The 72,089-nt window shown below is 32.7% G+C and overlaps 1 protein-coding gene across 1 annotated transcript; it reads right to left on the bottom strand.

Moving 5' to 3' along the window:
• Nucleotides 1-14,919: 14,919 nt before the first annotated feature.
• Nucleotides 14,920-45,112, bottom strand: LOC126883424 (homeobox protein E60-like). Its single transcript, XM_050648973.1, has 2 exons — nucleotides 45,007-45,112; nucleotides 14,920-15,281 (listed from the first exon to the last, which is right to left on the bottom strand). The coding sequence occupies exons 1-2, from the start codon at nucleotides 45,110-45,112 to the stop codon at nucleotides 14,920-14,922; spliced, it is 468 nt and encodes a 155-aa protein (XP_050504930.1).
• Between the last annotated feature and the right edge of the window lie 26,977 nt (nucleotides 45,113-72,089).

The following is a 72,089-nucleotide window of genomic DNA, read 5'->3' on the forward strand; positions in this document are numbered from 1 at the left end:
AATGTGACACTTTAGTACCTGTCACAAGGGAGTGAAGTTGTCACTTTAGGCCCGGAAGTACGAAAAATGCATAATATACCTCTGAATTGCCAATATAAATGAGTCAGATTAAATAAATTATTAGAAGAATTTTTTTACTTAGCAACAACATTTTTTTATTTTAGTATTATTTTGTATTTTGACAACGAAACCCGATTTGGACTTCGAAACGTTAATAAAATTATTTTTTCAATTTAATTGTGGCTTATTTCCCATCTAAATAGTTAATCATAAAAATGCCACAAGGAAATAGCTTCAGAACAACTTACTATGGTGATTAATAATATATGTATTGAGAGTTAACGGATAATAGTTAATAAATTATTTGAATAAACTTGAATAACCGGTATGGAGTAATAAGTTGTTAACACATGTTACCTTGACATGTAACTCATGTTACAAATACATGAGGAAAGGTTTTATGTAGAAACAAAAACCATTTAACAAGAAGACGAAAAAGGTACACTTTTTACAAACTACATAGTGAAAGCTAAAGATGGCAGTGCTACCAGCAAAATTAATAATATAGCTTCTTAAAGACATATTATAAGCAATTAACAATTTATTTTTTTTTGTTGTGCTCATTACAGGTAATTAAATAATTAATAAATAAAAACCAGAATTGATTATAGACTCTTTAATGAATAATTAATATTTTTTACATCTTTATAATAATTATGCTACAACCATGGCGGTACAATATTATAATTATTTTGTAAGATACAGTTCAGGTTTCTATGGGTATTTTTTACATGAATGGTACACTATTGTTCAAGATTTAAAAATAATACTTTCACACATAATTTTCGTGTTTATTTTGTGTAATCTAAATTCCCAAGATTAGCTCAAAAAATCAATGTAGGTACTTTGTAAAAAATCTGTCTTTACATAGTAAACTTTCATAAAATTTTAAGTTCGAAAAAAATGTTATAAAAAATCACAACAGAACATAGTTTAAAATAGGTATACATATATCAAAGAAAATGAAGTTTTTGTGTTTCGTTTGGCCCCTAAAGACGATTCGAAATTCAAATTATAGCAGCCAAAATCCATGAAAAGAACAAGAAAAGCAATAATAAATAAACTAGTCAGCAGAGTGCAGTTACAAGGCGATTTTCCAAAAAAAATTCATATACAGGGTGGACCAATGAAAACAGTCCATCTCGACATTTGGCAGTATTTATTAGATTTTAGGGAAATGACGAAACAGGTCGATTTTTGTTCTGACACATACATCTGTCATTTGTCAACCCCCTCCCTTCCACTTTTCCATTCCCTTATTTTTAAATAGGGAATATACCATGTGCAGCACATCATTGGAGAGACATTTTGATGGAGTCTTCAGATATAACGATTGTCTACGATTTCTTTTCGTAATTTGCACCGTCTTTGCAAAAAAATTCTTAATTTATTTTAAGTACAGCACCTCTTAAAAATGAAACGTAACACCTATGATTTGCTAATATGTCATTTCTGTCATGACATAGGTATGTCATTCAACAGAAAAAATGACATAATAGCAAAGCATAGGCGTTACGTTTCATTTTTAAGAGGTATGGTACCTACTTTAAATGAAGTAAGATTTTTTTGCAGACACGGTGAAATATGGACAAAAAAATCGTAAACAATCGTTATGTCTGAATACTAATACTCCACCTAAATGCCTTTCTTATTATGTGTCGCACATGATATATTCCCTATTTAGAAATAAGGGGTTGAGGAAGTGGAAAGGCGGGGGTTGACAAATGACGGATATATTATGTATCTTAAAAATGTGTCCCCCTCAGAAGAGAAATCGACATGTTTCCTTGTTTCTTTAAAATCTAATAAATACTGCCAAATATCGAGGTAGACTGTTTTCATTGGCCCAGCCTATATGTGAGGTTAAGGAGCTCTGGCATGCCTTCACAAAAAACAAGAGGTAGGTTCTGCACACCAGAACTAAAACTAAAAACTTCAGCATGGAGAACTTGAATTTTCAGGTCAATTTCGTAACCAAATATCTGACCATCAATATCTCTAATCACTAATATCTCCATACCTTCCGTTCTTTTTTTTTTTTTGTAGAAATGTATTTTGATGATATACGTTATATAAACATCAGTAAAATAAATACTTAAAACCATTTTTAGTAATATATTTCGTATTTTAAAACAGTAGTGTACCATATTTTTAAACATACTCTACAAAATACAACTATTCAAATTCACGTACTAAGAAAGAAGATAAAAATATATACAATTTAGAATTAAATAGACATATTTACATTATATACATTATACATTTTCCATTAAATACTAAATAGCTAAAAAATCTATTGCTCTTGAATTATTACCAATACAGTAACAAACTAGTACATACTCTCACTTACAGGTTAGTGTGAACAAAAAAATTATGTTATATTAAGCTTTAAATAACCAAATTTTAAACTTTTTATTAATTCATGAGATAAAGATAAAGCACAAATACATAATAATTATTAGAACTGTGTACGGAAGGGCTACATTTTTATCTCAACATTTAAAAAATGGTGACTTTAAAGTTAAAAAAATAATTAATGATTTCGATATTATTCGTTTAATTTTTAAATTCTCACAACATTATTATTATACATCATTCTATCGTATAATTAACCATATTATTTTTCACATAGTACCTACCTACATAAATATGTAAGTGCAAAAAAATAAAAAAAAAATTAAAAACCGAGCAATTATTTTAATGAAAAATAAAAGAGGCGTGACAATATTAACTTCTACATGAAGGTATTGATCAGTTTATGTCGTATTTAGGATAAAATATTTTCATTCGACATCCCATCATCATCAGAAGTATGAAAATATGATTCAGTAGTAGCATTTGTTTCTTAATGTTGATGGAGATTTATTTTGAATTCGACAAGAAATAGCTCACAGCTTTTAAATTAGAAATATTTTGTTACTTCCTCTTCTGAGGAAAGTAGAAATTCATTTTTAGTTGTTATTATGGTAGCAATTTCGAGCAATATTTACTTGATGATGAGAAACGCGTCTAAAATATATGTAATTCATATTTTATTCATTTTGATAAAAAATTTCGATTTCAAAGTGAAAATTTTTGTCGAAAATTTTCTTTATTTTTTCACCCCCGTAACTTATTAAAATAAACATTATAGAAATTTTCAGGGACTTTCGGCCCTAATAATATGATTCGAAAAAAATGAATGCATTTAAAAAGCCTACTATTTTGTACCTACGCTCTTAATCCATAAACTTATGTTTGAGTTGATATTATCGCCAATTTTCAATTATAATTTTTTTTAGTAGGGGAGGAAAATATGCTAAATGTGCAGTTACTCGAGCGTTATGGGGACATATTGGGTTGTGAAGAGTAGGTCCTAAAACCAAAAAAAGTTGAGTTAAGTTTTCCATAAAGTGGGGACTTTCCATTTTTAATTTATTTTCCATTTCCAACAATCGTTTTTTCCGATTATAGCGCCATCTATCCATAATTCGAAAAGATGTATCGAATAAAAGTTGCTTATTTTTACGTAAAGAATCCAACTCTGTAATAAAAATTGGGGCTCCTATTTAAGATTTTAAAGTAACCCCCCACCCCACCTCCGTGTGGGTCGTGTTTGGTGCCATTCAATAGATTTTTTTAAAATATTGAATACGTGTATTGTGCAGTTTTTCAATCTGATGTTCATTTCGCGAAATATCGCGGGGTTCGTATTTAAAATTTTAAATTTACCCCCACCCCTCTCTGGTGGAGGGTCGTGTTTGGTACAATTCGATGGATTTTTGAAAAATATTGAACACGTATTTTTTAGTTTTTCGATCTAACGTTTATTTCGAAAAATATTCGCTTTTTTTGTGAAACTTTGTGACTCGCCGATTCCTTATGCCCCCTCAAATCGTCAGATTTTTGAAATATACACTATTTTGCATGTACCTACTTAACTTATCTCAATCTGACGATTTCAAGTTTTTCTAAGGATAGATTTTTTTTTCGGACCCCCCTTAACGAACTCCCCTGTATTAAGAGCCAATATGGTAGAGGTACATTTACAGGGTACAAGGTATCTCCCCATGTGATAATCTGACGCGCTCGAGTAACTGCAAAAATCCCCGCTTGTTCTCCCCTACCATTAAATTTATTGTTATGTTTGAATAAAATTATTCTCTCAAATATTTGTCATCCTCGTATTGTATCAAATTCGTCTTCTAAAATTGAATGTAAACAATTTCTCATTCAACACAGCGAAATAAACTTCGACTTAAGCGATTTATTTATTACCCCGAAGACATACACACCGAAAATAAATAAACATTGGTAAGTCGAAAAGGAAAAGCAAAAGTGAAGAATAATATGGTTGTGTATAAAGTTGTGAAACAATAATGACACCATAAAAAGTGTTATTTAGTACCACACAGCTCGCAATTGTGTTCAAATGAATGGTACATTAATACATTTTTTGCCGAACAAACCTCTGAGAACTGTGGAGTTTAAATTAAAAAACAATGCCAATTCTAAATAGGCCAGTATCAAGGAATGTTACTTTTTTGGAAATTCTGACCCAGAATCTTTATTTTAAATTGTAATAATTATGAAAATCTCAATTTAGCCTTATAGTCAAGCATGTAGTAAAGCAAAGCAATGTATTACGATAAAAAAGGTACCTAATATTTAAATAATTCTCTTACAAACTGTCTATTATAGTTCCAAAATTCATAAGAGGAACTATAGGGCCATATGCTTATCATCAGTGGCATATAAAGTATACACCGGGATAATAGAAAGGAAGCTCAGGAAAGAACTGGAAGGAAAACTAGAAGAAGAACAAGCGGCTTTTAGAAAGGAAAGCGGAACAACAGATAATATACATACTGAGAAATATAATTGAAAAGAAAAACGAAATAGGAGAGGACTTATATATTACGTTTATAGATATTAAAGCTGCTTTTGATTCTATAAATAGAGAAATAATATGGTCAGTAATGGAAGACCTGCAAATCATGCAAAAGATAATAAGCGTGGCAAAAAGTACATATAGAAACGTACTGGCTAAAGTACAAATAAAAGGAAACAGATCGCCAATAATACACATAAGGAGAGGAAAAAAACAAGGGGACAGTCTCAGCTCAGTTTTATTCATATTAGTAATGGATAGAGTAATGAAGAGCGCTAAAAGAAGGTCAAGGCAATTACAGTCAACAATAGGGTATAGGAATTTAGTACCAATGAGAATGGAGGGATTACTATATGCAGATGACCTAGTAATAATAGGAGACGATAAAGAGAAAATGCAAAAATTAATCGATATCTGGGTGGAAGAAATAGAAAATTTGAAAATGAAGAAAACGAAGACCATGATAGTAACCCAGAAGAAAAGGGAAGAAATAAGCCAAACGATATTTAGGTGCAAAAACGAAATAATAGAAACAGTCTCGACGTTTGAACACCTGGGAGTCATAATACCATAGGATGGAAAGCTAGACCAAGAAATTTCATACAGGACGAAAAAAGCAAATAAGATCTACTATAAGCACTAAATAAAACAATATTTGGAAAGGAACAAATAGATAACGAAATAAAACTGAAGGTATACAATGCAATATCTGCACCAACTTTAATATATGCAAGTGAGGCATGGTTAAACAATGCAAAAATAGACAGTACAATAAACGCAGCGGAGATGAAGCAGTTGAGAAAAATAGCAGGAAAAATCGAAATTGGACAGAATAAGAAATGAGGATATTAGACAAAGACTGAAACAGGAATCGATAATAACAAAGATCCAAAAAAGAAAATTAAAATGGTATGGAAACATTAACAGAATGGACCAGGGAAGATTACCAAAGCAGGTGAATCAAAAAGATATGGTAAAAGAAGGAAAGGGAGGCCAAGAAAAAGATTGGTCGACCAGATTATAGAACTTGGACAGGAAAAAGGAAAAACACATCAACAAATGAAAGAGTTAGCAAAGGACCACAAGATATGGATAGATGATGAATAAAACCTCCAACGCCCCTGAGGAGCATAAGGAGTTTCGAGAAAGAAGAAGAAGAAGAGGAAGCAAATGATCTGTTAAATACATTCGATGATTTTTTCCTCCATCTTAATTAACAATCATTCTCAAATTAACCGAAAAGATTTTAATTTTTCGAATTACTGTGACGACTGGCCTATATTGTAGAATTAAAGAAACAATGCCAACATACTAAACGACGTTGACAAAAAGTGGACCAACTCTTTAAGAGAAGCTTTGACTGTTTAGTAGTATATACCTCCGGGAGATGGTTCACAAAAAACGACCAATATTGTCAACAAAGTTCAGAAATCTGTATAGAATTTTAGTTATTTCGAACGACTGAATCTGAAACGATTTCGGCTTCTGAGGGAATTCGAGGCATACGCCCGAAGAATTATAAACTTAGTGGAGAAGCAGGACTCCAGTTTTATTTTACTTCAGATTTTTAGCAAGTCAGTCACTTTTCGAGGTTTAAATGTAATATCTACTTTTAGAAAAGGATATAATTGTATACATTTGACCAAATCTAATAGATGCAATTTCTTCTTCTTTACGTGCCATCTCCACGACGGAGGTTGGCAATTATCATGGCTATTCTGATCTTAGATGCTGCTGTCTGAATAGTTCGATTGATATGCATCCGTACCATTCCCTCAAGTTACGCAACCATGAGATTCTTCTCCTTCCTATCCTTCTCTTGCCCTGGATTTTTCCTTGGATAATTAATTTAAGTATTTTGTATCTCTCATTAAACATAACATGACCCAAGCATTGCAGCTTTCGTGTCTTGATGGTTTCCAATATTTCCATTCTTTTGTTGACTCTTCTCATGACTTTGTTGTTTGTTAAATGTCGGTCCATGATATCTTCAGGATTCTTCTATACACCCACAGTTCAAATGCTTCCAACTTTTTAGCAGTCGACGCTTTAAGTGTCCATGCTTCTATCCCGTAAAGCAGAGTCGAGAAAATATAACACCTTGCCAGCCTAACTCTCAAGTCTAATTTCAGTTCTCTTGTACAAAGTACCTTATTTCTTATTTTATTGAAGCTTTCTTTAGTTCATGCTTTCTCTATTCGAACTCTGATTTCTCTGGAGTAATTGTTTGTGTGATTAATTATTGTGCCAAGATAGTTGTAGTTTTCAACTTGTTCTAAAGTTTTACCGTTAATTGTCAGACTTTCATCATTATTTTAGGTGTTTGATATCCTCATAAATTTAGTTTTTTGATGTTTATTGATAAAATCAAAATCCATATTCTTCTCCATACTAAACTATCTTATTCATTAGCTTTTGCCAATTTAGACGCAATTTGGAGAAGTTTAAAAACTAAAAATTTTGTTGTTGTTCCGTCTTTCTATTAAAAAGTTGCCTGTTTTTTCGTATAACTTTCTGTTCTGAAATGAGAGTGTAACTCAATATTTTCCAAAAATGCCCAATGTTTCTAGTTGTATCTCGTGGGACCCTACTTTTTTTTTCTGAAATAGTGGTCATATTTTTTTTTTCTGTTCAATTCTCAATATAAATTTTGCCCAATTTCTAATTGTCCTATAATGTTTTCGTGTCTTCCATTTCAATGATGTCTGAATAGAAAGAATAGTCATTCATGTCAAGAGAAGGTCTCTCTAATAGATATTTAAATATTAATCGAACATATCAAATTAAAAGTAAATATAAACTGGGAAAAATAGAATATGTGGAGTACCTACCTACACTATATCTCTGAGCATAATTGGATTACTCGTATAGTAAGTAGATCATAAAGATTGTGCTGATATAAGTGGACCTAAAAATTTTATTAAAAAAAGCCAAATAAGACTATCGCTAATAAGCAAACCTTTTAACTTTGGCATAGGTAAGTTTCTTTCAAATTCTATATTTGATTTGTACCTAATATTGTGTTGGCATTGTTTTCGGCAAAAAATATTTAACAGATAAAATATACAATTTTTTGTTAATTAAAAAACTTATATTTTTTATCATTGAGTAAATAAATTATTAAATTAAGTATAGTAATTTAAACTGTGAAGTTGGAAGCATGCAATTATCACCAAAATAAAATGACTATTTAAATGAAATTTTTTGTTGTAACCAAGATAAAAGTGTCTAAAATAGGAAATTTTGCTGAAAAGTATTGCTCAAACCTACATGATATATGTTCACTAGCCCAATATAGCATAGATTCGCGAAGTGCGCATATGATAAAATAAGGAAGTAGGTACCTACTAAGTACAAATCCAAGATACACATCTTTCTTGCCAAGTATTGATCAAGAGTTTGTTGTGTTATGTATATTGACTATTTCATATTATATTGTACATATCAAGTATTTGTCGACACTAGCGTCATTAGAGAGTTAACCAAAATCAATGACTCACCGAACATAAACAGTGTCACATATTGGCTTGAGCATGCCAGTTGTCCATCGAAGATCTGTATAAAGCAGAGGTTCCCAACCAGTGTGCCGCGGCACACTGGTGTGCCGCGAAATTTGATTATACTCACTATCATTATAGAAATTATTTACCCAAGTGTGCCGTGGATGAACCAAGTTTTAAGTTAGTGTGCCTCAAGCTAAAAAAGGTTGGAAACCACTGGTATAAAGCGTCGTTTGTCGAGTTAAGATAGTAGGTATATGTGATTGCTTTATTTAAAACAATATGCGAATCTTACAATATGCGAAAGTAACACCTTTAATTTTCTTTTGCAGTATTCTTTATTTAATTTTGTTACTTAGGTATTTAAAAGAGTATAACTCTGTTAACCAGATAATAATAATGATATTATATTCTGTGTTACTTTCAATAAATAATATTTTCCTTATTTTTCGATATTTTATCTGTATAGCGCCACAATTAAAAAAAAAAGTTTTTAATATCTCTAGTAGACTTAAGATAGCAGATCTTCAAAAACCATTGTTACTTACTAAAATAGTTATTGTTCTAATTTTAATAGTTTTTGTCCGAATTAAGCCCGAAAAATTTCTAGCACTAATGTTAAACATCGTTTTCTCGATAGGTACTTTGCTTTTTTGATTTGGGACACTGTTTGGGCGGAGATGCGAAATCTCTTTACTATCTTGGGCTAGTGTACGTCTCCTAGAGGAAGATTTTTCTCTCAGCGAACTATTTTCTTTAGAGGGGCTATCAAAATAAACAAAAGAAAAGCCTGGACGTAATAATATACGTAGTATATAAATATATTTTTTTTCTTCAGCTGTCCCGAAAATAAAACTTTCGGTATGATTTATTAAATCGAAATTACCATTTTACACAACTCGTACCGAAAGTACCTACTTTCGGGACTAATTTTTTCACTTTCGGGATGCTTCTTTTACTTTCGAGACGATTTTGGGTAGCTAGGTAACGTCTTTGACAATAACATCAATTTTGTATTTTATTATGACAACGCGTCATTTAAGATTCGTGTGTGTTTTCGCTCAGTTTTTCGTTTTTCAATTCCAAGAAATGGAAATAAGCAATGAAAGTGAAGCCGATATGATTCCAGATGAAATTAGGGAAGCTGCTAAACCCGCTATTTATGAATAATTGTGTTATTAATATTCATAAGCAGATTTTTCTAATGTTGAATTCACGAGAGTAACTTTAAAGTGTTTAATAAAAGTTCATAAGTAAAGTTTATCCATATATTCTTTTTACAAAACGGCCGCAGAAAAAATATTGTACGCAACACGATCCAAAAGTGATTTTACGAGACTCGCAGGATTCCAGGACTCCCCTACTGCTCGCCCTGGAAAATTCCTACTCGTCTCGTAAAATATCACTTTCGGAACTTGTTACGTAAATTACTATTACGTCAAGGCTTTATGTCTTATTTTCTGTAACCCAAATTAATTTCTTATTACCACCGAAATAAAGAAAAAATTAATTAATAATATATTTTTGGGCTTAGTTACAACCTGTTAAATAAATTATTTAATTGTAAATCTAAATGATACATTTTACATTACACCAGTTTATCGTTTCTGTATACTGAATCTAGTAGAGATATAGAAGATTTATATGAATATGGTAGGTATGTACTGACAAAAATCTTGCAACTCCTTGAGATATGACAAAACTTTCTCTTAAAAATGTTGTAGTAGGGAATGGATGCTAAATTTGCAGTTACTAAAGCATCATGGGGACCTATTGGTCATAGGTCCTAAAACCAAAAATAGTTAAGTGAAGTTTTCCATTTTAGTGGGGATATGAGCGAGTACAAATTTTGAAAAATCGTTTTTTCTGATTATAGCCCTAATTCGAAAAAATGTCTCGAATAAAAGTGACCTATTTTTACATAAGGAATCCAAATCTGCAATTAAAAATTGGGTGTTCCTATTTAAGATTTTATAGTAGCCCCCTTGGTGGGTCATTCTTGGTATCATTCGATAAATTTTTGAAAAATATTGAATACGTATTTTTTAGTTTTTCGATCTGATGTTAATTTCGCGAAATATTCGCTTTTTTGTGAAACTTTGTGACTCATCCATTTCCTGACGCCCCGCTCAAATCGTCAGATTTTTGAAATAATATACGCTGTTCTTCATGTACATAACTTACCTTCTCTTATTCTGACCTGCTCAAGTGTTTCTAAGGATAGATTTTTTTACGCACTTTCCCCAACGCACGCCCCTGTATGAAGAGTCCATATATGGCAGGGCAGGAGTACATTTACAGGGTTTCTCCCCATTGGATTTTTTGACGCGCTCGAGTAACCCTCTAAATCCGCGTTTGGGTTCCCCTACCATTAAGAGGTACCATTGTGAATATTGAATTAAATAATGTATTACAGACATTGTTCTACAAATATCTATTTTTATTAGATCAGTCGTTCCACTAGAATCACTTTCAATTGATTGTAGATAAGTGATATGTAGTCTTTGTTGAAAACCATTTTTTTTTAATTTTTTCTGCACCTTCAGTTATCATATTTTACTATGAACAAAATTATTTTTCTAAAATTATTAAAAAACCATTTCGTATTTTCATATCTTTTAAAATATAACTACAGTAGAGCGTCGATTCCGGACGTCAAAAATCCGGATTTGTATCCAGCATAAATATCTGATTCTTTTAAAATAAATTAAGAACTTCGCTCCGAAAAACGAACCTCTACCGCAGTTCAAAAATATTTTACACATTTTTTTAAAAACCCAAATAGTGTCTGATGTTTTTACTGTACACATGGTGCTATTATAAATTAATTACAATACAGTGTTTAAACATAAAAAAATGTTTTGATTAATTTCACCTCTAGACACTTTACTGTACAAGCGAAAACATAAAATTTTAAAACGTTTGTTGTACTTTAATGTGTATACTGGCCTTTTTTGAGGTAATTTCGATAATCCGGATAATTTGATAATCCGGATGGGTCCGGTCCCAATTAATCTGGATTATTGACGTTCTACTGTAATGTTATAGGCTATTGATTATATTCAAAATAAGATAGCTAAAAGGAACTACAACGTTAACGGGGTTTTATTCTTTCATATGGTCAATGGACATGTGGGTACAAATGGGTGAATTAGTCCCTGGGCACAGGTTACATTAGGGTGAATTCTATGCACTTTTGGTACAAACATATCTACATAAAAATTGTTCCTGGTTAAATTTCCTATCTAAATATCACTTTTTAAAGTCAATGGTACTTTTTTTTACAAAAATATATTCAAAAGAAAAAGCACAAAGAGACCCAAAAGAAAGAAATTTTGTTTTTTGTCCCATAACTTTTGTTCAAGAGGATATAGGTATAGACATTGCTTTACAGAAAAAAAAACCTACATATTTCTTCTTTAAAATGTTGTTTAGTAGAGGTAATTATAATTTATAGTTTTCGAAATATGATTTTTCAAAGTTCGCCTCTCACAGCAATTTTTGGCAATTTTCCTTGTTATTTCGCAAATATTGTTCTGTAACTTTTTTCTACGAAACTTTAGGTATATGCAATGGTACACGTAAAAGGAATAGAAATCAATTACCTTTAAAATGGTCTACTGTATAACGTTGTACGACTTTTTTTTTAAGAGATTATGGTTTTTCAAGGTTTTCTACTTTTAACGATTTTTTATAATATAATATAAAAATAAAATTATACTTTTATATAATATATTATATATTAACTATACAGGGTGTCCAGAAACTCTACCGACAAACGAAGACAGGAGATTCCTCATATAATTTTAAGACATTTTAACCCAATTCATCTAGTCCGAAAATGCTGCGTAAGGGAGCTAGAGCTAGAGCTCTTTGAAGATGGCGTCATGTAATTAGTTTTTCTTAAATACCTCCAGAACGCTTCTATTTAGAAAAACAAAAATTGGTACACATATTTATCTTCCAGAGATAAATCGATTTCATCTATTGTGAATTTCTAGTACCGGTCACAGGCGTCCGTTTTGGGTAGGGCAACGGTTATTTTATCGCATAACTTTTTTGTCTTTAACTTTTAAGCATTTTTGATACTGGATTATTATATTGTGACATATTCTAGTACTAAAAGGTACTCTTAATTTAAGTTGGTAGGACACACCGTTTTCTAGAAAAATCGATTTAAAAATTTCTCGTTTTTTGTATTTGAAAAAAAAAAATTTAAAAAAAATTTCAAAAAAAGCGGTGTATTTTACCGACTTATAGCAAGAGTAACTTTTAATACTAAAATACCTCACAATTTAATAATCTAAAATGAAAAATTCTTAAAAATTAAAGACAAAAAAGTTATGCGATAAAATAACATTTCAACTACCCAAAACGGACGCATATGACAGGTACTAGAAATTCGCAATTAATGAAATCGATTCGTCTCTGGAATATAAATAAACGTACCAGTTTTCGTTTTTCTAAATGGTTTTTTTTTTAAATTTTTTTTGGAAATTCAGTGAACGAAAAATTTTCAAATCAATTTTTCTAGAAAACGGTGTGTTCTACCGACTTAAAGCAAGAGTACCTTTTAGTACTAGCATACCTCATAATTTAATAATCCAGTGTCAAAAATGCTTAAAAGTTTTAAAGACATAAAAGTTATGCGATAAAATAACCTTTGCCCTACCCAAAATGAACGCCTATGACCCGTACTAGAAATTCACAATAAATGTAATCGATTTATCTCTAGAAGATAAATATGCGTACCAATTTGCATTTTTCTAAATAAACGCGTTCTGGAGTTATTTAAGAAAAACTAATTACAAGACGCCATCTTCAAAGAGCTCTAGCTCCCTTAGGAAGCATTTTCGGACTAGAAGAATTGGGTTAAAATGTCTTAAATTTATCTGAGTAATCTCCTATCTTCGTTTGTCGGTAGTTTCTGGACACCCTGTATAATAATATTATATTATATATAGTATATATAATATATTATATTATATATTATATATTGTATAATACCTAATATAAAAAATAATATGTTATACATTTTTTACGATTATTTTTGAAATTTCTCATTATAACTTTTTTTTCTTGTACATGAATATACGATATATTGCTCAATAAAGAGGGCTTACTTTCTGTTCTTTAAAATGGTGTATCATCTATATTTAAATTTAAAAAAATTTCAAAATCAAAGTCCATCTCTTCGTTAGCATTAGCTTCAATATCTTCCTCTGCCACCGCAGTTATCTTAGAGTTCCCACAATTAGTACCCATGCACATGCACTCTTTGCAGAATATTGAACAACTAATTCCTATCTTCCTACAACCGTAGTTTTTTGTACATCCTGACAGTAAATATTGGAATTAATCCATATTTTGAAGTTTGCCCGGCCGAGTCAAGTGGATCCAAAGTATTACATAAAAAATAAGATTCAATCATAACACACAATCACATAAAAAAGTTATAATGAGGAATTTAAAAAATAATCCTAAAATCAAAAATCGTTGCAAGTACTTATTACATTTTGAAAAAGCATATCTTATTCAAAAATAATAATAGAATTTTTTATAATACGCAATTTTAAAGTAAACAGAATAAGCTTTCTTTTTTATTGTATAATATATACCTAAAAGTAGAAAAAAAGTTATAATGGGAAATTAAAAAATAATCGTAAAAAATATAAAAACTCGTTGAAAGTATAAAGACTTGAAAAAGACAACCTTTTTAAAAGAAGTCGTACAACATTATACAGTAGAACATTTTAAAGGTAATTGATTTCTATTCTTCTTACATGTACCATTGCATATGCCTAAAGTTACGTAGAAAAAAGTTACAGAACAATATTTGCGAAATAACAAGGAAAATTGCCCAAAATTGCTGTGAGTGGCGAAGTTTGAAAAATCATATTTCGAAAACTTTAAATCCTGATGACCTCTACCAAACATCATTTTAAAGAGAAAATATGTAAGCTTTTTTCTGTAAAGCAATGTCTATACCTATATCCCCGTGGACAAAAGTTATGCGACAAAAAACAAAATTTCTTTCTTTTGGGTTCCTTTGTGCTTTTTCTTTTGAATATATTTTTGTAAAAAAAAGTATCTTTGACTTTAAAAAGTTATATTTAGATAGGAAATTTAACCAGGAACAATTTTTATAAAGACGTGTTTGTACCAAAAGTGCATAGAACTCACCCTACTGTAACCTGTGCCCAGGGACTAATTCACCCATTTCTCAAAATCGCACCCCTTTAAGTGGTAGCACTCCGCGGTTTTTTCATATATAGAGATTCATTGACCATATGAAATAATAAAACCCCGTTAACGTTGTAGTTCCTTCCTATAGTACATAATCAATAGCCTATTAATCAAGATACTAATTGCCATGGAATTTGTTTAGTAAGTCTCGATTTGTAATAATTTCATCTATATCTCAAGGAATGCACATAAAAATATTTTAAATTGAAGAAAAATGTATCAGTTAGAAACCTATTCCGAGCTCTACGAACTTTTATCATGCATTTCCTGCATTTCTTCCTCTTCTTTTGTTAAAGGTATCGTTGAATGGTTGTACAACCCTTGAGCCATCAATTGAAGCGCCAAAGGATTCTTCTGGCCTGAGGCTTTCTTAATTTTGGCCCGTTTGTTTTGGAACCAGATTTTTATTTGAGCTTCGTTTAATCCTAGCTCACCGCTTAGTTGCTGTCTTCGCTTCTCTGTAAGGTAACGATTCTCTGCAAATTCGTGCTTCAGTCTTGCCAACTGCGCCCCGGAAAATGCAGTTCGGGGACGTTTTTCTTCGGGAGTCGTGTTGGTAGGAACAGCCTTTCCGCCTGGTTTCTTTGGTCTTCTTGTTCTAGGACCTGAAACAAGGTAGTTTTGAATTAAAAGTGTGCAAATTATGGTATGATTAAATTATCAATAATTTTCTATACATTTTCCTTGTATGTTATAAATGGTGGTAATAAAGGAGAGAATCGGAAAAGACCAGGCAGCGTTCACAACGGGGAAAGCATGCTTAGATCACATATACACGGTCTAACAACTAATAGAAAAAAAATAGCCTAAAATAGATTCTGTTGTAGATCTTAAGAGACTCGATACCTTGAACCAAGCTATAGAAAGCAATGGAAGACATAGAAATTCCACGAATATTATCTAATAAAAGCAGTACAAGCACTCTACAAGTACCTATATCAAAATATCAAAACAGGCAATAGAATATGCAGTCCATTTAAGACGACAAAGGGAGTGCTAAATGGCTGCTCCACATCCTCTACCCTGTTCAACATATTCGTGGAAAAAAACCTGAAGCCGTGGAAAAGAAAGTTCAAAGGAATGGATACATCCGTAGGTAAGAAAAAAATATTTATATACCCTAAGTTTTGCTAACGAATAAATAGTGATCGTACAAGACGAAGATAACCTCAGTTTTATGATGAGAAACTGGAACAGGAATATACAAAGAACGAGATGTAAACAATCCCAAAGAAAACTGAATATCTAACAACGGAGTATACAGAAATAAAACAGCTTGAAATAGACGAAGGTAAACAAATCAAAGGAAGAGACAAGTACAACTGTTTAGGTTTCATATTATCAAACAAAGGAACAACTGGAAAAGATATAAAAAATAGACTAGGACAAACAAGAGACTGCATACGAAAACTGAACCCGGTACTGTGGGATAAGAACATCAGTATAAAAACAAAAAGAAGAATGTATAATACCATGACAAATAAGAACAACAGAGATGGAATTTCTAAGGAGAAGCTGCAGAGTAACAAAAAGAGATAGAATAAATATCATAGAGAAAGAAAAGGTGATGATGATGCTAATGGTGATTGGTGATATAGATAAATACTAAAATATCAAGTTCCAATCACCTATATGCATTGATATTGATAAATTCAATTCAAAAAGATTTTGATCTGATTTCATTGGCAAATTTTTCATTGAACAGAAGACGTTCATTATAGTTTTTTTGTACCATAAAGTATTATAACATCGAGTAATTGAAAATAAGGGCAGGAAATAGAAAAGACTGGAAGAGATTGGTGAATGGAAATTAAAATAGCTTAGCCCAAATCCGATACCTTGATAGAGTAAAAGGAAGGGAAGAAAGAAAGAAACTTAGATGATGTATATTTCATTTATTTGTTTTTCTACTAAATATCTTATTAAATAGTGTTAGCCATAAAAATATTCTAGTGTTGTATTTTAGTTAGTGTTGCTCAAATGCAAGAACAAGACGAGACTTGGACAGTCTTGTTCTTGGTCTTGCACCAGTACACCTGGTCTTGGTCTTGGTCTTGGTATTGCACTCCCAGTCTTGGTCTTGGTCTTGGTCTTGCAGCAAGAGTCTTGCAAGTCTCGCAGTTACCCACTAGCATATTGCTATTTATTAATAAACAACTCACATTAGGTGGGTTTGAACCCACGATCTAAACTATCCCTGCCTATACTCTAACTAACTGGGCTATCTACCATGTCCCACGGGAGTCAGTCTGTTTCTTAATAAACGTTTGCATTTAATAACCTGACATGTGCTAAAACATGGTGAAAACACAAAAAATCAAACAAATGGCATAAACTTATCTAGACTTTATTTTAAAGAACATTATCTGTCTAGAAAGGGATTGATGGACTCTCACATTAGGTATATGAAATGAAATGGAATAAAAGAGTTCTACAATTTGCCATTTATTCAAATAAAAATTAAAAAAAATACAAATTAAATTACAGTACAGTACGCAATAGCTTTGACACTATTATTAGTTGATAATTTTTGTTTGCTATTAGTTGAAAATTTTAAGATTGACTTTTTTTAACAAGAATTAATACAAAGTAATACACGCAGTTTAATTATATAATATTTATACAGAGTGAGTTTTATGTATGGAACGCCTCAAATATCTCGGAAACGACTTGAACGATTTTTATAGAATTTGGTGAGTAAAGGTCTTCTAATGCGGCCGATATTATAGTGGTAATTACAGATTGTTACCAGATCTTGCGTTTTTTTGAAAATATAATGAACTTTAGTATTTCGAATAGAACACCCAGTATATTTTTGCATTTTGAACCATAATAACTACTAATTAATTTTCATGTAATATTTGCTATACCGAAATGCCGTAATTTCTGAGTTATTTCTATATTTATTAAAAAAAATTAAACAAATTATAAAAATCAATTGTTTCAGCCCTGGCAGACTTATTTTAGGTTCTTTGAATCATATGGAACAAAAAAGGTCTTTTGTAGTTTTTGTCTAAAGTTATTCGTTTCCGAGTTATAAACAATTTAAAACTGAAAAAATCGAAAAATGACGATGTTCAAGGCTCAAAAACACAAGTAATAGCTATTTGTATAACAAGGGAGGAAAGTGCTACTTTTCCTCCCGAGAATGAAGTTTACTGCCCGACGCGTAGCGGAGGGCAGTAATCATCCAAGGGAGGAAAAGGCACTTTACTCCCATGTTATACATATGGTTTTTCCACCTTCCTCAAATAACACGTCATTTTTTCATTTTTACTTAATTTATTTTATGTAACTAACCAACAAAATTTATTAGAACTAAATCGAACAAGTAGGTACAATATAACTGTCAACTGTCAAATATAAGTCAAATTATTAATGTAAACATTGTTAAATCAAAATAACAATTTACTGTTTTTTACCATTCTGCAAAATACAGGGTGTTTTATAAATAAATGTTAAAATGTATAGATACTTACGTAATAGAAAATAGATATTATACAGGGCGTCAATAAGTTATATTTCATGAATGACATATGACGTTACTTTTACTTTTCCTCCCTAGGGAGGAAAAGTACAACTTTGCTCCCTACAATCAGGTCCGGAAAAGTATACTTTCGGTAGAGGTAGGTGGAAAAAATATTATTTTCGAAATCTCGAAGTGCCTAAACTGAAGTTTAAACTTTATTTATCAGTTGTCGATAAGTAATTTGTTTATTTCATTTTAAGAAACATTGTTTTTTAGTTTTTAATGCAGTCCGATCACCCATCCTCTTATAAGTTCTTCATTAACAATAAAAAAACAATGGCCAAATCACACATCGGCCAATATCTCTTTTTATATAATAATAAATATCTCTTTTTTTGAAATTTGAAGGTTTTTTAACATTTTACCGTGCGCGAATGGGCTATACATGGTAGCCATTTGTTTGGCCGATTGATCTAATATCTAATTGCACACCCTGCAAAAAGTAGGACGTTTAGTCTTTACGATATGGATAAGAAAAAACAATTGAGTGGTTGTCCCTAACAGTGAATATGGTATTCGTATTATATTTTTATCACCTTATAGGCGACATACTTCTTTAAAAGTTTCAATGCGATATTGTTATACACACAACACAAGAAGATTATTTTATGAAAGGTTGCTATTCTCAAAATCTAGACAATTGCTCAATTGTAATTAATTTCGGACCGAAGGCGTCGTCTGATATTAGGAAAGAATGAAATATTGTATTTTAACATTGTATAATAATTTATTATGACCTCTGAGTACGTATCCAATAAATAAGTGTTCATATTTTTAATTCGGTATGTATGTTCATCGTATTGTTTATAATGCGGATAAATCCATTTTTCCAAATTTTTGTTACATATTTTTTTGTATCTCATAGTCTCTAAGCATATACCCGAACTAATATACAGGGTGTAACAAAAATACAGGTCATAAATTAAATCCCCTATTCTAGGACCAAAAATAGTTCTAATGAACCTAACTTACCTTAGTACAAATATGCATATAAAAAAGTTACAGCCCTTTGAAGTTACAAAATGAAAATCGATTTTTTCCAATATATCGAAAACTATTAGAGATTTTTTATTGAAAATGGATATGTGGCATTTTTATGGCAGGAATATCTTAAAGAAAAATTATAGTGAAATTTGTGCACCCCATAAAAATGTTATGGGGGTTTTATTCCTTTAAACCCACCCAAACTTTTGTGTACGTTCCAATTAAATTATTATTGTGATACTATTAGTTAAATTCAATATTTTTAAAACTTTTTTGGTTCTTAGTATTTTTTCGACAAGGCAGTTTTTATCGAGTTGCGGCTTCTTTTCTAATATGTTTACGTAGAGATTTTATGGGGGTTTTGTTCCTTTAAACCTCCCAAATGGTTGTGTACGTTCCAATTAAACTATTACTGCGATACCATTAGTTAAACACAGTGTTTTTAAAACTTTTTTGCTTCTGTGTATTTTTTCGATAAGGCACATTTTATCGAGATGTGACTTCTTTTTTAATATGGTTTAAAATATACCTAAATATGTAAATATAAATTTTCCTATTATTATCAAGTCTCCATAATCGTACTTAGCCATATCACAGATGAACATAACATATACGTGCCCATATACAAGTGTGTGGTGGATTTGACAAATAATATGCAAAATATTTCGACAAATACTGACTTTTCGAAAAAGTACCAAGAGGCAAAGAAGTTTTTAAAGCATTGTGTTTAACTAATGGTACTACAGTTATAATCAAATTGAAACGTACACAAAAGTTTGGGTGGGTTTAAAGGAACCAAACCCCCATAAAATTTTTATCGGGTGTCTAAATTTCACTATAATTTTTTCTTAAGATACTACTGCCTTAAGAATGCCACATGTTCATTTTCAATAAAAAATCTCCAATAGTTTTCGATGTATTGGAAAAAATCGATTTTCATTTTGTAACTTCAAAGGGCTGTAACTTTTTTTATGTGCACATTTGTACTAAAGTAAGTTAGGTTCAATCGAACTATTTTTGATCCGAAAATATGTGATTAAATTCATGACCTGTATTTTTGTTACACCCTGTATTATTCCATAAAACGACACTCAAACTGCAAGACGCAAGAGTCTCGTGGGCTTGGTCTTGTTCTTGCTCAAGTCTTGCACGGTCAGTCTTGGTCTTGGTCTTGCTAAAATAAGGCGGTCTTGGTCTTGGTCTTGGTCTTGCTAAAACGCAAGAACAAGACCAAGACTGCAAGACCAAGACCGATTTTGGGCAACACTAATTCTAGTATTTTACGTTGTTTCTATAAAAAAAAAGTAAGTAACAGATATCTAGTTCGTCTTTATTACTGGCAAAAAATTGTTTAATCAAATTATAAGTAGTGAATTATTGTCACAATTATTAGGCCTGGATCTCTCGTACCAAAAAAAAGCTTATTAATAGCAAGCTGAAAATCTGTCAATAGCTTAACGGTGTCTAGTCGGACAAACTTTAATGTACGGGAACACTGGAACAGGGGAAGTTTTAATTGTGGAACAGGTTACAGGTTTTGAACGTTCGACTACGAAAACGTCCCATGTACTTTGTCGGACAGAACTTCCAATTGATTTGATACCCTTTCATTAAACTCTCATGCAAAAATCAGAGTGCTATTTACCACCAATATATTTCCTGTCATTTGAAATGTTCTACGTGTCGGACTTATTAAAATGCCCAACGTATTTGTCGGACAAACATTTTTTTCATATAGTATATAAAGTTTGCTATTGAATAAACTTAAAAACAACCTGCTAGTTTTCACAATCATAAACTTGTCAGGATGACATGTTCCACAATTAAAATCAGGTTCCACAATTAAATCTTCCCCTGTTCCAGTGTTCCCATACATCAAAGTTTGTCCGACTAGACACCGTTAAGCTATTAACAAATTTTCAGCTTGCTATTAATCAACTTTTTTTGGTACGCCGGATCCAGGCCTATATGGCAGTACAAAAATAGTTAACTACCCTTTATTTATAATTACATTCTTCTCGTATTACCCATTTTTCGAGTATTTTTAAGTATTTATATCATTTACGATTGCCTTTTTCTCTTTTCTATTTGATCCTGCGGTATTTCACTTGTTTAGCAGAAAATATACACGTAATATTAAGTAGGCATAGAACACGAAGATCAGAATGAATTCCTGAAATATACAGGGTGTCCCGGAAAATAGTGCGTTCCTTTAAGATATGGAGAGAATACACAATTTGGAACAAAAAAGTCCTATACCATTTTTTTCTAAAGTTAACCGTTTCCAAAAAAAAGTTAACATTGTTTTCCATATACCTGTATTTTAATGTTTGGAAATTTTAATAAACTGGCAACATCGTACGCACTACGGAATAATAACAGATAATAAAAACTCGTTTGTGATTGTGATTAACAGTATTTAAAATAATCCAACCTAATAGTAGGTAATACTTATGTATTTACTATTTGTTTACTAAAATTATTTTCTTTTGAAATGTATTGAAATACCTATTGCATAATTTTAAACGAATTACACATCTTTTAACATAAAAACACATCTTTTAACTAAACTAGTATTATGTATTTAGTAAGGTTTAAATGGGTTGAATGCTGAGTATTGCTGAGGGCTTTAACTGAATTACATAGTTTTAATAGTTTACAGTGGATCTTAAATACACCAGATCATGTCTCAGTAATTTGTTTACTTGTGAACTGAAATAACTAAGTTGTACTTACTTGAAAATAATTAATATACCGAATAGATGTTTCAAGTAACCTTTCACAAACACCATTCATAGGTAATAACATAATAGGTAATACACTCACTATTCGAAAACATTTTCGGCATTGACACTAAACAGGATTTTTTAAAACTATCTGTTTACTATCATCTTCTATCTATTTACATGGGACTGTCTATGCTTAAATTTGCGTACCGCACATAGTTGTCAGATTTAAATTTGGATACCAAAATACATTTTAATTTTTTGGTCAAACGGTTGCATTTAGAAAAAAATGTTATAAGAGTTTTTTGTTCTACATGGTGCCTTCTACCTATACCTTTAAGGAACGCACTATTTTCCGGGACACCCTGTATTTGACAATAGCGACCCCCTATTAATAAACCCACCACTGCTTAGAGAGAAGAGGTTAATACTCAATAATACTAAGATGTGACTGGTGACAGTTATATTGGTACACTCGCAGCCCGTTCTGACAGTTTTGTAATTAGAGATGCTGTAACACGTCGAGTGGTGAAGCTCTTGATCAGCTATCAGTTTGTTCCTTGGAATATTACTTAGAAACGAGAAAATTATTTCAGACAGTTTAAGCCTTTCAGCGAGACATTTGTATTTGCGCTAATTTCTTCCAAGAATTTAGACATTTTGTTTTGCATTCGGAGATGAGAAACATCTAAACGTTTTTTGAAACTTTAGGCATTTGCGCAATATTTACAATTTACGATAGCTTCTTCGAAAACTCGAAAATTATTTCTTGTACTAAACGACAAAAAAAAAATAATACTTAAAAATAGTCATATTGTAGAAATATGTAAAATTGCTATTATGAAAGCTGTAGTAGTAGTTAGTCCAGAAAGCCACTGCGCATCCGCTAGGGAAAATATTCTAATTCGTATTTTTTGCACAATCTTACTCAAAAAGGACTCCTTTTAACAAATTTGCATGTTGCCAGGACCAAAAGGTGGTCAAACATTTTTTAAACGTTTTTTTTTTTTGGTTTTTTTCCTAAAATTATTTTTTTTGCATGGAAAAAAGTTTTTTTAGGTTTTTTGGATCATTCCAAACAGAAAAGGTCTTTGGATAGGGGTCGTGTGCTAGCTCATTTGAAAAGTTCTTCAATTATCTATTCAGTAATATAAATATTTACATAATTATTTATACAGGGTGTCCAAAAAAATTTTATTAAATTAAATTATTTGACAAAAAAAGAAGTAGAAGGACACCCTGTATAAATAATTATGTAAATGTTTACATTACTGAATAGAGAATTGAAGAACCTTTCAAATGAGCCACCACACGATCCCTATTCTCATTTAAAAAAATCATCGATTACGTCATCACGCCCAGACGGATGACGTCACTAGTATACCATATATGCCACAATATCATAACTTAAAAATAAAAATCGACCTGTTTCGGGATTTTTCCTTAAAGTCGCCGGTTTACGAAATAACGAATTTATTCCTTTCATTTGCACCATACTGTCGGTGGAAAATAGTGTCGAGCACGCTTGATTAGCAATTTAAAAAAATAGGAGTTTTGAATATTGTATTGCAAAAAACTCTTCGGGATTTCATCAATCGATGTTTAAAGAATATCTACCTATCTTGGCAACATTCAAATTTTCAGTTTTTCATATAGTTTTTGAGGGTTAAAAATGGCCGATTTCGCAATTTTTTAATTTTTAATCGCTTATATGTCAAAAACTATCATTTTTAGAGAAAAGTCACTAAAGACCTTTTCTGTTTGGAATGATCCAAAAAACCTAAAAAAACTTTTTTCCATGCAAAAAAGTAATTTTAGGAAAAAAACAAAAAAAAAAAAACGTTTAAAAAATGTTTGACCACCTTTTGGTCCTGGCAACATGCAAATTTGTTAAAAGGAGTCCTTTTTGAGTAAGATTGTGAAAAAAATCTGAATTAGAATATTTTTCCTAGCGGATGCGCAGTGGCTTTCTGGACTAAGTACCTTTGAACTAAATCAAAACACAGAGAAGCGAGAAGTGTCCCTGGACTTCTAATATGCAGATTGTTCACCAATCTCACACCTTCATCCCACAAAAAGAAATTGTTACGAAATCCAAATCAAAATACACGGGACAAAAATTTCGGAAACCACACAAGTTACAAACCAAGAATAATGATGTAAAAATCTTCCGATGTAAGAATCCCCTATTAAAGCGGAAAACTAAAGATGCCCTGTGATAAGCTCTCTATATCATCAGACAAATATTACAGCCATCAAGGGAGTGGATACATGAGGGTATAATATTATATACAAGACACCAAGATATGTACTACAGCAGCTGCGAAGATAATATATTGTTATATTCCTAATTGATATAAGAAATAAAAGTTTATAATTATAAATTAAAGTCAAATTAAAATAAAGGTTTTCATTTTTCTCGACCACGGGCATGTAACTTTGGAACACCCTGTATAAAACAAATTATGTATAGATAGCTTTTAAGAGAGTGATTCGGAGAAGTGTTTACGAACCGCGGAAACAATACGACTCAAGTAAACAATTAGAGTGATGTGTACAAGGAAAGTGTTCGCGGAAGGATTTGTCATTAACCACCGCTAACGAATACTCTAGTGGAATAAGATAATAGGTCATTAAATTTGTAAATGTTGTATTCATGTAGAAAGTAAAATTGGAATGCGGAATATTATTTTTTCTTGAAATCCATTAAGATATTTAGAAAAAGGAAAGTTGTGTTGATAAATACGCATAATTGAAAGTTGCTTGGGATTGGTTGATTTTTGAATGTTGGAAGGGGTAATTTGGAAGTAGGAGAATGGACGAGAGATGTGTGGCAGAATGTTTTTGGCGATCGAAAGGCGAAGGCCGGTTTTCGAGAAGAGTGTACAAAAAAAGTGAAACGCCGATATAGTTAGTTTCTTTTTTTTTGAAAATTAAAAAAGTAAGATATCGTGGAACGAGTGTTAGGCCAAGTCGAGATATAACTCCTTGAGTCTAGAGTATCCCGGTTTTGTTGAAATGTTTGAAAAAGGTAGAACACGGAATCAGGAGACGGCAGGAACGAGGGCTGTACGAGGCGTAGTTTTCAGAAAGGAGCAGAGGCTTTGCTGGGAAGCTGGTACGAGTCGTTTGATCGCAACCCAAGATAGGAGGAAACGTGTTTTGTGTGAAGACATTGTCAAATCATCAGTAAAGGTCAGTCAATTTTGTTATGACATGAATGTATGGTTTATGTATTAAATACCACATTGAAAATTGAGGTACACAATCATTATTAAAAATTTTTCATCAAACCTAAATCAATTTATCACTAATAAATCATAATAGTTCATTTTAAATAAAATAACTTTGGAGACAAAAAGAAATAAGATTCCCATGTTTGTAAGTTTGTATTAAATAAAGATAGAAAGATAAGATAGGTATAAGAAATATTAAGCATTGAGTGCCATTTAGATAAAATAAACGATTTTATAATTTCTAATTGAAATTCATATGTGTGTATTATTTTACTCTCTTTTATCTATCCCGATTAGGAATCTACTGAGAAATATTTTGAAGCCACGGAAGTAAGTAACTGATATTATAATTTAGCCCTGAGATTGACACTATATTGGTATTTGATTTGTTTGATTAATGAGATAATTATTAATTAATTAATTAAAATAAATTACATCTGAGAACAGCATCAGATTACAAAAATAAGATCACAACAATATATCTATGAATTTGGAAGTTTCGAGTATAATAGACCAGCATTTCTGTGTCTGATCGACTTGAAGGAAGCATTTGACAGAGTGAGACTCACAGATGTAGTCCATCTTCTGTATAATAGAGAAGTCCCTACATAGGCAGCGGAATAAGACTGGGAGACTCATTGAGTCCTATGCTCTTCAACTTAATCATGAATAAAATAATCAACAAAGGAAGCAGATACAGAATGGGAAACAAAGAAGTAAAAATACTCTGTTACGCAAACGACGCAATATTGATAGCCAAAGATGAATATAGTCTGCAAAGATTAGTCCACAGATTTAACATTAAAACAAAAGAATTCAATAAGTATGATAATTTCATCTCAGAAAACTAAAACAATAGTAAGTAATCAGTAAAGAGCCAGTCAGATGTAAAACAGAAATTGATGGTATTATCTCAAACAGAAATTGACGGAAATAAAATACATACCTTAGAATTACATCGTTAAGCTACGGGGACCTGACAAGGAAGTGAGAAATCAAGTAGAAATAGCAAATAAACTGGTAGGATGTCTTAATAACACTATATGGCGAAACCGACATATTAACACTGAGATGAAGTCAAGAATTTATTAAGTCACTGTAAGACAAATAATGACATATGCATCAGGAACAAGACCCGATACAGCCACAACACAAAGACTAGGTACTAGAAACGGCAGAGATGAGAGTACTGAGAAGGGGAGACACGTGTTGTCAAAATAGCAAGAGATACATCACTAATCGGTAGAAGAAGCATCACAGATGCGTCTATAACACCACATCTCTAATGCCTCGAGTTTTCGTAAACAAGCTTCGGAATGTGCTCTACTCCATATAATATCGTAGAAAATACATAGCATCTGATGATAGAGATTTTGGTAGCAAGTGGTAAATCGTGACTTCTGAAAAGAGACTTCATCATTATGAACGCTAATCTCGCTTTTCCTATGCGTTGTTTTATTTCACGTGGGTGTAGTCCATTCGTTCACGGTTTTTGCTCTAAATTTTAAAGAACCACTTGGATTGACATGAAATTTGGCGTACGTATAGCTTACATGTCAAAGAAAAAAAGTGATATTGTGCCGATGTGTGCTTTTGCCCTGGGGGTGACTTTCACCCCCTCTTGGGGGTGAAAAGATATATGTCCAATATAAGTCCGGAAATAGGTAAACTGACTAATTTTAAGTAACTTTTGTTCTATAGAGCTTGTTCGCCAAGTCAACACTTTTTGAGTTATTTGCGAGTGAATATGTTCATTTTTCAACAAAATAACCGCATTCTTAGACGGTTTTTCGCAAATAACTCAAAAAGTAAGAATTTGGTCGAAAAAAACGTTCTTAGCAAAAATATAGCCTATAAAAAAGTAAAAAAAAATGGTGTACGCATTAGGTCTCTGGATCTCGTAGAACCAGAGTTATAGTCAATGAAAAATAGATTCATATTCGCCAAATTTCAAATAGAAGAATTCGACGTGAAATATCCAAAAAATTAAGCAAATTTTGGGGAAAACTCATTTTAACTTTTTTAAAGTCTTTAAAAAAATATTTATTTCTGTTTTTACAAAAAGTTTCTAGCATTAAATTTAAGCAAGTTACACTCAAAATAAAGTTGGTCCCTTTTGTTTTTGCAAAAAAAAATCGGGAAGACTACCCCCTAATTAGCAACTTAAATGAAATTAATCGTTACCGCTCCACAAATTATTTTACTTATGTTGTGTTTATATGATCTGTAAGTTTCATCGATTCAAAGTGCTTATTTTTGAAAAAATTTGGTTTCAAAGTAAAATTTTTAAAAATTTAAATTTTGAAAAATATGCTTTTTTTCAAAATAACTTAAAAATTGTTAGAGATACCAAAAATCTCGAAAAACAAAAAAAAGTCAGATTTGCTTTTCTGAATTTCATGTATTTTTTGTTTTTCTGTTAGACAAAAATTGATTAAGATTTGGTGTTTCTAAATTTGCATACATTCGTGATCAGTGACTCGTTCAACCCCTTTTAACTGCAGCCCTTTCAATAATAAGGACTTTGAACCAATGAAACTTACAGACCATATAAACAATATATACACGAGTCAAGAAACTTGTGAAGTCGTAACGATAAAGTTCATTTAAGATACTAATTAGGGGGTGATTTTGTCGATTTTTTTAACAAAACCAAAAGGGATTAACTTTATTTTGAGCGGAGCTTGTTTAATTTTGATGCTAGAAATTTTTTTTATAAAACAAAAATGAAGCTTTTTTTACACTTCAAATAAGTTGTAACGAGTTTTCCCCGAAATGTGCTTCATTTTTGGTTATTTCACGTTAAAGTATTCCATTTGGAATTTGACGAATATGAACCTATTTTTCATTAGCTATAACTCTGCTTCTACTAGGTGTAGAGACGTGATATATACAACATTTTTTAAAAATTTTTACAGGCTATATTTTTGCTGAAAATGGTTTTTCGACAAAGTACTTACTATTTGAGTTATTTGCGAAAAACCGTCTAAAAGCGTGGTTATTTTGTTGAAAAAATGAACTTATTCACTGCCAAATAACTCGAAAAGTATTGACTTAGTGAAAAAACTCTATAGAACAAAAGTTACTTAAAATTAGCCAGTTTATCCATTTCCTGACTTTTTTGGACGAATATTTTTTCACCCCCAAGAGGGGGTGAAAACCACCCCCAGGGCAAAAGCACATACCTATCGGCATAATATCACTTTTTTTCTTTGACTTGTTAGCTATGTGTATGCCAAATTTCATGTCAATCCAAGAGGTTCTTTAAAATTTAGAGGTTTTGCAATATTTTACCGTTAAAGAACGGACTAGTGGTCCCATTAGCTGTTTATGTTGAGACCAAGCTATGTGTAGCTCTCCACCCTGTCAATTGGTTGTTGGTTAACCAAACATTGTGTATTTAATGTTTCGCGCTTACTAACTACCATGTACTTTGTTTTTTTCATATTGAGATCAAGTCCGTATTCTCTACTTATATCTGATATGTGCGACATTATTCTTTGCAAACCATCTAGATCTAGATTATCTGCAAAATTTACCTTCCTGTAGTCCTCCCAGCGCTTGCTCGAAGATATATTTAGAGTAGGTATATATTAAACAACACCGGGGACACCATGCATCCTCTCCTCACTCCTCTATCTACGGAGACTGCCTCTGTCAATTGGCCATCCACTTTAATATTGGCAGTTTAGTTGCAATATAAATTATACATGATTCTTACATCAAATTCTTTAAGATATTAAAATAAAGGTGATGAAAAAAAAAAGAAATTCCATAAAAATATACAATAAACTTCCCTCTACTAGTATTCCATAAATTTGCATTTCGTTTATCACGATTATTTCTACCATTCCCCGTGAGCACAATCAACGTGTAAACAGTAGCAAAGTGATTGATGTTATGTTCCGCTTGTAATTCACCAAGAGAACCCCTTAGCACGTCTTTTTGCCACTTTGCTCTCCCCCAATCCCCGCGGCATCATCAAGATGATGAGAAGGTGACTTGCAACAAACTAATAGTCGCACACTAATTGATGTTGATGAAATTAGCAAATGGATATAACTGTAGTAATACAATGCGATGAAAGAATTATTCAGAAACTTACATTGGGTAATGGCTTTTAATTCTAATGACCAATATGGCTTCTGTAAAATGAATTATTGCAGAATCTGATCAATATTTTAGTTTATTTTCAGTATACCAAGAAAAATTATTTTGAAACTAAGAATAAATTAACGGATCCTCAAATATAATAACCGATAAGATGGAGATTTGGGAAAACCCCAAACGAAAAATAAGAAATTTTCAGATTACAGAATATCCTCAAATCACCAAGAGATAATTCTTCACCTTCTTCTTCTTGAGCCTGTTTGCATCCACTCCTGGAGAAAGGGCATCCCCTGAGTTCTCCATTCTTCTCTGTTTTGTGCTATTTAGTGCCAGTTTCTCCCCATGTTTGCTTTAATGTCGTCTAGCCATCGTCTTTGCGGTCTTCCTCTACTACCATTGTGCTCACGTGGTCTCCAATTTAAAATGTTTCTCGTCCACCTTTCGTTATTTTGCCGTGCCACGTGTCTACCCAGTTCCATTTCCTTTGCGCAATTTTTCCAATTTCGGAATACAGGACGGAATTTTCGGAAACGACTCAAGCTACGAAACATAGACTATGCATTTGGAAACTGGAATGTAAGGACGCCAAATAGACCAGGAGCTCAAACCGCACTCCTGCAAGAACTAAAAAGATATAAGCTCATGATTACTGCTCTTCAGGAGACAAGATGGCTGGAGAAAAGTGTCAGGGACACTAAAACGCACACAATTCTATATAGTGGGAAGGAACAAGGAAGCAAATAATGTGGAGTTGCATTTGTGGTGGATAACGATTTTATAGTGGGAAGGAACAAGAAAGCAAAGAATGTGGAGTTGCATTTGTGGTGAATAATGATTTTGAGTCAAAAATCATAGACTTCCAGGCAGTTAGTGAAAGGATATGCAAGTTGAGAATTTGCACTCACTTCTTCAACGTAACAATGATAAACATTCACTGCCCAACAGAAGAACAAGAGCAACATACAAAGGAAAGCTTCTACCAACAGCTGAAGATAGTATATGATAATGCTCCAAAAAATGACATCAAGATTATAATGGGTGATATGAATGCTAAAATAGGCAAGACGTCGCAGTTCTATGGCACAATAGGAAAACACTCACTTCACAATGAAACAAGCGAGGATGGGGACTTTTTGATAAATTGTGCCACCAGTAAAAACATGGTTATAAGTTCCACATGCTTCCCACATAAAGACATATATAAAATGACATGGGTTTCACCAGATGGAATCACAACCAATCAAATTGACCATGAGCTGATAGACAAAAGGGCAGCCAGTAGTATCTCCGATGTGAGAACACGACGAGGAGCATGCTGTGGATCAGACCATCTTTTACTACAAACCAAATTTAGATGCAGAGTTAACAGGGAAAGAAACGAAAGACAACAAAGAACAAACAAACTGGACCTGGAAAAACTGAAGATCCAGGAATGTAAAGAGAAGTTCGAACAAGAAGTCGTAAATGAGTTAAGGATGCTAGAACTGCACTCCATATAGAGGGCAAAAATGGAGTAATATCAAAACAGCAGTACTGACAGCTGCAGCGTCCATCCTGGGAAACAAGAAAAAGGAGAGAAGAGGAGCATGGTTTGATGACGAGTGCAGACAAGCAATAGAGGAAAGAAATGAAGCACACAAAATGTACATAACAAGAAGGACACGGGAAAGACGAACATTATTTGAAGTCGCAAGACGGAAAGCAGACAAGATATGTAGAAAGAAAAAGAGAGCCTATGAAAATGGACAAATAAAAAAAATGGAAGAAAATTTCAAAAACAACGAAATTAGAGGGGCATACCAATACCTAAAAAAGACAAGAAGTGGGTATAAACCTCAAACAAGTCTATGTGAAGATGAAAGTGGGCAAATAATCAGTGACCAACAGAAAGTCACAGAAACCTAGAAGCATTATTTTCAGACCCTACTTGGAACACAAGTAGATATGGAAGATGAAATGGATATGAACTACGTAGAAGAGAATGAAGTAGATGATGGAGTAGAAGCTCCAACTATAGAGGAAGTTCTCGAAGCTATTAAGGCCCAGAAAAACAATAAAGCTCCGGGAGTTGACGAAATACCAGCAGAACTGTATAAGGTAGGTGGCGACCACCTAGCAAGTCACATCCACGCGTTCATCAAAGACATACGGCAAGAAGAGATAATACCCAACGACTGGAAGAAAAGTATAGTTTGCTCGATCTATAAAAAAGGAGACAAACTCCAGTGCAAAAACTACCGTAGAATCTCTCTACTATGTACAGCATATAAAGTCCTCACGTATATTATAAACCAGCGGCTCCAACCACTAGCAGAAAATATTATTGGAGAGTATCAGACGGGCTTCCGACGGGGAAGATCGACACTGGATCAAATATTTACAGTCAAACAGATCTTGAGCAAATCATGGGAACACGATATTGATGTTCACAACGTGTTTGTAGACTTCAAATGGGCATAGTCACAGTCTTCTTATTGCTAGGTTTCAACTTCAACTAAAAAAGACGCAAAAAAGCCGCAACAACAATAAACTTAACATACAGAAACTAAAGTCAGAAGAAACAAAAGAAAATCTGAAACACGAAATCAACACAAATCTAGACAGAAACCCAGGAAATTATTGCAACGTAGAACAGCAGTGGCAATTCTTCAAAACCTCTATATTAGAACCAAGTAAGAAAGTACTTACTACAACCAAATGTAAGAAAGAAGAATGGATGACGGAGGAAATTCTAGAGTTGATGAATGAAAGAAGAAAAAACAAAACCATTAATAAGACCCGCTATAAACAGCTTCAAAACCAAATAAGAAGAAAAATTAGGGAGGCTAAAGAAACCTACTTCTCTGAAAAATGTAAAGAAATAGAAGAACTGCAAAACACATATGACAACTTCAACCTACATAAAAAAGTCAAAGAACTAGCCGGAATAGGAAATAGAAGAACCTCAAATATATTGCTCGACAAAAATGGAAATATTATAATGGAGACAAAACGAAAACTACGACGATGGAAAGAGTATATCGAGGAACTATTTCATGACCAGAGAGAAGCTAGTACATCCGTAGATAGCCAAACGGGAGATGTAGGCCCAGAGATAACCAAATCAGAGGTTAGTCAGGCAATAAACTCTATGAAAACCAATAAATCTGCTGGTCCAGATGAATTGCCTAGCGAGCTGATAAAGTTGGTCAACGAGAAAAACCTGGACATAATAGTAGAACTGTTCAACGCTATCTATACTACAGGAATCATCCCCAGAGAAATGTTGACATCAGCCTTTGTGTGTTTGCCAAAGAAGGTGAATGCAAAAGAATGCAGTGACTACCGAACCATAAGCTTAATGTCACATACCTTGAAAATTCTATTGAAAATTATCCACGCCAGAATACACTCTAAACTGGAGCTGGATATTAGTGACACTCAATATGGGTTCCGGAATGGTATGGGTACCAGAGAGGCATTATTCTCCTTCAACGTGCTGACACAGAGATGTTTGGATGTTAACCATCATCTTTACGTCTGTTTTATAGACTACAATAAGGCGTTTGATAAAGTAAAACATGATCGACTCATGGAAATCTTAAAAAATAAAAACCTAGATGAAAGAGATTTAAGACTAATAACACACCTCTATTACAATCAGCGAGCAATAGTAAGAATTGAAAAAGAAACATCTGAAGAAATGGAAATAAAGAGAGGAGTCAGGCAAGGCTGCATACTATCACCTCTATTATTTAACGCTTATTCTGAAGAGGTAATGCGAGAAACTCTGGAAGATGAAACAGTCGGCATAAGAGTAAATGGAGTCTTAGTTAACAACATCAGATATGCAGATGATACAGTAATAATAGCCGATAGTTTACAAGACCTGCAAAGACTCATGAGTAAAATAGTAAAGTGTAGTAGGGAGTACGGACTCTCTCTCAATATCAAAAAGACGAAGTTTATGAAAATTAGTAAAAACAACCATAATACTAACGAAATCTTGATAGTAGAGGGCCAGCAGATCGAAAGAGTAAAAAAGTACACTTACCTAGGAACACTTATAACAGAAAATAATGACTACACTGCAGAAATAAAAGTCAGAATCGAAAAAGCACGTTCTAATTTTATAAAAATGAAAAAGGTCCTATGTAGCAAAGATTTAACATTAGCTCTTAAAGTACGCCTAACAAAATGTTACGTCTACAGTGTTCTATACTATGGAGTGGAATCGTGGACGTTAAATGTAGAGACAATGAGACGACTTAACGCCTTTGAAATGTGGACCTATAGAAAAATTATGAGGGTTTCCTGGGTAGATAGAGTTACAAACAATGAAGTACTGAGAAGAATAGGTAAAGAAAAGGAAGTTGAACTTACAATTAAAGAAAAGAAGCTACAGTATCTCGGACATGTGATGCGGGGCGAGAAGTATGGCATCCTACGACTCATAATGCAGGGAAAGATAGATGGCAGAAGAAGCATCGGAAGAAGACGAATTTCATGGTTGAAGAACCTGAGAGAGTGGTTTGGATGCAGCTCGAAACAACTATTTAGAGCTACTGCCTCAAAAATTAAAATAGCTATGATGATTGCCAACCTCCGTAGCGGAGATGGCACCTGAAGAAGAAGAAGAATGGGCATACGACTCAGTCAAAAGGAACAAACTATACTATATATTGGCTGAATTGGGAATACCACACAAGCTAATAAGACTCATGAAAGCCACAATGGATGAAACTCAGGCATGTGTACGAATACAAAACCACCGGACAGATTCAAAATTTCCACGGGACTAAAGCAGGGAGATGGGCTGGCCCCAACATTGTTTAACCTGGCACTGGAGTATGCGGTTAGGCAAATGCAAACTGGACGAGGAAACCTACTGACTACTGACCAACCGAACGGTTCAACTGGCCGCTTATTCCGATGATATTAATATTATGAGTAGAACATCAACAGGAGCACAGGAGTTAAAAACACAAACAAAATTGCTAGGTCTGGAAATTAACACAGAAAAAACAAAAATAATGACTCAGACGAGAAGAAATATAGTCCCACAAAACATTATACATGAAGATGACATTGAAACGGTTGGAAAGTTTACATACCTGGGAGTAGAAATATATACCGACGGATCAGAAGATGGAGAAATACGGAAGAGAATAACGCAGGCAAACAAAGCTTATTTTACCCTCTCCCATATATTTCGGTCTAAAAGTGTCCACCGAAATACAAAGATGAGAATCTATAAAACTTTAATTCGACCAATAACATGCTATCGCAGTGAAAAAAACATCCAAAAACAAACTCGACACATTCGAAAGGAAAGTACTGAAGAGGACCTAGGACCTGTGAGGGAAAACGGAATCTTCAGAAGTCGATACAACAACGAACTTTATCAGCTTTATAAGGAAGCATCCCTGTCAGACTTCATTAGAATACAAAGATTGCAATGGGCTATGGGCCGGACATGTGATAAGAATGGGAGAGGATAGGCTACCAAAAATAGCATTGAATGCTAGAATGCAGGGAAAGAGACTGGTTGGAAAGCCAAGAAAGCGCTGGGAAGACACAGTAAACAGCGACGCACAGGCCCTTTTAGGAGTCCGTGTATGAAGAAGAGCAGCCACAGACAAGCAAGGCTGGAGTCGGTGGAGGCAAAAAATAAAGGGGGCCTAGGCTCAATTTGGGCTGTAGTGCCGTAGAAGAAGAATTCTTCCAATTACATCTTCCACCTTCCATCTTCCAATATGTACATGGGTTTCTAATGCCTGGTTGCACTAACAGATATTAAGCTTAAGACGTACCTTAAGCTTAAATATAAATGTAAATCCTTATGCTGGTGCCACACTAGCGTCTAATGCCGTTAATTATCGCATTATTTGACATATCTCTAATGCAAATAATGCGATAATTAACGGTATTATATGCTAGCGTGGCCCCAGTATTAAAGTATGTATAAGTAGAGCTTAGCTCCAATGCTCCTGCACCAATGCACCTGGTGACACTTATTAAAAATCTGTACCAGTCCAATATAGCGACAGTACGACTAGATCAGAAGTTCTCAAACCAGTTCAAGACCGAGAGAGGTGTTAGACAAGGATGCGTGTTGTCACCTGACTTATTTAACATTTATGGTGAACATGTCATGAGGATGGTTTTAGAAGGATGGGTCGGTGGAGTAACAGTAGCTGGTAGGAAAATCTCAAATTTAAGATTTGCTGATGACACTACACTTATAGCAGCAAATGAGCAAGAAATGTTTGATCTCCTGCCAAGAGTTGAGTACGAAAGCAATAAAGTTGGTATGAAAATCAATAAAGCTAAGTTCAACTGACAGCTATTCAACTGACTAACATGTTACAGGAATACCAGATAGTAAACACCTTTGTCTATCTCGGGTCTAGTACAACTAACGATGGTAACTGTGAAGCAGAAGCTCGGAGACTTATTGGTATGGCAAAAAATGCAATGAGTCGCCTAACTAAAGTTTGGAAAGACAGATCTCACAAAATATCAAGATGAGACTAGTGAATACCCTTGTATTCTCAATATTCCACTTTTTCACGGACATTATGAAGACCGGTATCATACCACAGGAACTCAAACGCTCGAAGGTCATTGCCATATTAAAACCAGGGAAACCAAATGATAACAACCCTAAGAATTACAGACCAATAGCCCTACTATTGCTGACGTTTACGCTTCTAGAGCGCCTTATCTACAATAGAATTAGCCCAAAGCTGCTTGAAACAATACCGGTTGATCAGGCAGGTTTCCGACCCAAAAGAAGCTGCGCAGATCAGGCTCTTTCATTTACCACATTTATTGAGGCAGGGTTCCAGCGAAAACTTAAAACTGCAGCCGCATTCATAGACCTAACAGCGGCCTACGATACAGTCTGGAGAGAAGGCATGATATACATACAAGATTCTCCGTACAATCCCCTGTAAATCCACTGCTCGAATAATCAACAGCATGCTAGCCGATCGAACGATTCAAGTGGTCATGGGATCTGACATCAGCTCCCCAAGGAAACTGAAAAATGGACTGCCTCAGGGATCTGTCCTGGCTCCTCTTCTCTTTAGCGTATACATCTCTGATATACCAGAAACCAGATCAAGGAAGTTTGGTTACGCCGATGACTGGGTCCTTGCAACAAGGTGTAAGTCATTTGAAGAAACAAAAGAAATCCTCACGGCGGACTTACACATTAAAGAAATGGTCAATTAGAAGAAATTACAGAAGAAATCACCAACTAGATCGTCCGACCAAATTAAGAATTAGAGCAGCTGAAGATAGAGACCAATGGAGAAAAATTGTTAGGAATATTGGAAGAAATCACGATCTTCAGTAATGGGGAAACACGAGAGAGAGAGAGAGAGAGAGAGCTTAGCTAAGCTGGAGCTTAAGATCTGTTGGTGCAACCAGGCATAAGTCTACTTCCGTTATTATTTGTCACTTCTTTGCCGAAGTTACCTATTACTGAATTATTTTTCTTCCACATCAACTAAATTAACCTTTTTCTGGCTGGGACTTATTGAGTGATTTTGAAAACTAATTATAAAGTAATTAATATGTTTAACTATTTAAATGGGAAATAAGCCACAATTAAATTGAAAAAATAATTTTATTAACGTTCCGACGCCCAAATCGGGTGTCGATTATTTTTAAAAATTATTTTTTCAATTTAATTGGGGCTTATTTCCCATCTAAATAGTTAATCATAAAAATGCCACAAGGAAATAGTTTCAGAACATAATTAATATGTATAATATTTAAGCCTAAACATATTAATTACTTTACCAAGATTAAAGTGTCCACACAACAGCTGTATATATGGTTCTCGGAAATTATTTAGAATTATTGGACACAAAGATATCTGCGGAATTTCCGCTAACGTTTGTCGGTTGCAGTTCCGAACGCCCTGTATAAATGTTAATTGATGCAATCCATGTTCCACATTAAGCTCTTTCTACGATACACAACGGCCGCTATAATTGAGAAGTAGACATAAATATCAATCTTACTTCACAACAATTACCTTTTATGGGTACCGAGTAATTGAAATAATAGGAAATATCGTTGAAACAGCGAATAAAAACAAGACGAGCCAACCGACTGCTTAATACGGAGAACACATATGGTGAACATTTAGTTCACATCGGTTTTCCTGTCGGTAATAAACAGTTCTCTTCTCAGTGTTATTTACCTTGTATTGTTTTCTTTCAGTATATTCTAATATCCATTCTTAAAATCAACAGATAAATAAAAAATTGGCACTCGGGTGAGTACCAATAGAAGTGAAAACTTCTTTAGCGACGTTGGCTACTATGAAGTGTAGATTAGGGAGCGTTCAAGTATTACGTAACGCAATTTTTGAAGATTTTTGACCCCCCCTCCCCCCCAGGTAACGCACCGTAACGTTTTTATGTACCCCCCTCCCCCTACCTAAACGTTACGTAACACCCAAGTCACCCACAAGTCACCATTTGAACCTAGATGGAAAACTAGGTTGCGAAAAGTACCGGAATTATTATTTTAATCGCATTTGAGGTAATAATAAAAACTTACAATCATCATCCAGCCTCAAAAGTCCACTGCTGAACATAGGCCTCCTCCCCTCATTTCCAACCACGTCTATCCTGCGCCGCTCTCATCCAGTTTTTATTTAGCTTTCTTACGTCGTCTGTCCATCTTGAAGGCGGTCAACCGGCGCTTCTCTTGTCTTCTCTTGGCCTCCATTCCAATAACCTTTTTTTCCATCGCCCATGTGTCATTCTCGCTATGTGTCCTGCCCATCTCCACTTCAAGTTAGCTATCCTTTTGATGACGTCAGTCACCTTTGTTCTTCTCCTGATTTCTTCGTTTCTGATTTTGTCTCGCAGAGTTATTCCTAACATTGACCGCTCCATTCTTCTCTGCGTTACTCTTAGTTTAGTAGCCGAGGCTTTAAGTAAGGTAAGTGTTTCTGATCCGTACGTCAAGACTGGGAGGACGCACTGATCAAATACATTTCTCTTTAGGCATATGAGCAACTCACTCTTAAAAGTTTCTCTCAGTTTTCCAAATGCTGCCCACCCAAGAACGATTCTTCTTTTTAGTTCATGTGTCTGGTTCTCCATGCCAATCGTAATTTCATGTCCCATGACATGAAATATGTCCAAAACTTGGAATAATAATCTTTTATTACTAATTTTACATTTACATTTACATTTTCCCTGCTTGGCCCCATCCTTACATACATTTTTGGCTTCATCCTTTATTGTTCTTCTCATGCATTCTTCTATTTGATCTTCTTTAATAAAAACTTAAAATAAAATAACATATTTATTATGTCAATATTTTATTTTGCTTAGTAAAAATTTTTGTATAACAAATACAGTGGCGGCTCGTCAGAGGAGGCAAAGGAGACTTAGCCTCCCCATAAATTTTTTACATACGCTACACTGTTTTGTTTATCTTGAATCGCGAAAAACAACAAGCACTCTCACTATTATACAACGTGTAAATTCCATATTATCACTAAATATCCATACGCACGGAGCATTAGCATTAGAACGCATGATTGCGTCTCAGTTTTTTTATTATTATTGTAGGCAGGACCCTGGGTTATCCCGAGATGCATGAACGGAGCCGAGAATCCGGCATGCCTCCGTTGCTAATGCTCCGCGCAGCGCAGCAGGCGTTTAAGGAGACCTGGTCTCCTAACAGTGGCATCTACGGTGCCATCACACGCTGCCAGGAGATTTACCAACGGAGGCTAACTAGCTTCTCGGCTCCGTTGCCCTTGCGTGCATCTCGGGACAACGAATTTTAGGGTCCTGACAAAAAATAATGAAAAAACTAAAAGTGCGAATTTTGTTATGAAATTTGGTATTTGGGGTTAGAATAATATTTGGAACAACTTGTTCAAATAACTTTTTCTAATATTTGTAACGCAAAGCAAAATATTTTGGTAATTTATCATGTTTTTGGATTCGCAGTAGGCCGCGTTTAGAATTAAACAAATTCAGTTGAGTATCTTAAAAAATGTGAACCTGAAACCTGTATGGACTGCAAAACTTCAAATCTGTATTTATTTTTATATGCATATCTACTTACAAAGATGGAATTGTTAACAAATAAACGACACAAACTTTGGTATTAAACTTTTACAATTAGACTAATTATTTTTAAAATGATATATTATGAAATTATGAATTTTGATATTATGAAATGTAAATAAAAAATGGTCAAAAAATGGGGCCTTACATTACATTTTTTGGCACATTTTTTTGCCAGTGCAAATTTGTCTAGATATTTTAGAGTTAGGTATAGCCTCCCCTATTGTAAAAATCAGGAGCCGCCACTGAACAAATAATATACGATGTTGCCAGTAGTTTCGGAAAAATAGTGAAAGAAATGTGTAAAACTTTTTGTTCTTCAACGCCTTATATCGTGAAAACGCATGCCGTTACAAAAATTTTATACTAAGCAAACCCCAATTATTTTTCAGTTTTTCACCTATCTTAGAGATCGTGTTACCTTTTTCTGAAACACTCTGTATATGTAAGAAGGCACTTATGGAATAAAATTATTTCTGTCCATGTTTTAATCAATTTTAAAAAACGCTGAGACCCGTAGATTTTAATATATAAAAATGTGTGCTTTTTAAACATGATTTATGCAAGACTACCGTAGTCCATAAGCTTTATTTTTTAACACCCTGTATGTTTATATGTTTAAAAGCTGCTTAACAATCTGAATTTATAGTCTTTATGAATAATACAGGGTGATCATTTAAAATTATAATGTATGGAAACCACTTATGGAATAAAATTGTTTTTGTCATGTGTCATTATTTTAGAAAATTATAAAAACGCTAGGATACGTCAACTTTTAAATTCAACTATGGACTATTTAAACATAAATTTGAATATACAGGTTGATTCACTCAAGTCTAGCATAGTCCATTATCTTTAATTTTAATTAAACACCCTGTATATTTTTGTTTTTAGAAGCTGCTTAACAACCTCATCTCAAAAATGTGTATTGTGTAGGGTCTATTATGAATAATGCAAGGTGAAATTTTGAAATTCACTTGAAATTTTTGAAATTTTGAAATCACACTTTAAATAAGGGTACTATTTTTTTTAAATATCTATAATTTTTAACTCCAGGATTTCATTGACCTTGGAAATCAGTTGCTCCGGGAGTCGGTTCTGGTGGCATATTCGTGTATAGAGATCTCAAAAAACCCTCCAGTAATTCATTTGCATCAATTAAATGCCGAAAACCATCGAAACTCTAGAAGATGACGTCCCTTGCAGAGGCCCTGGCTACCACGTCATCCGGAGGGCAATTCTGATGGCATATTCGTGTTTATCGATCCCAAAAACCCATGAGTAATCTGTTTATATCAATTGAATGCCGAAAACCCTCGAAACTCTAGAAGACGACGTCCGTTGAAGGTCAAGGTCAAAGTAAAGGTCGCCATTGGATAGCCAGGAAAAAATCATATACTACTAGTACTTTTCCTTGATCCAAACTTCTACATGTTGCCAAATAACCAGTAACTCATGGAATTGGAATACCCCGTAAATCTTACAATTTTCCCAGTTTGGGCCTCTATATCTTGAAAATCCTTCATACGATTGAGTTTTGCCCATGAGAACTTTTTATCAGGATGCTTCAAAGAGTATTTTCCCAAAGTATGAACGAAATCCACTGGGACCTATTTTCCATAAGGTTTGTGCGGGGTCCTTTACAATCAAGATGCAGTAGAAAAAAACAAACCAAGACACTTTAAATGCTAATAGGAGCATTCCCGAATCATAATTTACAATGTATAAACTTTGGAAATCGTGATTTGGGATTTACAATATATACATTGTAAATTATGATTCGGGAGTGCTCATAGTAGCACTTAACGTGTCTTGGTTTGTTTATTTCTACTGCATCTTGTTTGTAAATTTAGTATAGAATCTCATACAAACAAGTTAGCCAGCAACCTCACTGATGATCATAATGATTCAGTACCATTCTTGAAGAGATTCAAAATAGTGGACCTAGCAAGAAGATTCGAATATATTAGGTATAATTAAAATTTTAAAGTTTTAACTTGTTTTAATTTAATTTATGTAAAGAGAATGATCACTGGATCTCCCTCTATAGGTCAAATTTTCAATTATCATTCAAATAATTTAACTATTGTTGATAGTTAAGGACAGATTGTAAATTGTAAAAAAAATACGTTTCTAAGAATGACAATACTCTTATCTAGACGTGAAGTTATCTTAATTTACCTTTTATTTCCAGACTTGCTGATTGCCTTGAAAGGAACTGAACCCACGGGGGTGTTTTGTAGCCGTAAGTTTACTAACCTCAATGCTGCAGGTATTTCTATTGATCGCAATTTCAAATTTACGGCCCTCAACGAAATATTCTCCTGACAGCCGAGAAATCGGATTTGGTAGGGTCGAGCAGTTTAAAAACGATGTCTGTCACAATATTTTGAACCAAATTATGCCATTCGGAGAAAAATTACCTTGATTGAAAAGCGGAAACGTAAATTTTATGTGTGTGAATGCATCACGCAGGGACAAAATGTGACGAATTGTAGAATGTTTCCTAAAAAATTGTTTGTTCTTGGCGTAACGGATGGATATTAGAGGAGGCTGATAGAATCTTTGCATAAAAAGGGTAATGTTTATTTTTAAATATATGGATCATTAGGACACACAGTGTGTCCACGGATGGGGTGCCCAAGAGGAAAACCCGCGAAAAATGTCATTCTTGATAAAAAGTTTTGTTTGTTCTAAAACACCATAAAACGAAATAAAGGTTTTTCAAAACCTGCTTAATTTTGTAGCCCATTTTATGTAAATCCCTATAAAATTTTGCACTAAGTTCGAAATCGAAACAACAATCTAGTGTTGCTAAGCTAAAATGTAGCTTTGTAACTGCCAACTCCGATAAATAATTTGCGAATTGTCATTTTTTGACAACGTTAAGCGTTCAACAAAGAATTTATCTTGTGAACTGTCATTCTTGATAAATATTTAGCTTGTTCTAAAACCCTATAAAAAGAAAATATGTAGCAAATTTTAACATCAATAACAAAACAATAATAAAGAATAATAGGAAAACTAACGGTAAATACAAGAACAACCATTCGACGTAGCCTCCACCAACTTCAAAACATCCCTCCACCCTATGCTTGTTTCAGATATTCAATATTATGATTTAGATTTCTTTGGTAAGCTGTAAGCTTTATGTTTTAAGAAGCCCCATAAAAAGAAATCCAAAATAGCTAATCTTATCAGCAAAGTCGAATGTGACGAACAGCCATCATGTTGAAATTACATTTTACGTCTTTGCTCCAAGAGAAGTTCATTTATATCCGATATTAAAAAGTTGTCTAGCAAATCCAAAAAATATTCTTCCTGAATTAACGCCTTCTTCAGAAAATACGGTCCGATTTATTCTTTTTCTTCTTCTTCCTTCTTGTATGTAGGCTTTAAAGCCTGTTTCCTCTTCAATATTAGCCTCCTAAATTATTTAAGTTATCGCACCATCTTTTTCTTGGTCTGCCAATACTTCTTCGTCCATTTGGCGACTTATCTCGTGCTATTCGTACTATCCTATCCTCTGCCATTCTACTAATGTGTTCGTTCCACTCCTGTTTCCGTTTTGTCACCCATCCATGTATGTCTTCTACATTGCATGATCTTCTTATGTTTTCGCTTCTCTCCCTCTCCAACAGACTTTTCCCTGATATTCGTCGGAGTATTTTCATCTCTGTTGTTTCTAGTAGTCGTCTCGTTTTAGATGTGTCAGGTCTTGTCTCCGCCGTGTATGTCAATATAGGTCTAATTACTGCTTTAGATTCTTGCTTTTGTGTCTTGCCTTAGGTGTTTGTTCTTCCAGATTGTGTCATTAAGGGAGCCCGCCGCTTTACTTGCTTTTAAGCTTTGTTGTTGTACTTCCTCTTCAACATCTCCGTAACTGGTTATATCTATTCCCAGATATCCAAACCTTGCTTCCTGGTTTATTATTTTCCCATCAATTTCGATTTTACATCGTAGTGGGTATTTAGATGTTGTCATACATTTGGTTTTTCTGCTGATATTATCACACTGTATTTCTTGGCTGTTGTATTGAAGATGTGTGCTAATCTTTGGAGATCGTCTTAAGATTTTTTGGATCGTCTTTGGATCGATACTTGGATTTCTTTGTTCCCCATTCTGTAACCATGACCTTTACGTACTGCTTCTATTATTTCGTCCATTATTATACCGGGTGTCCACTTATATTTTCCCCCATTTTAACTGCCTATAACTTCTAAACGGCTCAAGACAAAAATATGCGGTTTTCGCTGAAATGTTTTATTTTAGTAAAAGTTTTGTGTGAATTGATTGAATTTTTTATATCGCTTTCAAATACGAAGAAAAATGGCGGATTTTTGAAAAAAACGTTGTTGATTTTTTTTAATGGAACACCCAGTATGTTTTTTGTATATTGAAAGAAAGGTAATTCACCTATCCAGTGATATAAAGTTTTTCAAAATCGGTTGTCAAATGACTGAGTAATTAATTTTTAAAATGAAAGGTGCAACATGGATATCACATACCTAAATACCATAACTAATAAGCAAATTGATATTATGTTATGCTATTACCACATTGCATCTCTCATTTTAAAAACTAATTGCTCAGTCATTTGACAACCGATTTTAAAAAAATTTATATCGCTGGATAGGTGAATGACCTTTCTTTCAATTTGTAAAAAAATATACTGGGTGTTCCATTAAAAAAAATCAACAACGTTTTTTCAAAAATCCGCCATTTTTTTTCGTATTTGAAAGCGATATAAAAAATTCAATCAATTCAGACAAAACTTTTACTAAAATAAAACATTTCCGCGAAAACCGCATATTTCTATCTTGAGCCGTTTAGAAGTTATAGGCAGTTAAAATGGGGGAAAATATAAGTGGACACCCGGTATTAAAGAGCAGTAGGCTTAATGAGTCACCTTGTCTGACTCCGGTTTGTACTGGTATAAACTGCGTTAGTTTTCCATTTATCTTTGCCTGTATTCGATTATGAAAATAGATGTTTTCGATGGTTTGTATAATATTGATTGGTATGTTTCTTCTAAACAGTAAATGTAAGAGGTCTTCGACTTGGATGCGATCGAAAGCCTTTGTCAGGTCTATAAAACATAGATATGCTGGTTTATTGTACTCAATGGCCTTTTCTGTGATTTGTCTCAGTACAAATACGGCGTATACGCAGGATCTTCCGGATCTGAATCCTTGTTGTTCATCTGATAAAGTTGTTAGTTTATTGATTTTGTTGGTTAGGATTGTTGTGGTTAGCTTAAGTGCGGTGTTCAGTAGATTTATACCTCTATAATTGTTGGGGTCTTCTTTGTCTCGATTTGATTTATTCGATCTGGTAAAACAGCACACCAAACATTTACCTTCTTATAAAATTGACTATTACGTTGAATCCTGTAATAAGTTTGAAAATTAATTAATTAAATTGAAATTGATTAAATCCTGACAGTTTTGGGATGAAACGATTCCATTTGTCGTGAACGTGAACTCATCAGAAAATAGAAAATTGTAGTGAAAGAAGCGGTCATTCATAAGTTTTTCACCAATGATTGCACAAATGGCCTTGTGTCATAATGACAATATTGTAAGGTGTGAATAAATTTAGTTTGAAGGGATGAATATTGTTTTGTTTGAATATTTTCTGTAAGTGACTTTTACTAAAGCCAACTTCCTCTGCTCTTTTTCGTAAACTTAACTTTGGATTTTCGCTTACTGACTGCATAGCTAGGGCAGTAGCAGCACCATGGTCCTCATTATACGTCATTTTATATCTTTTTCTGTTTTCAACAGATCCTGTCTCATTGAATTTCTTATCCGTTTCTTCAATAGGGCTTTTCATTCACAGTCATTTGATTCTAGCTTCTGTCACGTGTCGTATAATATTAAGATGTCTACGTCATACGTCTTTGGTTTGTATCATTGGTATATACCAATAACGTATGACGTATATATATTAATATTTGATGACACATGACAGAAGCTCGAAACAAATGACAATCGAAACAGCTCCAATTCCATAACTAAAGTCTGGATTATAAGCATTTTGCTTTTTTTTGCTTTTTTTGCTTATAATTAGGATTTTAGTAAAAATGCTTATTTTAAAGATATGTTGCTTATCTTTGTTTATTTTCCTTCTTATGATCAACTATAGTTCATGTAATAACCCATCCTTATACCTGTCCGTGTAATAAACTAATACTTGTCTACAGAGAGTCCAAATTTATTATACTGTTGTAAAATACTTTTCCTTGTAAAATCACATCTGTAGATGTTGAAAGAACTTTTTCTACGTATAAATAGTGCGAACAGATAAAAGACGTAGCTTTTTAAAAGAAAATTTTGAAAAACAAATAATTATTTTTTTATGGCCTAATGGCCATAAATAAAAGATATATTAATATGATAATTATTTTTCGATTTTTTTATTATATTATAGTTTAACACTTTTATATTTTTTTATTTATTGTTGATAATACGATAATTAAAAATAAATGTAATTTAATGTTAATGTCCTTTTTATTCATATTTATATCATTATGTTCATGTTTATTTACAGTTTTTTTTCTTGAATCTTGCTTATTTCATAAAAACTTTGCTTATTTTTGCGACATTTTGTGCTTATATAAGTACTTATTTTGACCTTTCTGTCATGCTTATAATCCGGACTTTATTCATAACACTTACAAGATAAATTCTTTGTTGGATGCGTAACATTGTATTGTCGAAAAATTAATGACAACTCGCAAATTATTTATCGGAGTTGACAGTTACTAAGCTACATTGTAGCTTAGAAACACTAGATTATTGTTACCATTTTGACCTTAGTGCAAAAATTCATAATTACATAGCTACAAAATCCAGGCCGTAGAAGAATGTCATGGTTGCGGAATTTGAGCGAGTGGTTTGGCTGCACCACTAATGAACTCTTTAGGTCAGCTGTAAACCAGGTCAGGATAGCCTTGCTGATTTATAAGCTTGATGAACCAAAAACATTTATAAGAATATTATTGTGGAGTTATTTATGATTTTCTGTTTTAGAATTGGATATCGCCATTCTCTATCAGGTACTTAGGAATTTATAAGTTAAAAATATTCTAATAGTCTAATTATTTGTTTTTCATCAAGAAAAAAACATTTTGTTGCTCTATTTTTTTTTTTCGAAAGTGCACATAAATTTTTTTTGTTAAATTAAATATAACTTACATATTGCATTAAGACGGCTGACTTGTGGGACCAAAATACTTACTTCTTCCTGAAACAAATAAAAAATAATAAGTAAAAATATACGTCATAAATAATACAGTGTCAACAAAAAAAATTAAGGAGGAGATAATGAAGTAAAATTTTTGTCGGTTGCTAGGTTAGGCATACCCGCACAAAAATTCAAAACAAATATAATAGCCCGGGAGGTAGTGTCAAATTTGACCGGAGCATTTTAGCATGGCTGGTTTGTTTTTATTTAGGTAGGTGTTCCAAAGCTTATTAACAAATGATGTGTCAGCTGGCCCAAAACCGGGGATTTTAGACAAGAAAAGGTAAAATATGAAAGTTGATGGACAAAAGCTACAACTTAAATGTCAAATATTTATACACGTTATTCAGAACATTTGATAGCCTTGCTTACTTGGCTCCTACCTTTCACCCAGGAGATCAAGGTTCAAATCCTGACGCGGAAAATTCTTTTTGTTTTTTAAATTGACATTTTATTTTGAAAAATAATTATTTTTATAATACCACGTTTTTATTATTTATACGAGACAATATAAAAAAATCTGTTTGTCTTTTATAGAATCGCAAACTATGCATTTTTGGTCATAATATTATGATTGATCTTAATAAGCAAATTTGTTGTACATGAACCTCTGAAGATTCCTGAGTTGGTAAGACCAACAATCTAAGTGGAAAGGGAGACATTATTTGTTATTTTTTTGGACAAACTGTTTTTTCTTAATTTTATATGTTGTAGAACCGAAAGATACAACCCTAAATTTTCACTTTTCTCTCACCAACCCCCATTTTTTAATAGCAATCTAAATATTTCCCTATTCTCTATAATACATAAAAATGAATGTTTGTCTGTACCTATGTCCCTTATAGAATCGTAAACTATGCATTTGGTAGAAAAAATTATAGGTACGCAATATTTTTTAGTATTTTTTGGCTTTCTGGTAATTTTTAGGTATTAAACTTTCAAACATTATTTAGTTTTCAGGCGTTACGAAGTTTGCCGGGTCAGCTAGTTAATAATAAAAAAATATTCTTGACTAGTGTGGCAAAGATTAAAAAGTACATATAAATCAATAATTTATGAATTTTAGATTGTAATAAAAAAGCGTCATCTGCATCATGTACGTTGCAAAAAATGTTAGCTGGCCAAGTAGGCATGCCGTGGTATTATAAAAATACCTATTTTTCAAAATAAAATTTCAATTTAAAAAACAAAAAGAATTTTCCGCGCCAGGATTTGAACCCGGATCTCCTGAGTGAAAGGTAGGAGCCAAGTAAGCAAGTCTATCAAATGTTCTGAGTAACGTATATAAATATTTGACATTTAAGTTGTAGCGTTTGTCCATCAACTTTCATATTTTACCTTTTCTTGTCTAAAATCCCCGGTTTTGGGCCAGCTGACACATCATTTGTTAATAAGCTTTGGAACACCTACCTAAATAAAAATAAAACAGCCATGCTAAAATGCTCCTGTCAAATTTGACACTACCTTCCTGGCTATAACATAACCTTACTTGTTGTTTACAAGTTTATGCTTTTTTAAAACACCATTTTAACAAAAATACGATAAATATAGCTTTGGGCTCACCGCTTAAAAAATATATTACCTCCCTCGCTCCCTCATGAGACTATTTTTATTCAGTTATTCATGTCGAATCGGACAACTTCTAATATACTTAAAATTTTCGGGAGGGGGGCATTTTGTAAATATAGAGGTTTCTAAACCATTAAAAATTTGTCGGACAATATTATCAGTAAATTGTGAGTATTTTACCTGTTGTTAGTAAGGGAAAGTGGGGGAATGGTACGCAGCGGGTAATCGTGCGCTGCATTGTATTTTAAATTCCGTGGATGATTTTATGATTTTAAGAACTCAACAAGTTCTACACCTTTTGGATGATCTCGTGAACGGTTGACGCCATTATCTTCAGTCGAATGTTGCACGTGGACTAAGTGAGATCCGAATATTGAAAATCGCAAGAATTCTTTTAGTTTTTCTGCTCCAAAAATTAAGACGCTAAGGTTCGTAGGTTTTATTAAGTTGCTTTGAGCTTACTATTGATTTAAATCATATTGTTTTCCGTACATTTTGGTGCATCTGTTGGTTTATATGGTTTAGTATTTTTTTGTTTGTGACGACGTTGGCTATTTAAGGAGTAAAGTGGGTAATAGTGCGCAGGATTGCGCATGATTCCCCCACAAACAATGAAGTGGTAAATAATAAAATCACCATTTTCCTTTCCAGAGGCTATAAAACTACACTAGAAAATCTATGATTCTTACATATGCTAACGAAGATTTACAAAATCCTCTGTATGCAATCAGAAATGCCGGCAACAAAATAAGAGCTTTCAACATTTAAGATCGACTTCAAGAAATAGACTAACGGGTTTATGTACCTAGAGGAGCTACAAATGTAGGCTCTATTTGATGATAGTGGAAGAACTATCATGGCCGTTTATTGCATGAGTGCTGGAGAGAATTATATTCCACTCATGTTGATTTATCACGAGTTAAACCAGAAATTAAAAGAAAATCTCGAACAATCGAAAAATCTTACAAGCTCACCAATGAAGATAAAATTGGAGAACGCCAAGGAAAAAAGATGATTAAGGGACGTGAATCTCAACAGAAAGGAGGAACATAAAGCAGCAAGAAAGGCAACAGTTCAAAAGTGATTTGTTAAAAAATCGCTAGATGTTTCGCCAGACAGAAAAAAACTTGAAGGCAAACAAAACAAGAAGAGAGTGCAGGAGCTAACACCTGAGTAGTCTGATGCAACAGACACTGATTTGTCAGATATTATCGATGAAGACAAATTATATGATATAAAATTAAGTTTCATTCCACCACCAGAAAACCAGCTGCACCTAGGAACATGTTGAATTTGCTGGAAAACAGAAAAGAACAATATTTAGGGAATTTTATAAAAACATTTTTCAGTGAGCACCATTTACCAATCCGTGCGCATGATTACCCTCATGAATGGGGAATCGTGCGTAAAGGCACTTCTTTCGTTTTTAATATTCTGCTTTAGTATTTTGTATTTATCTAAACCTATTTTAAATATTAAAAGTAGAATTATTAGAGCTTACTGTAATATACTAGCCGTTATGATAGATTTAAAGAATTTACAACAGAATCGATTTCTGCTTAAGTGCGCACCATTCCCCCACTTTCTCTTGCCTGTTTTTCCCTATCCGCTGTGAGCTCGTACGTAGAGGGATATTTAAAAATTCGCGAGCACGAAGTGCCAGTAGTGACAAGTCTGTAAACGTTTACTGGTAATTTGACATAAATGTCAAAGTGATTAATTTAAAATTAAAAATAAAAACATTAATTATAAAAAATATTAGTTGGTCAAAGCTGTGGTATATATTTTTACCTTAAATATACTTACGTTTTAAATACTGAATTTAAGTTTTTTGAATGTTCCGTAATATGTAATTATAAATTAATATATTAATCTTAGCGCCATCTACACGATAATTGTGAAAGTATTCGAAGTAAGAAATAAATATTTCATCAATAAAACGTCAAAATGATTAGCAAAATCTTAAAAAAATCGATTACAATTTAATTACTTTTTTGCGTTGTAAATATTAAGCGATAATTAAATAATAAATTTAAAAATTACCGGTGAAAGTTGCATTACTAATCCGCTAGGAGCGACACCAGCGAAGCTCAGAGCGTATAGGGTTTTTCATCGATTGTCATTTGTTTCGAGCTTCTGTCATACGTTGTATAATCCGTGTATGTATATTAATATTATACAGGGATTATACAACATATGACAGAAGCTGGAAACAAATGACTGAATGAAAAGCCCTATTGACTGGCGTATTAATACACCAGATTAAATGTTAAAGTTGATTAAACCGCTTTAACTATAATAAACAACAATATTATGTATATTTATAGAATAATTTTAGTAACACATATGAGAGAAAGCATAATTTGGTCGAATTAACCTTTGCCACGCTATACAACTTGTATCTGCAATTCATTCTAATTCCAAAACCAAACCAACAAATATAAATCAAACTACGCTGGCACAACGTGTTGTCGTTACCTCGATTCGATCTCTATTTTCTTCTATTCATCTCTCTCTAATAACTTCATTACGCCGTTTCCGCAAAACAGTTCGTGACTGTTGTTATCGATAGTCAAGTAGCCATTGCTTGGAAACGGTTTTCTTTGTTTCTAGCTTTTATTCAATTTGGAATTGCTACTTATCGTTCTGTGCTATTAGCATGTCAAGTTGAGAGAGAACTCAAGAACTGATATCAAGAAAAATGAAATGTATTAAATATTCATGGACTGGTGAGTTGGTAGGTTCATAAAAAGAATATTTTCTGTATATTTTTTCACGAACTATTAACTTTTGTATCGCTATCATTCGCGTTTGCCCAATTAACTGAACTTACACTCACAGGAGCAGAGAGCATGGTAAAAATCCAAAACGACTTCTCAAGATCCTTCCATTACAAAAATGGACTAAAGGCTGTATGACACTAAGCGTTTTCTTGTATCTTTTATAATATCGTTTCTGATATGTCAAAAAAATGCATAGTGTCATACACAGATACAACAAGAAACGATATCAGAAACGATACAAGAATTTGTGTCAGACACATATTCTTGTACAAGAACTGCGCCAATTTCTGCGCAAAGAGCAAAATCGTAAAACCTGCTTGTAAAACATCTATATGTCATAATGGCGGCTGAAAATGGGATCATATGTCTTGATGAATTTATTTGTGTTTTTGTAGATATTACTTATAAATCTTTTATTGATACTTAATATATGGACTACTACTGTTCTACTAATAACCATAGGAGAGAGTTGGATAAAACGGGATAGTCGGATAAAACGGGATACTTAGCCTAGAGACCCAACTAGTGGTGCTATCAATCGGACAACGACGGAAACTTGTTATCAGTCGTCATTTTAACATTCTCAGTTCGTTTTACCTCGATGCCACTATTTGATGAAAAGTTGTTGTGTTTAGAATTGTTTGACTCTATTTTTTTGATACTTTGTACTTTTAAGTGCGCTGTTTTCTACATTATACTGCCTACATATATTAAAATATAATTCAGGTGACTATTACATTTAATTAAGCAATCATTAACGAATATTCTCATGTGTAGTCTACCTAATTTTACTTTCACATTTAGGCAGCAGCCACTTTTGTTTTGAAAAACGTCTGAGTTGGACAAAACGGGACACTTATAAGTTGGATAAAATGGGATACAGTTTCTTATGTCCCGTTTTATCTACCTATTTATTTGTTGGCCTATTAATTTTTTAAATAGAGATTCGAAGCGTTTTATCATACCGCAGAGAAGAACAACATATTTTTATGTGACCTTTGTTCTGATATACGTACCTAGTCCTAAATAAAAGGTCTTATTTCCCATTTTGCCATAAAACATAAAAAAACGCCTATTTTTAAGTTTCTGATGATTACTGAAGATATTATTCTTTCAAGAGTAAATTTTACTATACAGTTTAATGTCTACCTAATTTAGACATAATTTAAGTTTTAGATAATTTTATACAAAAAATTAAATATTATAAACCTATCCCGTTTTATCCATCCGTGGTTGGGTAAAACGGGATGTGTAGGACTTTAATAAATATTTTTTTTTACTATTTTCCAGTTATTAAAATTAGCTAAAGATATGTGTTCTGTCTGCTGCAATAAATGTTATACTTATAAAAAATAATATTATGATAATTTCTTTAACATATTTTCCGTAGTAAAAGTAAACACGAATGGTATCCCGTTTTGTCCAACTCTCCCCTATTTAGCTCCTAGTAAAGTTCAAACTATAACTTGCATGTTGCATAATTTGTTGCATAATTTTTTAATAGAGGAAAATACAATAGTTCCTAATTTGGATCAAACTGAAGATAATTCTAATGCAAATATTTTAGCACAAATATCAAAACAAAATAAAAACACAAATAATCAACCTCAGTCATCGTAAAAATTCTTGTTAACATTAAAATGTTAAATTTATAAGTTTTTAAAAGTTTATAAATTTTATAAAATCCTTAAAAACAGCTGTAGACGCAGTACGACCATACCAATGTAATGTGACACAGGGTGACAAACAAAATTTCAACCAATCACGTGCCGAATTACATACAATTTTCGATACAAGAACTTGCATAGTGTCATACAGGGCACAAATGTACGTACAAGAAAATGTATATAACTTTCTAATATCAGAAACAATATTAGAAATGATACAAGAAAACGCATAGTTTCATACAGCGTTTAGACAGGGTGGTGGACTAACATGTCTCTTATTTAACCTGGCATTAGAAAAAATAATTCGAGAGTCCCATATTAATACGAATGGTACCTACTATCTTTAACAAATCAGTACACATTATCGTATACGCAGATGGCATAGACATCATAGGTGGGTCCACAGAATCGCTGACTGAAGCATTTCGCTCGTTAGAGCATCTACACAGAATGGCACTAAATATAAATATTCAAAAGACCAAATATATGTGTTGCACTAGGTCAAGCAGCCCGACACCTACAAGAATAATAATTGACGACCGAGAACTGGAAGGTGTCGACACCTTCAGATACTTAGGCTCGCTGCTAACCAAAGATAACAATGTCAGTGAACAAATTAAAAGAAAAATAGTGCTCGTCAATAAGTGTTACTATAGCTTAAGAAGACAGGTGGCCTCAAAAATACATAGAAAAATTAAATTGACTGTCTACAAAACACTAATAAGACCAGTTCAAACATATGGTTCAGAAACTTAATCACTTACTTACACCGAATAACCAAGGACTGCTCAAACATTTGGAGCGAAGAATCCTAGGAAGATTATATAGAGGGATAAAAGAACACGGCTTGTGGCGCAGGCGTTAAAACCTTGAGTTGTATAGAAGTTTTGGAGAACCTTACGTTGTAAAATTCATTAAGGTAGCACGCCTTAGATGGATAGGGCATGTAATCAGGCGACAGAAAAATGCCATAGTCAGAAAAGTTTTTCACCGAATAGGGCCGATAGGACAACGAGCACGAGGAAGGAGACTTAGGTACCAAGACAACTTAAAGAACGATTTAAAATCTATATTGTAACGCCACTGATGATGATGATAATCATTCACGTCATTTATTTCTAACTAACAATAGGAAAACACAGTTTATAGCCAACTGAAAAGTAAGAATTAAAGTACGTCAAAGTGTACAAGCCTTACATTTTCCAATTGATCAACAGAATAAGATGCGATACAAAAGTTACTGCAATATTAGCAAATATATTAAAAGAGGACTCATAAAAAACTACTGGATAGTGTTACAATATGAGAAAAGATAATCATCGTCAGAGGAGTCTGCAAAGTGAACAAAATTGGCTGCCAATAAAAAAAATAATAGAAATAATGATGCGATGGCGACCATAAGAAAGTCATATTATGATCCAGACAGTGTGTTCTCAGCCAAGATTCAGACAACATCCCGTTACAAAACTGAAGTGAAATCTCAGTCGATCTCCGAGTAACGCCCCATTGCTCATAGCTCTAAAAAGTGTGAGCAAGCAGCTGGCAAATATTGTGCCTTTCTTTTGCTAAAAGAGCAATCAGGAGTGTTAGTAGAACCTTTTTCGCGAACAAGGGTTCCAGGTTCCACAAATTTGCATCACTTTTGATAGCAGTTTTTTAATACCACCAACCCCAGGGTTGCCACGTCGCCTTTACAGCTGGGATCGGTGGTACCCGTGAATTTGGTCAGACAATTTATAGTGTACCACACACATTCTCTTGATCAACTAGTGTTGAATCCATTTTGTTTTATATATGTATGTTGCTCTATATCTCCTAGTTTTGTATTTTTTCTACTACTCTATTGTTTCTACTACTTCTTAAATGGATATATGTGTTCGGACATCTGCCCTTTTGCAGCTTCCAATTAACTCGATTAGGAGAAAAGTCATTAAGTCACTCATCTATTGGTGTTCTCCGTATTTCCGTTGACTGTCGCAAACCTTTTTGACTTGGAAATCTTTATGCTATGTAAGGAAACAAATTCATAATCTCGATCCTGAGGTATTTTTTACGTTTTCAACCTTTATAAAAACAATTTATAGCCTAAATTCGTCATATATGTGGATTAACATAGCTGGATTAGAGGCACAAGTTCAGTTCGATATTGCATTTTTATGTTACCTAGAGTTGCACAAGTTTGACTTGAATGTTTGAACTTGACTTAATTTCAAGTCAAACTCAAGTAAGTCAATCCTTCTGAAAATTAATTCAAGTCAAGTCAAACTGGTCAATCGTACAGGTTTGAAAATTCAAACTGTTTGTCAAACTAGTTTGAAAGAGTTTGAAAAATAATTTATTTAGTAGATATCTATATTTTTGTCGAGATTGACTTGTTAGTTGCCAATTAAGATAAGAAAATTAATAATACAATGAGTGTGACATAAAAGTATCTTGATACAGGAAGCGAATATAATCAAAATAGGGTAAATTTTTTGAAAAAGATTCCTGTATGTTTAGAATTGCTTGCTGACAAGTTTTGTTTTACCGATATAACTTTTTTATATTTAAGTGTTACTAGATTAAAACAAAGAATTCGTTGGATAGTTTTTTTATCATACCAACTGTAATTTAATCTACTTTGGAAGCTTTCAAGTATTACGTAACGCAAGTTGGCAGGAGAGGGGCCATATAAAACGTTACGGCGCGTTATACGGCGGGAGGGGTGTTCGAACAGCGCGTTACGTAACAGTTTTTTAACTTATATAAAAAAACTACGGAATCACAATCTCCCAACTGTTCAACTTTCGTTTATATTGTACATAGAAACCCTAGATTGTGTTATATTGCCCCCTCACGCTCCGCTCATGTAACAATAGGACAATAGTATTAAATGAAAAAATCTTAAAATTTATATTAACCAGATCCAGCACAGTAACACGTGTTTGCAATAAATAGCTGGACCTTTATTCACAACAAAAGATGAAAGGATACAGATGGGATAAAGAGGTTGTAAGAGCTTCAAAAATTGCGTTTCGTAATACTTGAACGGCCCCTTTAACAAAAATTGATGAAGGAACAACAAAATATTATATTTTTGTAGAGTAGGTTTAATGAATTTTTTGTGACTTTGCAATGTCGTCTTAAAGAATTAGTTCACTATTTGTCATTTTAAAACGCTGTTCTTTATTTTTACATAATACAAGTATGCAGATTTTTTTCTCTTAATTTTTGCACTGGGAATACCTTCAAAATCAGACTCAATTTGATCTGGTACTTATTCTGAGCCGAAAAATATTCAGGTTCAGATATTATTTCACAAAGCACACACTTCAAAACGAACGTAATAAACAAGCCAAGCATATACTTCTTAATAATATGAACTACAACTACAAACTAATTTGCGGAGTAGCAGATTCAGACCTATCCAAATAAGTCAAAACAAAAGTCGGTACGCTCTCAATTAGAATTGGACATAAACACGTTGTGCAATATGATATTCAAACTTCAAACTGTTTGAAGAAGTTTGATTTCAAGTCAAACCTAAAGATATTGAAATCAAGTCAAGTCAAACTTTTTTACAAAAAAGTTTGGTTTTCAAGTCAAGTCAAGTTTGCTGAATAAAATCAAACTAGTTTGACTTGATGCATCTCTAATGTTACCCAAACTACTAAAAGCTCTTTGTGGTACCAGACCGTCCTAAAAGGTTTATTTACTCTAAAATTTAAATTAGGTTAAAGCTTTTATATTGTAAGAATGTAATTGTCATTTCAAACAACTGTGGCTAATATCATATAAACACAATTATTAAATAATTGCATACCGTATTAAAACTTATTATCTTATTAATTTTACATAACAAAAGATCTTTGTATTGGTCTGACTTCGCCACGATGACACCACGATTCGCCCGATTATTCCTCCGCGAACAAATAATCCAGATCTCGATAAACCCGGATGCGCATTGAACCTGTGGAGCAGAAGCAGTGTTAGATCATGACCCCTCATTCTGTAAATGGATGTAGTATGCGTGTAGCGATGACGTTTTCAATATTAAAGCGACCCTTAAGTAAGCCGATAAGCGACGACGAGGGACCCTCCAGGATTTGCAAGGACATTCAATTATCAAGCGGCTGCGAATACCCTGATAACAACCGGAACACATCCTGAATTTATATTGGGATATGGTCCGGACTAAACCAACAGACCATCTGCATAATTTTGTTGTCTTGCTTGAGTTTTGACGTTGCATTAGCTAACAGTTGTTAAGCTCTGACACTTAGATTACATTAGTCTGATAGAGTGCTTAGGAAGCTTGTTTTAGAAAGTCATTGATGCTTCAAAAAAAGTAAAGCTTGAAGTAAAAGTGTTTACTTGCTAAATGAATAAATCTTCTTCTTATTGTGTCGTCTTCCATCGAAGGGTGACGATCACTTTTTTAAACGCTTTCCTATCTTTGGCAACGTGAAACATATTGTTATGATCTGCTCTCTATTACTTTTATATTAATTATTATTTATTTGATCAATTATTTAATTAACGCAAATCATACATAAAAATTAAGAAAGAATCTCAGGGTGCCTTTTTATAATATAAAAAAAAGTCTAAATTATCGTATGTTATACTTATCTTCTCTCGAGGTTTCAGTATCTCTTAGTTGATCCTTATCGGGATAAAATAGGAAAAGGAAATAAATAGAAAAATCATAAATAAACACATAAAAATACCTTTATTATCAAAAGCAATGCTCTGTAAATTTATTAATTAAATCCTGTGGGCATAACTGTCCAAAAGAAACTTTTACCAATCTAATTCAAACAAATATTTATCGCTTTGTTCTTGATACTATTAATAAAACAAGCTAAACAAACAAATTTGGTATTCGCAAATTACTTATACTTCCTATTAAATTTTTGAAATGTTGGAATCTTAAATGCATATGCTTTTACGTAAAAAAATTTAACTTCTGATTATAAAACAAAATCTATCACATAGGTTATTGACTGACCTTTTTGATTCACACACAATGATGTCTCCTGTTGACCCAAACAGTTCCTCCTTGTTGATTATGTTAGGCTACCAATCAAAGCCCTCTCCGTTCTCAGCAAACAATCCAGCAGGATACCAACAACTATTTCTCCAAAACACAAGCCAGGCCTCTTTTTTGCCCGTACTCGTTCAGTAAACTCCAAAACTCTTTCCTCTCTTTCTCTCAACAATAATCTCCTGAGACCCAAGTATCTTTCTTACTTGGTGTCACAAATAATTTTTATAATGATAATTCTTGTAACTTACTCTCTTGGACTGTACATAATCAAAGAGATATTTCTTCTCAATTTGATTTGTCTCTCGTACCACTTTTCGGCTACTCCCACTATCAAAACAAAATACTAGTACTTGCTGCTGAACTACTCACGAAAACTTTTGACTGCCCCTTTTGGATGCCGGTAACACAATCCTCTTTTCTTTTCCAAACTGTCTCAACATTCAAACAAAACTTTCCCCATTCCAAATTGCCAAGCCAATCAGAAACATTTCTCTCTCCACCTCCCTCTGTTTCACTCGAAAAACTCAATCATTCATTCAAACAATACTTCTACTCAAAACTAATGACTTTTCGGAAATTATCTAAATATTCCTATCATTAAACAAACATATTTAAAATTTCAATTCTCTTTACCTCTATTCTTCTAAAAACTAATAATTACATCTACCTGTGGATTTATCTTTTCCGTAATAAACAATCGGTTTAAAATTATAATCCTAAATAACTTTCCCTTCACTTTTATTTACAAAAATATTTTTAATTCTTCATGGAAAACTTCATTAAGGAGAAACCACCTTGCGTGACAACTAACTTCTAATAAATATTTACAAATCAATATACAGGGTGTATCAAATTTATGTGCCCGCGTTATATTAAAAAATAAAATTTTTATTCTATCTTTGATTGATAGATTGATCCACAATAATATATACCTACATATTTAGCTTTTTTACATGCCTTTTAATCCCAGAGCTTTGTTGTTCTTTTCCATAGATTTCTGTTATTTGTCAACTTCTTCCAGTCTGTTATTCCTTTTTCCTTTAGGTCTTTTACTACCGCCTCCCTCCATCGCTTTCGTGGTTTTCCTCTCTTTCTTTTACAATCTGGTACTCTCCGTGCTATTTTCTTGACCACTCTGTCATCGTTCATTCTTTCTATATGGCCGAGCCACTGCAACCTTCTTGATTTTATTACGCTATCTATTTGTGGTTCTGTGTAAATATAAATTTCCTCATTTGCTCTTCTTATACAGGGTGTCCCGAAAATATTGGTCATAAATTATACCACAGATTCTGGGGTAAAAAATAGGTTGACTGAACCTCACTTATCTATATACAAGAGTGTACACAAAAAAAGTTACAGCCCTTTGAAGTTACAAAATAAAAATCGCTTTTTTTTCATATATCGAAAACTCTTAAAGATTTTTTATTAAAAATGGACATGTGGCATTTTGGTGGCAGCTTCATCTTAAAAAAAAATTACAGTGAAATTTGTGCACCCCATAAAAATTTTATGGGGTTTTGTTCCCTTAAACCCCCCCAAACTTTTGTGTACGTTCCAATTAAATTATTATTGTGGCACCTTTAGTTAAACACAATGTTTTTAAAACTTTTTTGCCTCTCAGTACTTTTTCGATAAGCCAGCGTTTATCGAGATATTTTGAGTATTTTTCGAATCCACCACATATTTGTATATGGTTAAGTACGATTATAGAGACCTGTTAATAATCTGAAAATTTATTTATAATTTACATTTTTAGGTATATTTTGAAAAAGAAGCCACATCTCGATAAAAGGTGACTTATCAAAAAAAGACTAAGAGGCAAAAAAGTTTTAAAAACACTGTGTTTAACTAATGGTACCACAATAATAGTTTCATTGGAACGTACACAAAAATTTTGGGGGTTTAAAGGAACAAAATCTCCATAAAATTTGTATGTAAATATATTAAAAAAGAAGCCGCATCTCGATAAAAACTCGCTTATAGAAAAAATACTAAGAGGCAAAAAAGTTTTAAAAACGTTGTGTTTAACTAATGGTACCACAATAATGAATGAATTGGAACGTACACAAAAGTTTGGGGGGGGGGGGTTTAAGGGAACAAATCCCCCATAAAATTTTTATGAGGTGAACAAATTTCACTATAATTTTGTTTTAAGATGTTCCTGCCATAACAATGATACATGTCTATTTTCAAGAAAAAATCTCTAATAGTTTTCGATATATTGAAAAAAATCGATTTTTATTTTGTAATTTCAAAGGGCTGTACCTTTTTTTGTGAGCACATTTGTACTAAGGTAAGTTAGGTTAAATCGAACTGTTTTTGACCCCAGAATGTGTGGTATAATTTATGACCACTCTTTTCGGGACACCCTGTATATCCTTCCTCTGTTCTCTTCCCTCCTAATATTCTTATGAGTATTTTCCTTTCCCATCTTCTCACTGTTTCTTTTGTTGTTTGGTTGAGTATCCATGTCTCACATCCACACACATGTGGAACATGTGTTCAACAATTTTTTTGTTAACCGATAAAAAAAAGAATTGTTTGAAATGATGAAAGAACTGGACATAGAAGCTGGAGAGATAGGCCTTAATATGCATTACAGCAAGACCAAAATCATAACAAATGCAGATCTGATGACATATATCTGGGTCCAATTATAAAACTTAACAAGAAAAACCAAACAGCAGAGATCAAAAGACGAGTTAGACTGGCATGGGCGGCATTTGTCAAACTAAGCTACATCCTTAAAAACAAAAGATATCCACAAAATCTTAAGACCAAGGTATATCTATATATAATCAATGCGTACTCCCCGTTCTCACTTATGGTTCTCAAACGTGAACGTTTACAAAAGCAAACATGAACAAAAAAGAAAATAAAAAAGAAAATAATCGTTTCGTTTTGATTCAATTTGAGTCTCTTGCCATCCTCTGACACCTGATGTTTTGGAATCTATTCCTTGTCAAAGAGGCTTTGCAAGAAGACTGAATTGGACCATAACGAAACGAAGAAGATGGTGCAAATATTAAAATATTTGCACCTGAGTAGGGTTAGACTGTCCTCTAACGGGGAACGATGAAATGAGTGAAAAATAAAAATGTATAAACATTTTCAATTTCTTTGCAACACGAAAATGCAGTAGCTGCATAATACTCTGGTTAAATCGGAGAGTGCAGGAAGAGTCTATACCGGTTTCGGAGGTCTTTTCCCCCTCATCAGTAGTCAATCTGGTGGTATGGAAGCGATATTTATTGTCGTTTTCTGTGCTACTTCGATTGATAACTTACTTTTTTTTCAGTGGATGGCTCTAGTTCATCCGTGACATTTCTTTCTTTGCAATTCAAAAAGGCCCAAAGTGTGATACGTGGAGAAATCGGAGAAAAGAGGATATGGGACTACTGATGAGGGAAAAAGACCTCCTAAACCGGTATAGACTCTTCCTGCACTCTCCGATTTAACCAGAGTATTATGCAGCTGCTGCATTTTCGTGTTGCAAAGAAATTGAAAATGTTTATACATTTTTAATTCATTTACTCTTTTGTAGGAGTATTAGGGAATATTTCTTGTTGGAACTTACCACGCTGAGCAGATGAGTTGTGAATTATTTAAAATTCTCTCATCTTATTTTTCTCGGCATCCTGTTTGATTTATAAATTTTGAAAATCTCAGGAGGTGTAACCAAAGAAAGTATTCCACTTGTTGTCAATCTGGTGGTACGGAAGCGATATTTATTGTCGTTTTCTGTGCTACTTCACTAAACACTAAAACAATTTTTTTACTTCCAAACAACTTTTCTTAATAATAATTTTCGATATTGTGAAATGTCAAGGTACTTTACTCTTGAGTGAAATTCATATTTTTTGACATACCTCATATAACATTAATTAAATTTGATATTTGATGATTGCATCTTAGATTATATACGATGCAGAGTATTTTATAAAGAGTAACTTTTTTTCGTAAAACTGATAATAAAAATGTTATCAATAGGTTCCAAGTTACGCAGACATACTGTATAAGAGCTAAAAAAACTTTTCTTGCTGAACATTTATTATTGTTGAAGCTTATTATTAAATGTATTTTAGGTAAGTTTTACAGAAAAAAGTTTTGATCACTTTGTATAAACATTTTTTTAGCTGGTGATTTTCGGTTTTTGTATTACATTGTTGTTATCTTTCTTAATTTTCTTAAAAAGAGATAGTTTATTTCACTTCTAAAGTAAAATAATTTAGTGCATTTTAAAGATTACATCCTAAGTTTTCAAAAAGCACTTATAAAACTGTAATAGATTTGTTCAAACTTAAGTAATACCGTCTTAAAGTGGTGGTAATTCTATAAAACTACGAAGATTTCAAAAATTACAATTTTTGAGACGTCATATCATTTGAATTAAATTTTTGAGATTTTTGAAGTTATACTTCTTTAGGCGCGATTGAGATTGAGGGTGAATTTATATTGATCTGCGCGCATGCGCACACCGACAGTTTGGTATTAGTCTTTATACGGGCTCTGATTGGGTGTTGAAATGATCTGTCAATAATTGTTCAATATGGAGGTTATCGGTAAACAAAAATGTTGTATAATATATTAGTTTTTATTGTTGTGAGGACAGAAATAAAATCAAATTTATAATTATAGTGACTTTTTAAATAGTTTTGAAAAGCCACAGGTACGTAATTCTAAGTGTTTCATTTGTATTCCAATAAAAAATTATCTTCATACCTATTTGGAAAATGTAAAAAAAATAATGTACTTACCTAGTACTTGCTATGCTATACCCCTAGTAGGCAATGCTTTAATTTACATAATCTGATTACGAACAAACTTTCTACAAATTTTCATCTAATGTATCGTTTTCTTACTCTATATATTGTTGTATTTTAATTCGACAAAAATCAAACTAATAAAAATTCATATAAACAAAATGTCAAAAAGTTGTTCAGTTTGTGTATATTCCCACATAACGTACACGCGAAGGTGATGCAGTTTGAAATCACTTCGACTCTCGTACAGCGGGATACACGGGAAGTAGGTTCAAGCCCAATGCAAGTTATATCATTTTTTTATTTTTTTTATAGATTTTATGATTGTATGTATATTATTATATAATTTTTTTCAGAAAATACGTATTTAATTAAAATTTTTGGCAACAATTATTGTTCAGAAATCATTTGTGGTATTTTTCAATGTGTTTGTGTGTGCTTTATTCTTTTATTTTTTTTAATTTTTGGTATTGTTTTAATAAAAATTTTTGGAAAGTAGTAGAGAAACTGTATAAAGTATATTGGTTTCGTTGAAATCATATAATAGAAGTATAACTTCTTACGTGCGTACAAAGTACACACATTCTTTTTTTTTTTTTTTTTTGAATGAAACATCATTTAGTAAGATACTTGAAAGTAAGTTGTGCAAAATTGAGAGTTTTATAAGAAAAATTGTATTAGTTACACGTTTTTAAATCATTTTTAAACAAAATTCATGTAAGGCTCACTTTCCGCCCACACCGTACTTATGCCCATACATTTTATTTCTTTCTATTATAACCGTAAGATAGCTTAATGATTCTTCTTTCATGTTCAATTTGTAAAATTTTATTCGATCAATTAATTAAAGAATTACGTTAAACTAACTCAACCGTACACTTCGCCGTACGTTAGTTTACAGTACGCCAATGTTTGTGAGAAGGGTGACTTTAGCGTTATAAATAAAAAATTATAGAAGATACAGATTTAATTTTAGAAAATTCTTTATATAAGGTTTTTTTGTAAAATTTTCTGAATTTTTTAATGGTCAAGTCATTTTTTTCTAAAATTTATATTTTCGGAGTTATTTACAAAAACATCTAACTTCGTAGTTCATTTGTTTAATAAAAAATGAAGCACCCACTTCTCGAGTAGAACTTTTTGATATTTTGTTTATTCATTACTTAATGAAATTACAAAAAGTTCTATCTTGTTTGATTTTTTCTGAAGTGAAAATCTATATGCACTCCCCTATTCGGAAGATTCAGCAAATGAGTTCGCCTTTAATTCGGTATGAGGTCTTTTAGAAATTGTTTTGGAAATTGCTAAATTGTTTACAAAAAGGAATAAAAATTGTACAAGAGCTACTAAAAACTCTAATTGTACATGTATACAGGGTGATACAATGTATACAGGGTGATTGATTAGTGGGGTAAAGCTCAATAGATCCGCTATGGTAATAGATAGCAATAAACGTTACAAACAAAAATTGTAGCCAACTTTGAACTCTACATTATAAAATTAGTTAGAACTATACAGGGTGTTCGATAACACAGTGGCAGACCAAACTTATGTTTTTTATAAATGGAATAACCTATATTTTATTTTATATTCGAAATTCTGTTCCCCATCACAAAAATATAAAGGTTTGTTATGTTATACAGGGTATTTACAAAGTTATAACCATTTTTATATGAAAATCGTAACAAGTTCACCTCCCTGTATAAATAAAAATAAGCACAACAGCAATGGTTTATTAATGCCATATTTTTTTACTTATTGTCAAAATTTTCAAAAATTATTTACATTGCTAATTTTCTTTATATCAAATACAGGGTGAGTCAAAACGCAAGTACATTATTTTCTCAGTTATTTTAAATGGAACCCCCTGTATTTTATATCACTATCGGAAAGTACCAGTACCCTACTATATATAACACATTCCCTATGTCCAAATTTATTAGTTTTCATGATATTTTCATTTTTCATAGCAAATTATTTTAGGTGTTTATCTTTCCAAATTTTAAGTAAGCCACGACTGAATTGACAATTGACGATTACTGATTATCAATCCGGTAATCAATGTAACAATGTAGCAAATAAAGAAAGAAAACTAATATACTAGGTTTACATTTTACAAAAAAAACACAACCACAACATGCAACATTTTTGAAACAATTAAAAACTACTTTTGTATGTAAATGTAACAAATAAAGAAAGAAAAATAATTTATTAGAAATAAATTTTACAAAAAATACACACAGACAAAATACAACATTTTGTGAAGACACAAATGTAAACACTACTTTTGTATGTAAATGTAACAATCTAACAAATAAACAACGAAAAATAATTTATCAGTATTGTGGATTTTGTGGATATACAAATTATTCCTTGTGCATATTTATCAGTAATACATTTTGCAAAAAAAAAGGTGTTCAAAATTACCCTCCTAACACATTTATGCACGCCTAAAAACTATCACTGAACGAGCTACTTACACTACGAAGCATTTGTAAATTACCACATCGAAATATACACTTTGTATTCTATTTTTCATCTCATCCCTTGTTGTTGGAGGTATTTTATAAACTTCATTATTAACGTAACCCCAAAAAAAGTCCAGTTTATTAAATTCTGGTGATCCGGGTGGCCACGCTACTGATTCATTGTAAAATGAAAATATCACGAAAACTAATAAATTTAGACATAGGGAAAGTTATCTACAAATAAAAGTACGGTAATGATACTTTTTAATAGTGATATAAAATACAGGGTGTTCCATTTTAAAATTATTGAGAAAGTAATGTACTTGCGTTTGACTCACCCTTTGATATAAAGAAAATTAGCAGTATCAATCATTTTTAAACATTTTGACAATAAATAAAAAAATATGGCATGAATAAACAATTGCTGTTGTGTGTATTCTTATTTATACAGGGAGTTGAACTTGTTACGATTTTCATATAAAATTGGTTATAACTTTGTAAATACCCTGTATAACATAACAAACCTTTATATTTTTGTAATGGAGAAGTTAACAGGATTTCGAATATAAAATAAAATATAGGGTGTTTTATTTAAAAAGCATAAGCTTGGTCTGCCACTGTGTCATCGAACACCCTGTAACATTCTAACTAATTTTATTATGTGAAGCTCAAAATTGGCTACAATTTTTGTTATTACCTTTTATTGCTATCTATTACTATAGTGGAGCTATTGAGCTTTATCCCACTAATCAATCACCCTGTATGTTTACCTTTCATCTGAAAAACTACTTTGTAATAAATAAATAACTTTGTTATTTTCTACCTTTTACAAACTAGTTAGTGTTGTCTTCTTTCATTACAACTAGGTATTAGAAGATCATTTTTTTTGAAAACATTCTTCAACAATTTTATCTTACAACTTACAAGCTAGTCACTGTTCAAGGAATTTAGAGTTCGTCTCTGTATTTTGACTGAAGTCGAGCGAGCAAGTTGGCTAAAATTGAAATTAGGAGTGTATCAGACCGACAAAACTGTTTTATTAGTTGTTCTGGGGTCGACAAGAAAGGGTGCAACGATTCGTTGAAATTTTATTAGCTTTTATTTACTCTGGAGTGACGCCACAGTTCAGATTTCCGGAATAATATTGCCCTTCGGGAAAGGCCGCTTTCCTTTTATATGGTTTGATGATATTTTAAATACGCTGAATGTTTAGATTTGAGAAACTTTTATTTGCTGAAAAAAAAATATTTTAAGTATATAGCCCAGTAAATGAACGGGAAATACGGCGATACCGTATAATTTTCAGGGGCAACTCCGAATTGCATGAAAATTTGGATATAGGTTCTACTTACCCTCCACTTCAAAGTTGAAATTGTGCCGTTGATTTCTTTTACTTGGGGGGTGACAGTCACCCCTTCTTGGGGGTGAAAAAACATATATTCAAGATAAGACCGGAAATGGATAAATTGACTGATTTTAAGCAACTTTTGTTCTATAGAGTTTTTTATGTAAGTCAATACCTTTTGAGCTATTTTCGATTGAAAATGTTTATTTTTCGACAAAAAAACTACGTTTTCGGACGGTTTTTCGCAAAAAACTCAAAAAGTAAATACTTGATCGAAAAAAATATCCTTAGAAAAAGTGTAGCTTATAAAAAACTGAAAAAAAAGTGTATCAGTAAAGTCTATCAATCAAGTAAAAGCAAAGTTGTAGCTCATGAAAAATACGTTCTTGTGCGTCTAATTCCAAATCGAATATTTCAAGGTGAAATCACCGAAAAATTAAGCACTTTTCGGGAAAAACCTATTTAAACTTTTTTAAAGTATTTATAAAAAGATTTATTAGAATTGTTCATAAAAGTTTCTAGCATTAAAAATAAGCGAGTTACGCTCAAAATAAAGTTGGCCCTCTTTTTTTTTGTAAAAAAATCATGCAAATCTCCCCGTGTTCAGCTCCTCAAATGAAATTAATCGCTACCGCTTTACAAACAATTTACTTACTTATTTATTTTTTATATGATCTGTCAGTCTCACCGGTTTAAAGTGCTTATTTTTGAAAGGGTTATACTTAGTTAAAAAAGCTTGAACGGGTCACTAATCACGAGTGTATGCAAATTTTGAACATCCATATCTTAACCAATTTTTGTTTTGCGGAAAAACAAAATGAAACTAGCATATTTATAATAATAAAACATATATTTTTTTACTCTTTAAAATTTTTCTTATCACTAATACTTTTTAAGTTATTTTGAAAAAGGGAAATTTTTCAAAAATTTTTAGAAAATTTTGTTTTACTATAAAACCTATTTTTTTCAAAAATAAGCACTTCAAGCCAATCAAACTTACAGATAATATAAACAATATACATACAGTTAAAATAAATTGTAAAGCGGTAACGATTAATTTTATTTAGGGTGCTAAATAGAGGGAGGTTTTCACAATTTTTTTTACCAAAAAAGGGGCCAACTTTTTTTTTCAGTATAACTCGTTTATTTTTGTTGCTAGAAACTTTTGTAAAAAACAAATATAAATGTTTTTAGGTACTTTAAAAATATTAATAAGCTTTTCCCGAAAAGTGCTTAATTTTTCGTTGATTTCGCGTTGACTTATTCGATTTGGAATTAGACGAATAAGAACGTATTTTTCATGAGCTACAACTTTGCTTTTTCTCAATTTATATACTTTACTGACACACCAATTTTTTTGTTTTTTTATAAGCTACACGTTTGCTTAGAATATTTTTTTCGATAAAATATTTACTTTTGGAGTTATTTGCGAAAAACGGTCTGAAAACGTGTTTTTTTTTTGTCGAAAAATCAACATTTTCAATTGCGAATAACGCGAAAAGTGTTGATTTACGTAAAAAACTTTCTAGAACTAAAGTTGCTTATAATCGGTAAATTTATCCATTTCCGGGCTTATTTTAAACACGCGTTTTTCACCCCCTGAGAACGGGTGACCGTCACCCCCCAAGTAAAAGCAACCAATGGGACAAATTCAACTTTGAAGTGGAGGGTAAGTAGAACCTAAATCCAAATTTTCATGCAATTCGGACTTGCCCCTGAAAATTACACTCCAAAACGGTCATTTATTGGGCTAATAGTATTTTATAGTATTTTAGTAGATAGATAGATAGATAGATAATTTTATTAACCCTTGGTTACATACACTTATGCATAGGGCTTGTCAAAAAAATACAATAAATATTACAACACTACAATTACCAACAAAAATAATATATAATAAATACATAATAAGTTGCCAACAATAATTATTCTATAAATCATGTCAATACAAATATTAAAATTCGCCCCAGACATTGGACATCTTCTAAATAATTAGAGCTAAGAATTCTGTAAATTCACGTACAGAATAATAGGCATGTCTTATTAAGAATTGTTTTAAGTTTTTTTGGAAAGTTCTTGTGAATTAAAATTTTTAAAACTAGATGGTAGTGTATTAAAAAGTAGGGAGCCTGCATATTCAGGAGATTTTCTAAAATTAGTATGAATATGACGGAGAAGATATATTATCCCGGCGTTTCTTGTGTTATAGGTATGCGTGTAAGTCATTTGCTGTTATAAGATCATTTAACTTAGTGAACGTGCGTGATAACAACTTGTAGATATTGAAGCAAGCGTAAGAATGTTATTATTTTTAAAACATTGTCGACAACTGTCTCTAAAGCGTGAACCAAATATTGTTCGAATTATTCGTTTTTGTAGGACAAATACTCACAAACTTTCCGATGCCTGTCCCCAAACAATAATGTTTTGACTGATTATGGAATACACTTATTCGCTCTGAGCTTCGCTGGTGTCGCTCTTGGCGGATTACTAATTCAACTTTCACCGGTAATTTTTAAATTTATTATTTAATTGTTATCGCTTAATATTTACAACGCTAAAAAGTAATTAAATTATAACAGATTTTTTTAAGATTTTGCTAATCATTTTGACGTTCTATTGATGAAATATTAATTTCTTACTTCGGATACTTTCACAATTATCGTGTAGATGGCGCTAAGATTAATTTATAATTACATATTACGGAACATTAAAAAAACGTAAATTCAGTATTTAAAACATAACTATATTTAAGGTAAAAATATATACCACAGCTTTGACCAACTAATATTTTTTATAATTAATGTTTTTAATTTTAATTTTAAATTAATCACTTTGACATTTATGTCAAATTTCCGGTAAACGTTTACAGACTTGCCACTACTGGCGCTCGCGAATTTATAAATATCCCCTCTACGTACGAGCTCACAGCGTATAGTAATAGTATAGGGAATAGTATAGTGTAACCAACGCATTTACAGTAACTTCGTCCTTTAACGACAATATCGCGAAATATGCTCGATTCAATTTTAAACAGGTATTGTTTACGTGTTCACGAAAATTTAAAGTATTGTCCACAATCGTGCAAGAAACTTAGTACTATCAACTAATTTAATAATCACGTTGTCTGTAATTTCGAACGCAGAAGTACTTATTTTTCTTTCACCATAAGAAAACTGAATACATACTGTCTTATCTATATTTATTACCAAATTATTTCGGTAGCACCAGTTCTTAAATGACAAGATTACATTCTTGACCTTAGAATGTGCTAACTCGAAGGATTCCGCTGAGACAAGTATGGTGGTATCATCTGCATACATGAATATGTGTTTTTCTGAGATATATTCAGGCATATCATTTATATAAAGTAAAAAGAGTAGTGGACCTAATATTCCACCCTGTGGTATTCCTAAATTACTATAGTAGATTTCCGATGAAATATTATTAATAGACAAAAAAAGTGGTCTATTCGTTGTATACGAATATATCCATGAGTTGACCGGTTCGCGAATGCCTATAGCTATACGTTTTTCTTTTAGACATACTGGATCAAGACAGTCGAAGGCCCTCGAGAGATCAAAGAATATTCCAAAAGTGTACAAATTTTGATCTATTTTTTTCATGAATAACTTGAATTAAATCTACTGTAGCTGTTTCACATGATCTTCCTTGTCGAAATCCGTGTTGTTTACTACTAAGGATTCTTGTTTTATTTAGAAATGACGTAATTATATTATACACTACTTTTTCATAAGTTTTTGTGATAACGCTTAAAATAGATATGCCTCTGTAATTTGATAATAGATTTCTTGAACCTTTCTTATAAACCGAAACTACTTTAGAAGTTTTTAAAATATCGGGGAATTTTCCGGTACTCACTGTATAGTATAGTATAGTTATAGTATAGTATTTTAAATATATATTCTTAAGAGAAAAAAGGTTTTTCAAGCTCAAAAATTCCTGTAATACCTTCAGTTATCATACTTGATCTTGGATGCATCAGATACTACTTGTCAATACGTTTCAAACTCATGTTTAATGATCAAAATCGGTTAAGCCGTTCAGAAGTTATCGAGCTCCAAAAGTATAATCCATTTAACCAATATCGCCGAAATGGTTTATGTAGTTGTAGTGGTTACGATGCTAAGTTTGCTAGAGCAATCTGAGTTCGTTTGCCGGCCATAATTATTAGGATGGCTGGGATATGAACTCGGATTGTCTTATCACAAGTCTGGTGCCGTAACTACTATATCATTTGGGTGAGAATGCGACAAAGGCGACCATTTATAACGCTTAACGTGTAATCGAGAAACATTACATTCAACTTCATACATTTAATATATAAAAAACTTTGAAAAACTCCTGATACAAGAGTTTGCACTACTATTATTGTAGTAGCAAACCTCCATTCAGGAGAGGGCACTTTAAGAAGAAGATTTTTTTAATTTATCAAGTCAATGTATATTATCTAATCAACCTACGTATTAAATGTATTTAATTATGTCTTCTTCAAAGGTATATTTTGAGTCGCTAATGAAACTAGTTTTAAAACATAATTTATTCTAGTTATTTCTCACGAAATTGCAAATTATAAGGTAAGGTTACTAGTAGCCAGAGGCACTCCGAGAAAGCTTGATAGCTGGCATCAGAAGACCGTTTCACAGAAAGTAAACTATTATAGTAAACTGTAGTGTGGTAATTGATTCTTTTTTGATATACTGGCATAAATGAGAAATTGAAATCGTTTTAACCGAGTTTTCTCATTATGTCGTTAAATTTAATACTTAAAGTAAATTATATACCTTTATGGTTTCAATAGTCATACAGAGGTTGTGTTTTCAATTACACAGCGTGAAGAATAGGAGGATACATGGATACATAGTGTTGAAAGTATCTTACTTTTTCTTTACGTATATTATTAAATATCTAATAGCTATATTTGTAGGAAAGTGAATATCCTTGAACGTTCGATCAGTACATGATGCCACTTCGGACATGCGGAACTGAAACTCGGGCTTTTAACAACAGTCAACAAACTTCAAGTGACTCAGAGAGCTATGGAACGGAAAATGTTCAACATTAAGCTTAGTGATTGCAAGTAGTGTTGCCCAAAATCGGTCTTGGTCTTGCAGTCTTGGTTTTGTTCTTGCGTTTTAGCAAGACCAAGACCAAGACCAAGACCGCTTTATTCTAGCAAGACCAAGACCAAGACCAAGACTGACCGTGCAAGACCTGAGCAAGAACAAGATTAAGCCTGCGAGACTCTTGCGCCTTGCAGTTAGGATTGAGTGTCATTTTAGGGAATATAGTAGTTCGGGTATACAGTGATGAGCGCGCTAATAACCCACAAAATAGCTCAAAAGATGGAAACATAGTACATTGCATACAAAAGAGATGAAACTAGTGGAGGTGGAAATTATCGTTATAAACGTCTAAAATAACATTAAATCACATAGTTTCCCACCTTTAGACGTATCAGAGGAGTATGACAACTGTCACTGTGACAGTAGAATTTTATAAATTACTCCTGTCACAGACGTCTAAATGTGGGAAACTATGTAATGTAATGTTAATTAATACGTTTATAACGATAATTTCCACCTCCACTAGTTTCATTTCTTTTTGTTTCGCAATGTATTATGTTTTCCATCTTTTGAGCTATTTTGCCGGTTATTAGCGTGCTCATCACTATGCTTAGAGACTATACTATGAGACGCAAAAAGATATGTAGGTAACAAAAATTTGTAAAATTGGACTTGTGCGGATTATGAACAATACAATAAACATACATAACGAATCAAAATATTCATTAAAAGAACACTTGACATATTTAATTGACACGTACTCAGAGGTCATAATAAA

Source organism: Diabrotica virgifera, chromosome 4 (genome assembly GCF_917563875.1).
Source record: "Diabrotica virgifera virgifera chromosome 4, PGI_DIABVI_V3a".
NCBI lineage: Eukaryota > Metazoa > Arthropoda > Insecta > Coleoptera > Chrysomelidae > Diabrotica > Diabrotica virgifera.

Coding starts and splice junctions, on each gene's coding strand:
- LOC126883424 (XM_050648973.1), bottom strand. CDS start 45,112: ATGACGTATAATGAGGACCATGGTGCTGCTACTGCCCTAGCTATGCAG. Junction 15,282..45,006: donor AGCAGAGGAAGTTGGCTTTA/GTAAAAGTCACT, acceptor ACCTTGTTTCAG/GTCCTAGAACAAGAAGACCA.